Here is a 72,089-nt window from a genome sequence, read left to right on the forward strand (position 1 = left end):
TTGAAATCCATCAGCACCACAGAGATGTTCAGGAGATATCACAGACGACTTGTCATTCCCAATGGAGCCCCACAATCACCCGCAGACAGAACTCTTGAGAGTCCTTGGAGGTACCTGTGCGCTGCTTTATAAGAGCCCCGGTGGTCTGGAGGAAAGACTGGTAACCACTCACAGGAAGTCTGGAATGAGACAACCTGGATTAAAATTACAGTCCTGCCATTTGCAAACTGTATGATCTTATGATTACCACTCACTGTACATAAAAAAAGATAAATATTTTCACTAACTACTTATCCAACAAGTATTTAAGTTTCAGGGGACGCAGCAATAAAAAAAAATCACTATCTTTGATAATTTCACTAAAATGATGACAGCATTCATTTATCAGGCTCTTGCTCTAGAGCCGGATCGATTAAGGTGCTTTACACACATCATCATCATTAATTCTTCGAACAGTCCTATGAAACAGGTATTAACTACATCTACTTTACAGTTGAGGAAATTGGGGCTTAGGAAGTTAAATTACTGAAGTTTACAAAGTAAACTTTGTAGATTGGGAGTTTGAACCCAGTTGTTTTCTGCTCACAAAGCCTGAGTGCTTAACCTCTTATACCATCCAATAGATCATAGGGAAAAAGCATGATAGGATCATAAAAGTCACATTACAGATACAAATACATCCTGCAAGGGTCAGGGACCACATGAGTGTTAGAGAAGGAAGAAGAAGCACATCTACATTTAACCAGGGGATATCAGTGAAGTCATCCTGAAGGATGAGATGACAGAGATGGATTGGAAGAGCTTTCTAGGTAGAGAAAAATATATAGATTAATAATAATGGTCTTCCCTGTAGGAATTTATAAGAAATTGCTTATACCTTTCTCTATGGAACTCAAATAACTGCCCCAGCTTTATACTAATTTGCTTTCTCCCTTGAGAGGAAAGGAATAGGGTACTAATTTTGGTCTCTCATTTGCAGAAGAGGAAAACAACATTCATAGAGCTTAAATAAATCTTTCAAGATCATGTAGAACACCAATAAAACAAAAACAACAACTACAAATTGAGATCTGGGACTCTGTTTCGGTCCACGGTCTGTTCACATAATCAGTCTCTTATTTAAACACAGGCCTGAGCATGGCTTATGATGTGTGCTATTATTATTTGCTTTGCAAATACTTTGCAAATCCATGCACATCTTTTCTTTTCCTTTTTGCACATATAGAGCTTTCTCAGGAAGACTGTGGGAACATGTTTTTGAGAACGATGTGGAGAATTCATTTTTCCACATTTTTCTTGGCAAACCTGGGGATCACAGTATATTGCTTTAAAAAGTTTATCTGGGGTTATTTCATTGGCTCTTCTCATCTGTAACCCTAGTGCAAGTGATTGATGCTTACCAAGGTGGAGAGAAGTAAAGACATGGTGATGATAACTTAGCTTCACCAAGCCATTTAGTCACTCAGCCAGGACAAGAAAGAAGTTATGGTAGGGTGTGAAAATGACCAGAGTCTCCATCCACTTTTTTACTTCTGAATCTTGTCAGGATGTGGACTAGCCTGTCAAAAAGTATTTGAGCTGGTGCCCATAAATGGTGATTTATGAGGCAGTAGGGCAGAAACTGACAATTGTCTTCTCCACCTCCCTCAGTAACAGAAATACTTTTATCCGATCATTTAGCTACCCAGAAAAAAAAAAAAACTGTATTTCCTAGCCTTTTGCAATCAGTTGAGTCAGGCAACTAACTTCTGGCCAGTACAATAGAGGCAGAATTTGATTGTACAGCTTCCAGGAAGCATCCTTAAAGATAAGCGGAAGATCCTTCTCCCTCTCCCTCTCTTCTCCATCCAAACGGCTGGAATATAAGTTTAATAGCTGGAGCTCCAGCAGCCACTTTGAACCATAAGGATCAATGCAAAGGAAACCCACAGATAGAACAAGAGAGAATGAACCCTAATACAATGTCCTGCCATACCAGCTCTAGACTTCATGATTTCTTGAAGTGACAAAGAAATAAACTTCTATCTTGTTTAAGTCACTCTTTCTTGGGGTTATTCTATTACTCATAGCTGAACCTAGGAGAGACTGGAACAACCTCTTGGGTTTTGTAGTGTGCTCCTCAATCGGGGGGAACAAAAGTAATCTTTCTCCTGATTTCTCTAAATAGTGGCTAGTGCAATAATTATTAGCTAGAATAGTTAATTTGCAATTTATCAAGACACTCTTTTGACATTTTTGTTGTCATTGTTTTAAACTCACATTTAAAGCATTAATTACAATTCAACTTGTTGTATATTTCCATGCATTACACCTGTTTTTTTTCCAACTAAATTGGGAATTTCTTCCATTATTGAGTTTCACTCATGAATTCCAGATTTTCAAGTTTCAGTGATAACTTAGGGATACATTTACCACCTGTGTTAAAATTGGAAATGCACTTTCTTTCAGAAGTTGTCTGTGCATTTGTATATGCAGAGTTACTGAAAAGGAAAGCAGCATGGGGTTTAAGAGCTTGGTTTCAATCCCAGATATATTACTAGGTGAGTTATTTACTCTCCTTGTTCCTCAGTTTTCTCATCTGGAAGATGAAAATAATAGATGATAATAACATAGATAAAAATAATAATAGAAAGTACTAATTTAGCAAGTTGATGCTATAATCAATCTTGTTTACAGATGAATACACTGAGACACGGAGAACATAAATTGCTCAAGGTCACAGAATTAGTAAAGGGTGCCAGAGGGATGCACAGGCTGGCATCCTGTGTTTTCAACAAGCACCGAGTCCCTGAAGATGTGACAAAAGCAATACTGATATTTCTGCCCCAAACCAACTAAAAGTCTACCGTAAACCTATTACTTCTACCATTCATTTTACACTGACTATAAGCTACCTTGTAACTTTTGTTTTTACCTTGTTAGGATGCTTTCCAAAACTTAATAAAAATTAATACAAATATAGTATACCTTTGTCATCTAAACATTTTTCAAACAGTCAACAGATAGTGTTTATGCTGATGACGTTTTCAGGTTAGAGAGCATTGCAAATTATGGGTAACAAAAAGGTGCATCGATTCTAATAGTGTTTGGTGTTTTTTTTTACCACATTCCAAGCCTTTTTATGATAAGAGGAAAATGGCACAAGTAATACAGACCCAAATATAAATCCTACAAACCTACATTGACCAATGCAATTTGCCATGGACACTCTAAACATTAAAATAATTATTCACATGATCATTAAGACATTCACTGCCTATGTTTCTGTTTTAACAAGTAGTGGTTCATTTTGTACATTAAGTGAATTTATTATTTTTGGCTTATCAAAATTAGAAGGAAATTGCTTAAATTGAAGGATCAAGCAGTCAAATTCCCAATCTGAGCCATAGGAGATTTACCTAAGAATTATTTTGGGACTCCCTAGATGACCTCAGGGAGTCCCAAAACTACGTAACTACTTATTCATCACTGTTAAAAATGGCCATAGTGTAGTCTCAGCCTCTAGTAAATCAACTGAGTGGAAAAATATTTAATAATGTGACTGTTACAATCTATCAGAGACTTACTACTAAAAATGTGTGTAATTTTAGAAGTAAAGTTATCAATAAGAAAAATCCAAAATTAGAGAACAGTTATGTTAGGAGGTCATAATTTATATTTATAAAATAGTCTTCACTACTCAAAGATAAACCATAAATTTACTCTGGAAAATATGTATTTTGAGTGTCTATTAATAAATGTAAACATTCTACAAAATGAAGTTGCATTGAAGTTAGTTCCATTTTTAACTGAAGACCAAAAGAGAATAATTGTAACAGTGTCTTATTTGTTTAGGACTACAGTTTGTAAATCATTTTGGCCTCTACTATCTCATTTAATTCTCATATGAATTCAGAGGTAGCAGGTATTATTACCCATCTCTATTTTACAGAATGGGAAGCCAAGGATCAATGATCAGAGAAGTAAAGTCTCTTACTGTCTTTACATAGTAACTGACCTATTTATTTTAGGTCCAAATCCTGCAATCTTCCTAACACAATATGCTTCAAAATTTTAGCATAGGTCAGTAACAAACTCAAGTCCAAAAATCTGATTTTTAGCAAGCTTTCCAAGAAAAGTGAATGAAAAATGACTATAATCGGTACCTTGCATGAGTATGCTAAGTTAAAATATATTTGTCCCCAGTCTAGTGAAAAAATTTTAAAATCCCTAAGAACAGATCTATTAACTCTACTCTCAATGCATGTATATTATCTACACTTAGGGACCAGGTCTACATTTATCTCAGGAGGTACAAGGAGAAATAATTTGAATTAATTCCTCCCCACCTCAAAAAAACCAGAGTCAAAAATCCTTGATTTTTCCCCCAATCAAAAGAACAAGACAGAACTGCTAAAATCTTCCTTCCCGCAATACTGAGGTGCACATGCTTTTTCGTCAGCTCTCCCAGTAGTTTGTTTCACAGAATTAAACACTGGGTGTGGAGTCTGTGGCCATCCAATGACTGAGTACACAGGGGAATGGGCCCGAATGATCCGGTCCAGGTGCAGAGTAAACAAATGTTCTTCCTAAAGTGTTTCCCCTTCTTAATAATAATAGTAAAGTTATAATCACTTTTTCAATAAGTTTTTTCCCATTTGGAAAAGCACAGTCCATGAGTGTGGATCTCTCTGCTCCAAAGTGTACTGTTTATGCCTGTTAATGATCGACCCCCATAGTTTACTAATCATAAGCTCATCTCACTTTGGTGGGTTCATATTGACACTCAGCTCACTTACAAAGACTATTTATTATCAGTTTTTCAAATCAGCAGTTGATTGGCATTCAGCATAACTTCTTTTGAGGGACAGTGTCTTTGTATACAACTAATTAAACTAAGAAGCTCATCTGTTCAAAGTTGCTAGAATTAGGATTGTGAAAAAATAATATTTTTTGCCTCAAAATTGCTATACTCATATATACAAAGTTTCTATATAATGTGATGAAATAATTATTGTAATTAGCATCTTAATTTGAATTTAGATGCAATTTATTTTGTCTTTTTAGAAATCTAAATTAATTCCCTGGGAAACTGATGAGAATTTTTCAAAGTAGAAATAAATGCTGTAATAAATCAAGAGATAAGGGAACAGGCAGACATTATTCTGCAATTAAAGTTTACTAAATTAATTCCACTTAAACTCCTTGGAGTTTAATGTGAAAAAACCAGGAAGTATGTATCTTCTTGAATTAAAAAATTCACACACTGAAATTTAAAGGCAAAGAAGAGAAAAGAACCACATAATCAGTATTTCCCTAAGCACTAATCAGAAAATAAATGTTAATATTCCTCTCACAGTTTGATATTAAAAATATAAATAAAAGGCACCAAACCTAAGAAAATTAAATGAAAGCATGGACAGGTGATTGGAAGTTGAATGTGAATATTTGTTTTACCCCAATGAATGTAAATTTCATTAGTTGATAATTAAAAGGAAATTATACAGACATTACAATTACTGCCAACGGCATAAATTATGAAGCTGTATGGCAAAACAATTTAGGAACCCATATTACCATTATTATTGTCAAACTGGTTACCAGAGAAATCTAGGGTAAATAATATACTCTGTGACTATGGAAATGAGGCCTTGATGTGTTGCTAGACGGTTAAGGCTAATGTCATTGTATAAAACAATAATGTTAAACATTATTAGTTTTTTAATTATGTCAGTTAATTAGAATTGTTCCTGTTAATTGCCTATGATTCATCTCCAAATGAAAAATGCTCAAGTAAGAGCTTTGGTTTTTTCTCTCCCAATACACCGTCTACAATAAGGTCTGAGTTTTGTACCATTGGATTTTACAGATACCATTAGCCTGAGCAACAACGATAATGATGATCAAATTCATCCATAATAAAAGGTACTTTAATAAAGATATATTATTAAGGAAGGTGCTCAAGAATAAAAGGCCATCCTTTTACTACTGTGGACTCAAAAATAAACCCTCATTTCCCAAATGTTGGTTTTATGTCACAGATTTTCACCAACAAATTAAAAAATTAAAAGCATATCGTAAGGTTAAACTAAACACTATCTGACATTTGCTTAGCCTACAAAGACCAAAACATTGAACTTCTATGAACCCTCAGCTTCTTCTCTTATATTTCATGACCTCAGGAAATATTTATATTTTCTGAATTTTACTCATATGGTTCAATACTTACTGAGCACCTTAATATACGATTAAGACCATGTAAAACACTGGATGTCCAGTTGTGGGGAAACCTTATGAGCCTGCCCTTGCAGGGCTTAGAATTTAAAGCCACAAGGCAATAGTAAACCTTTTGCTGTCATTCAGACCATCAAAACTTTAAAACCGTGCCATAGCTTCATGGCCAGAATACCAACAAACTAACTCTAACTTCCTCAGTTTTCCCCCATCTTGAATAAAAACACAAATGCTTGTTCATGAAGTTTTGTCCATTATTGCATTCCTAGTGGCCAAACAGTGGCTCATAATAGGTGTTTACTTAATATTTGTTGAATGGATGAATTATCCATTACAGAAAATGCAAACAATATCAAATAAGCCTCTCAATATAGATTTTTCCATTGATATTAAATGTTCTTAATAGAACACTGAGATCGTTTACACTGAAGAAAAACCATTTTTTAAAAAAATAGGTTAATTTTTCAGTGGCCATAGTTTAGTATTAGGTACAAGAAAATGTTGTAGAATTTCGTTTATATTTTGATGAGAAGTCCTCGTTTTAAAAATATTTAAAGTGTTTAGGGAAAGAGGAGATTCCAAAGAGCAATTTTTCATACCACAATAAAATGACATCTGTGATATGATTGCTCCAACCTTCTACAATATGTGATATCAAGGAAGACTCATTTTATAGATAGCAAAAGAATCAGAACAGGACAGGCCTTTCCACCCTACCAGCCGTCTGCAAGATAGACCCTTCAAAGAACCTTTCAGAAGTGTTTACCATCATCTGTGGGGTGGCTTAATTAAGTCAAGATCCAATCCTTACCTTGGTTCTGAAACAAAGCTGGTATTTTAGATTTTATATTTCCATTTGGGTTTTAATGAGAAGGAGAATTTTCTGCTCCTAAACCACTTGAATTGGTTACAGTGATTTCAATTCAGTGGCAGGAGGGACTGACTAGGACAATGTAAAGATGCTTTAACACCTGCAAGTTTCTGGAAAACATCACGTGTCATATCCCATAACTAGAATCTGGACCAATGGGTCGGGATGGATGTGTTGCAGAAACCTACTATCCCTGTGTTACAAAGGGAGCGGTATTGAAGAATAAAGAAAGGACTAGACAATGTTAACACACAGAATGATGAACCCTGTACACATTCGTACCTTTCCAGAAAAATGCCCAGCTTGTTCCACATGCTATTCAGTAGTCAAACTGCCAAGCAGACTTTTTGTCCTTCCAAAGATGGTCTCATTCCTTGACGTTTCAGTTTTTGTAATTTGGTTGATTGGAGAACTTGGCTGAGCAAAGCATCATCAGAGATGATTTCTCTTGTCGTGAATTCAAAAGGCTTCAGCATACAGCATAAATGATCCATTAGCGTTCATTGTCTAGAGTTCAAGAAAACACCTTCTGCAGCATTGTCACTAATGTGTGTGGATTTTTTTCTTTATCTTTCTTCTCCTTCTATGGGGAAAGCCCGCCTCCCGACATATAGAATGACTGTGTTTTCAGTATGTGAGCACTTTGTGTGATTAACTAAAGTTGGGGGAAACTGTCACGTTTCAAAAATTCTCAAAGAATTCTGGCAAATGGCAAGAACAAGTTCCAAAGAGACTGGGAAAGACGGCCGTATTTCTAAGTTTATTGAAAAACCATAAATCAGATAAAATTGCTAGACAAAAAAAAATAAAAAGGATTTAGTGTGCATGGTGAAATATTTTCAGGTGGTCAAGATAGAATAAAACATTGCCAACTCTTTTTTTTTTTTCTTTTTTTTGCGGTACGCGGGCCTCTCACTGCTGTGGCCTCTCCCGTTGCGGAGCACAGGCTCCGGACGCGCAGGCTCAGCGACCATGGCTCACGGGCCCAGCTGCTCGGCGGCATGTGGGATCTTCCCGGACCGGGGCACGAACCTGTGTCCCCTGCATCGGCAGGTGGACTCTCAACCACTGTACCACCAGGGAAGCCCCATTGCCAACTCTTTTAAGCTTACAGTTCTAGTGTAAAAACAAGGACGCAAAACAATACATTGAAAAAAATAGTAACCAAAATAACTTTGAGAAAGCACAAAATTGGAGGATTAACACTATCTGATTTCAAGACTTATTAGAAAGCCATAGTAACCGAGAAAGTGTGGCAACCGGTACAAAGGTAAATGCATAGAAAAATGGAAGAGAGTAGAGTCCAGAAATAGACTCATACATATATGATATGTGGATCAATGAATTTCAACAAAGATGCAGAAGTGTTAGTTGGAAAAAGGATAGTCTTTTCAAAAAATGGTGCCTAACAATTGAAATTTCAGATGCAAAATACAACTTACTTTGATTTATACCAATACAAAAATTGGTTCAAAATACATCATAGACCTAAATGTAAAACCTAATAGTTTAAAACTTTAAAAGAAAACATAGGAATAAGTCTTTGTGACCTTGGGATGGGCAAAGATGCCTTAGATTCAACACCAAAAGCATGATCCATGAAAGAATAAACTGATGAATAAGACTTTGTCAAAATTTAAAATTTCTGTTCTTAAAATCACTGTTAAGAAAATGAAAAGACAAATCACCAGGTGGGAAAAAGTATTTGTAAATCATATATTGGCTAAAAGACTTGTATCTAAAATATATAAAAAATTCTCAAAACTCAATAATCAGAAAACAAACAACCTTTTTTTAAAATGGGAAAAACACTTATACTGACTTCTCCAAAGATATACAGGTAGCAAATAAGCATATTAAAAATATACTTGATATCATTCATCATTAGGAAATGCAGATTAAAATCACAATGAAATACCATTACACACCTAATTTAATGGCTAAAATTTTTAAAAACTTACCACCCCAAGTGTTAATAAAGATGTGGAAGAACTGAAACTCGCATATACTGCTGATATGAATATAAAATTATCCAACCATTTTGGAAACAACTTGGTCATTTCTTAAAAAGTTAAAGGTACACCTACAATGATATGATTCAACCATTCAATTCCTGTGCAGTTACACAAGAGAAATGAAAACTTGTCCATACAAAGACTTGTATATAACTGCTCATAGTAGCTTTATTTGTAATAGCCAACCCAATGTCTATCAATAGTTGAATGACTAAACAAACTGTGGTATATCTGTACAATGGAATACTATTCAGCAGCAAAAAGGATTGAATTACTGATAACCCAACAACATGGATGGACTCAAATTATGCTTAGTGAAATAAGGCAGACAAAAAAAAAAATGAGTACATACTTATGATTCCATTTATATAAAGTTCTAAAAAATACAAATGAATCTGTAGTGACAAAAAGTCAATCAGTGATTATTTGGGGAGGGTAATACAAAGAGAGGTTAAGGAGCGCAAGGAAATATTTAGGAGTTATAGATGATGTGTTAATTTTCGTAATCGTGGTGGTTTTTTCATGGGTGTATAGATATGTCAAACCGTATCAAATTATACACTTTAAATGTGTGTAGCTTATTGTATGTCAATTATACCTTATTAAACCTGTTAAACCAAAAACAAACAAAAAAGCAGTATGTGATGAAGTTGGAAGAAGATTTGGGGATGATGAATTGTAGGAATTCTAACAGGATCAATATACCGCATGGTCGATTGGAAACGTTTCCCAGAGGAAATGACACCTGGCATTGTCCCGAATGAATGAGGAAATCTTAGTTCATGCAGATCAGTTCATTAAATAGTTTTTGAGCACCTACTATGTGCCAGGTGTGGTTCTAAGGAGCTTATTGCTTAATGGGATAGACAGAGCTATAAATACTGCATTTCAAGGTAATTTGGAGTTAGAGCTGGATAGAAGTTTGCACGCAATGTTCTGAAAGCACAAAGGAAGGTGGATTAGCTTCACTTAGAGATCCTGAGAAGGCTTCATAAAAAACACTTCCTGAGCTAGGTCTTGTAGATGAGAATTATTAGCCAGGAAAAGAAAGGCGGAGTCAGTGCCCAAGAAGAAGGATACCTCTGAGCAAAAATTTGAAGGTGTGGACAGTATGGTGCCTTCCGAGAAATCAAAGCAATTGACATTGGTAGATAATAAAAATGAGGTAAGGAGTGACACTCATGTATTCATCCACTCAGTTTGTTATTCAACAAATATTTATTAAGTGGTTTCTATGGACCAGGCGACATCAGGACAAAACAGGTGAAGTTCTTGACCTTATAAAGCTTCCATTGTGCAGCGGGAACTCATACTAGAGGGTGCCCTTGATTCAAAAACCCATAATGGTCAACGAAGACCAGACTATGAAGAGTCTTGGATACCATCCCAAGGTGCTCAAGCTTTATTCTGGAGGCAAGAGAGATCCATGAAGAATGTTAAAAGAAGAATAACGTGATCAGGTTCATTCTCTGAAGATCATGCAGACTTAGAGGGGAGGGTTGATCTGATGAGAACAAGACTAGAGAAGGGGAAACCTGTTAGTTCACTGTTATAAGAACCAGGATTGGAAACAGGAGAATAAAAGGTTTGAGGGCAAATCCATGATGAGTTCAGTTAGAGACATGAAGCTTTGACACAACCAGGAAGCAGCTGGCTGTATTCGTCTGGGGCTCACCACGAAGGTCAGACTTAGAGATGCAGACTGGTGCTGAGAATCTGAATCAAGAGAAGGAAGGAAGCCTGAAGGGACGTATTTCCCACTGGTGTATCTATTAGGCATTGGATGCTCGCTTAATTTTTGCCTAAGGCTTCCTTTGTCCTAGCTATTTCCTCTTATTTACTATGCTTACATAGCCACCGCCAGCATAATCTACTGCCCCTAGGAGGTGCCAATCTGTGGCAGCAGACTCAAGATTATCAAATCAAGCAATGTTGGATTCAGAAGGGGTTTTAGAGATCATCTCACTCATTCTCTTCCACTTACAACACTATTGCTTCAAAAATACTATTTTGATAATCTACCATCGATTAACATATAAACTATCCAAAATGACCTCACATCTGGGAACTAGAGGTGCAAAAATCCCCCTGTAGAGTTAATAATCTGCCTAAACATTGCTTAATGATTTAAAGAAACACAAGCAACAGACATCTAAATAGAATGACGTTTTATTTGTATGTGAATCTCTCTGAGTGTGAGGGAGGATGATACCTTCATCATGCTAAATTGTAACGCCTAAAATTTAGACTAATGATGGTGTCACTTGTCCTAATGTTTTTAAGATGCCCAGAGATGTAAATGGTCACTTATGTCTCCCATAGACCTCACACTTGAACTGCCTATCAAGACCATATCTTACACATATCTTCATGTTGAAGCAATCATATATGAGAAATGAAAGGCAGTTACAGAATCATAGTCCTTGATACGTCGATAAACCAGGCACATATCCTGGCCATTAAAATGAACAGAGCAACTTCTGGGTGGGCGTTTCCATAATCCCATTTCTTCCTTTTTGACAAAAGGGCCCCTGATTTCTGTCCTTTGCTGAATGTAGCCTAAAAACATTCTAACCTAGAGTTTAACCAATAAAGGCAGCAGTCCTACATTTAATACTGAGTGTTGTGATGGAACAGAAGATTTCCATCCTTGTGGAAACAATGTAGAAACCTGTAGAAGCCCAAGAGAAGAAAGAGTCACACCCATCTTTTATTTCCTGTCAAGGATATTCCAGCTTTCTTGACAGAAAAATGGCCTTTTCAGTGACAGGAAGATAAAACTCAAAACTTTTGAGTTGTGGTGAAAGTTATCGTTTTGATGGTAGTGGTGGTGTCGCTGCCTCTCCCCGCTTCCTCCTTCTATGCCTCTATATGACTGTCTCATCTAATTGAAAACAATAGCTCTTATTCATCCTACCTGATTCCAGGGACCCTAAGTAGACTGTGTAACTCTCACGGCTCAGAGCAGCTCAGACACCATGCAAATATCGATTCGTTTCTGTCTCACACAGCCAATTATATTTTTCTGGATTTGCTTTGATCTGCTTGGTGACACTTTGGTCCTCTGTACACTTCCGATGACAAGGAGAGTTGGAATGCCTTATGGGACGCCCAGCACAGCAGCCGACACACAAAGGTCCTAGCTGCCAGGTGATGTAGAGGCTCTAGGTCAGAATGTTGCTACCTAAAGTCATTATTTTTGCTAATATCTATGGAACCCCCTTCATCCTGTGCTTTAGCACTAATGTAGGAACAAGAATCTAGCCTCCCTCTTCACTCTTATAAGAGGCTCCCTTATTTAGCTAAACTATTGTCAAACTTCTTACGTTGAATACTTTAAAAACATAATTTGTATCAGGTTTAGATGACTAACACATATTTACTTTTGACATTCATCAGAAGTCTTTGACAAAATAGTCACAATTCATTTCTTAGCTCAGAGTTTCATAGTAGAGAATGTTTGTGTGTACTGTTTGGGACTGTCTTTGACTGGGAGATCGTTTCAGTATTTAAATCCAGAAATTATATGCAGTAGTTCTTATCAAAGTGTTTATCATTTCTAAATGAAGTAATCTTAGGAAACATTTTGTTATAACTTTCAGTTCATAGAAAAGTTCAATCACCATTCTAAAAAGAGGGTCTTAAAACTTCACTAGTCCGAGTGTTTGTTCCTTTTCCTGAATCACAAGGATCAAAGGCATTAACTCCAGCGAGCATATATGCTAGTTTTGTTTGGCACGGTGAAGGCAACACACAGCACCTCTCATGTGAGTTTATTGAACTCCCAAAGTACAGGATCTGGGTCCTACAGTGGTTATAAGTGAAGACATTATAAATTTCTGACATCTTCTAGAGACTGACAGTAAAGGAAACGGGCTTTCATTGTTTCTCCCTTATAGTTCACGAATACAACCCAGGCAATTTAGGAAGAAAATGAAAGACAAATCACTAAATGCCAAATTACAATTTCCATACTTCGATCTTGCTTCTCCACTGCGGGATGGGGCTCTTTAATATTCTACAACGCCTGTGACAACTACTTCTCCAAGTGTTGGATATGCAATTTCGATCTTTTTCTCTGAGTCTTTGTACCTTTTAGTCTAACAACAAAGAGGAACAAAGATCCTAATTATACCCATAATCATTATTATCTGAAGAAGTTCCCAGTAATTAAATTTTAAAGAAAATTTATTTAATGAGCTTCCTACAGTCACATCCAAGCAATACACATTCAAGTAGATAGTGATTAGTATGAAATAGCACTAATTTGAATGACTTGATAAAAGCTCCTACTTCACTACTATGTTTTTAATAATTGTGTAATTACATAGAGAATTATTCCTGTAAATATCGCTTGTTTTATATAGAATAGAGGACATGAAGATGTGTTCTATCCAGAGCAAATTTCCAATATGTTGAAGCTGTAGCTCCTTGTGTCAGCTAAAAAGTTAATATGTATGTCTTAATTACACAAACACACACACTCTCTTGCATCGAATATACACCTTTCATTTGCATGAGTTCAGAAGAAGTGCTTAGCTTGGTAGATGCAGAGGTGGAGGGAAAATAAATCTTCTCTGAAGGAGTGCATGGTCATTACCAGTGAATGGAAATGAAAAGCATATTTCAGTGAACATCTCCTAATTATCCCATAAGAGAGGCGCGATAATTGGCATAGACTATATCGATGTTGTCGCGTCTATATCATTTCCAGTGATTCATGAAGCTTTAGAAATGTTAGCATGTAATATTGTGCATTTGTTCTTTTCATTTCAGGGCAAAATAAAGTGCTGATCTTAAATACAACTATAGAAAGAACTACGGCTCAAAGCAGACCTCGTTCATTTGAATATTTTTTCATATCATGGGACTAAAGTAACAAAGGATCCCACACATCCTCAAATAACTATTATAAGAGGCAATGAGACAAAGGCGACATATACTGGCCAAGGACTCAGGAGACCTAGGACCAAATTCCTGCCCTACCTCTAATTAGATGGGGTAACCTTTAACAGATTACTTGCCCTCCCTGGGTCTCAGTTTCTTCATCTATAAAATAAGATTAGAGATCTAATTTCTAAGGCACTTCCAACTTTCAGCTGCAGTTTTTCTCAACACCACTAGCTCTATGATACGTAGCACTTAATTTTATAAACAGAAACAATCTGCTAGATATATTTCCCTCTTCCTACAATTCAAAATGAAAGGCAATATTTATTACTTTCAAAAGGAAACATTTGGATATAAAGCATCTAATGCAGCTCTGGGTACCCAAAATATTTATTCAATATTTTATTCTATACGTCAGTGATACAATGTTATACTGACTTGTTCAATGGGCAATAAAAAGTCAACAAGGTTAAAATGAGAAAGTAAATAAGATAGATTTGGCATAAAGTTTTGATGTCACGCAAATAAAATTAAAATGGTCCTTCCTTCCTAACTCCTACCAAACCCTCCTTTTCAACTGCACACAATTTTATCCTTGGGAAATAGGGCTTGGGATAGATGGAAAAAAGAGAAAAGCATCCAAAGTCATTGGAATCCAGCTCCTTATTAGCTGACACTTCATCAGTAGAAGTAATTGGCCATCCTTTGTGCAATCTATAACTTGCAGAGAGATATTAGCAGTTTTAGTGCTGGAATGGAATAAAGAAAAGTTGAGTAACTCTAATGGCAATGCCCTGGGACTCAATTCCAGAAGCAAGGTTAGCGTGGCTCCGGCTGGTGTGATTGGCCACAGAAACCCTTGAATTGCAAAAGAAAATGTACTTGATCTTGATCTGGCCATGTCTGATTATGCATTGTTAGAATTCCTCTTCTGGTCAACTTAAACATTATCATCCCTGCTGATATCAACAAGACACAAACGAAGTATGAATAGCCCCTGGAAAGTCCATGGTTTTCCTAAGCTGAAAAACAGGTTTGGAAAGAGAAGTTTTATCACCATTTATGTAGAGAAGTAAATTTGGGTGCAAAGCATCCCGACTGAATTTCGACCATTACATAATTCACTTAGACTTTCAGGAATCCAGGACCTGGTCATTCACATAGGAAATAACTCCAGGTAAAGCTACTAGAAACACAAATCCAAATTCATGTTGGGTATTTATTGAAGGTTAGAAGAATTAAGGAACTAGTCTTAGGCATTGTTCACTTGTCCTCTTTCTTATGGTTCTTACTAAATAAAAATTCTTTATAAAAAGCACTGTAATTTTTGAAGCCAATTCAGCAGCCATCTAAGATTCTAGAGATGAGGTTTTTCTTTCTTTTTTTTTTTTTTTTGCGGTACGCGGGCCTCTCACCGTTGTGACCTCTCCCTTTGCGGCACGGGCTCTGGACGCGCAGGCTCAGCGGCCATGGCTCACGGGCCCAGCCGCTCCGCGGCATGTGGGATCCTCCCGGACCGGGGCACGAATCCGTGTCCCCTGCATCGGCAGGTGGACTCTCAACCACTGCGCCACCACGGAAGCCCTAGAGATGAGTATTATTAAAGCCAGCCTCCGTAATCGAAGTGGGGCAAATGACCAAATGATAAGAACACAGTTAAATTGTTCCCCAACACCCAGATTCCATGAAAAAGGAATCTTTGCATATGCTTCCCAATTTGGTGTGATCCTTTTGTGGAAGCTTTTTCAAGATGTATAGAGAATCAAACAAAGCTAGATAAAAGGACAAAAATTAAATCTTCAAAAATTATAGATATTAAGAATTCTGTAGAGTATCTGCCACTTAGGGTTTTCTGCTTCAAGTCGACTTTCAAATTAATGGTCGAAAAGATATTAATTGCTTTCAATCCAAAATTGTATTTACATTTGCTTTAAGTTCAATAACTACCACATTTCACATAATTGCATTCTAGTCAGCGCACTAGTCTTCATTTTAAAGTGTTTTGTGAGTCCTTAAGATGCGAAAAAATTAACATATCATGAAAAGGGCAATTCATTTGAGGATGAAATCTGGGTAGGAGAATTTCACTCCGTAAATACATTATTTGAGCAGGCTAGACTCAATAGGAATCATCTTCAGGTTTTCCTGTTTAATTTCAGAAATAAAGCAGGCAAATTTAGGAACAAGAAGAAACCTGAAAATAAAAGTAAGTTTGATAGCAACTCGTTGGCAATGTCAAGAAGCTGCCACTTTTCTGGCTGATTTTATTTTCTATGCCCATGTTGTGGGAGAAGAATGCCAGCACAGAAAAAATAAAAAGCTGAAAAAATGCATTTTGATTAGTAAGGAAATGGTCCTGATTGTGAATTTCTAGTTTGTCTCATTCTTCTGGCTTTCCTTTCAAAAGACTTTTCTTTCATGTTTTATGCTCCCGGGCTGTTAATGTACCCTGATTTGTTGGTTCTGCTTTCAACTCAGGCATTCAGTACCTATACCTGTACTTCTCCATCTCCTTTATTACACTACATCTTTTGATGCTGGTAGTTATTTAGGTACGCTTTTTATCAAGTCCCCAAGATACACTGAAAAGAAGTCTTTCTTCCAGCTCAGCAGGATACGTAATAGCCCATTCAGCTTCATTCAATTCAATTTCACAGAGCTTCACTGAGCAACCTACTATGCGCTAGGCAGCTGGGCAGCAAGAGTAGGGACCCGTTAGTCTCAATGTACATGCAAGTTCTTCTTAATGTTGCTTCTTGCAGTATTTTCTTGCTTCTGATGTCTCATTTCTCTTAATTCCATCACACACCTCACATAAACGGCAGCCTAGGTCATTTAGCCATAAACTAAGTTTCACAGCTGGGTAGAGGCAGAACTTTGTATCGTGAAGCAATACCCAATGACCAGAACAGTACGCTGTCACCTTTTCTGTGTCTGAATTCAGTGACTCAGTCAGTTGGCGTTTAATTAGTTAATAAACAGACCGTTTCAGGGAGAGCATGCATTAGCATCTGACACCGGCTGGCAGATGAGCCTTCTTGATTGATTAAAATATACATTTAAATATATTCCCTTAATTTATATCAGTTGCAAAGTGAGGCAGTTATCTTTATAACTGAGAGCATTAGCGTAAATTATTTAGTATCTTCATTCTAATTTGCACCATATTATAATATCTATCTTGATCTCAGAATGAAATAAATCATCTGTCCCAAACTAAGCACACTGACTCCTGAGATTTTTCTATCTCTTTCCCATCTTTGCCTCACAATTCTTCCAAAGGAGACTGGAACTTCAAGGAATAGCAGTAGATTACTTGAGTGGAGAAAATAAACTTTAAAAAATGTTGTGGTTATTTTCAGAAGAATGACGAGCTTAGACTCTGACTTATGTTTATTTAAATATTTTATGATAAATTGAAAATAGAGAATAGTCTGAGCTTCCTCAAGACGTTTTGAATTTTTTATTTTGTCGCTGTTGCTGTTTTGGGGGTTTTGTTTCTAATCTGGATTAAAAATCCTTCTCTTGCCAGTCACTGCTGATAGTTGATTATGTGGCTGGTTTTGTCCTGGGCTCCCTAGGCAGGATGGTACAAAAAGAAACAGAAGATTTAACTGCAGTCATGTTTGAAGAATGAAGAATACAAGAGGTAAGTGAAAATGTAAAATATTGTACAGTGTATTTAGTACAAATACACATAAAGAAAACACTTTTTCAAAATAATTTTTGCTGGTAATAAATACATATTAATTATAAAAGATTTAGAAAATATAGGAAAGGACCAAGAAAAAACTAAATTACCTATAATCCCATAATTCAAAAATAACCATTACTGACATATTGATGCTTAGCTTCCTACACTTATCTGGCTGTATTTTTCTCCCTAAATTATGATTATACTAAGCTAACTGTTTTGTAGCCTTCTTTTCCACTTAATGTTTTAACATGAACATATTCCCATGTTGTTAAATAAAATTCTTCTGGAACGTTTTTAATGACTGCATAGAATTCCATCATGTGGATACAGTGTAACTAAAGTTAACCAGTTCTCATTGTTGAATACTTTTATCATTCATTCTCTGTGAATATTTAAAGTAATACTTGAATATTTTAAATAAACTTTTCACACATCCGTGATTAGGAAACTATCTTGTGGTGCACATTACTAGCACTCACTAACATCCAATCTCCTCTATTGCATGGGCAATTGGAAGAGAGAGAGATTTATGGGACAGGAGAACATGGAGGAATTTTAGAATCCATTTTAGTGAAGTTTGAGGCCAGATACCACATTGATCTTGGTGGTGATGGCGAATTACAGATATTTGTTACTAGATGGAAACTAAGAAATGAGATCACAAGGAATTCCCTGGTGGTCCAGTGGTTAGGACTGGTGCTTTCACTGCGGTGACCAGGGTTCAATCCCTGGTGAGGAACTAAGATCCCGCAAGCGCGAGGTAAGGCTGGGGAAAAAAAAAAGAAAGAAAGAAAAGAATGAGATCACAGGTCCAGGAAATGGTAGTGTAGATAAGCTTTCATCCATTTAGGAGATAATACCCAAAACACAGGAAAAATTACATAACAATAAAAGATTTCAATAAGCTTCAAGACAAAAACGCCGGCACAATGAGGGAGTGAATGATTGTCAAAGGTTTTTCTACACCAGAAAATTCAAATATTTTGTTTATGTACCCTCTAAAATTTTTTAAATTTTGTATTCCCTTAAACACTTTAAATGTACGTATATAAATTTTATTGTATATTTGTAATTCCAAAAAAATGTGTCTTGCAATGTATTACGTAATCTCTAAGTGTTTTTGATGTATTTTTATCAATATATTTTGAACTATGAATATATGTTGAATTTTGGATTTAGCTCACTCAAATAGTCTGTTAGTCCTCATTCTCAAAAAAATCAGCCAATCAGACTTACTTTATGCTGGAAAAATAAAATCTGACTTTATTTTTCTAATTCAAATAAAATGCTAATGAATGTCCCAATGGCAATCTTTTTTTAAAAATTTATTTATAATTAATTTATTTATTTTTGGCTGCGTTGGGTCTTCATTGCTGCGTGTGGGCTTTCTCTAGTTGCATCAAGCGGGGGCTACTCTTCGTTGTGGTGCGTGGACTTCTCATTGCAGTGGCTTCTCTTTGCTGTTGAGCACTGGCTCTAGGCACACGGGCTTCAGCAGTTGTGGCATGTGGGCTTATTGCTCCACGGCACGTGGAATCTTCCCAGACCAGGGCTCGAACCCGTGTCCCCTGCATTGGCAGGTGGATTTTTAACCACTGTGCCACCAGGGAAGTCCCCCGTAGCAATCTTTTTATTTCTGAATTCTATCTTTTTTTTTTCTGAATTCTATCTTTAATTATATCTGTGATAGATGATAGATAGATAGATAGATAGATAGATAGATAGATAGATAGATAGATGATAGAGTAGGCAGGATGCTTTCCCTGAGTTTTCCACCTTGATGAAATAAGGTACAGCATCCTTCAAGATTTCTTATAGTAGCTTTTTGCTTGGATCTTAAAGGACAGTCCCTTAGGAGTGAGTCATCCACAAGGAACACGTTTGTTTTATGTTACAATTGTGTTTACACCTTTTGCAATGATTTTTGTGCCCCAGAGGCTTTCACACAGTGGAGTAAGAAGATTCAGAATGGATGAGATTTGCATTTCTTTGGTAAAGTGGAGCAATTTTTAAAGAGCAGGCAGGAAAGGAGCATTGACCTACCACAGACCTCAGGCAGATTAACTGCAGGGGATAATGTGATTGAAGTTCATAATCAGAAGAGTGATTCCCTGAAAGTTATCCATGCCCAGACGCCCTCTGGAAAGCCTTTCTTATGCCCCACGTTGAAGACTCTTGTTTAGATAAGGGATCAGCAAACTGTAGCCTATGGGCCAAATCTGACCTGCTGCCTGCTTTTGTAAATAAAACTTTATTGGAATACTGCCTTGTTCATTGTCTTACGTATTGTCTCTAGCTGCATTTACACCATGACAGCATGGCTGAGTAGTTATAACAGAGACTGAATAGTGCTCAAAGCCTAACATATTCACCATCTGGACCTTTACAGAAAACTTTGCTGACTCCTATTATAGAAATTATAAAGTTGCATAAGTAGATCAGAGAAAGAGAGAGTACTTTAGGTTGGGCTGGGCAGCCTAGAACGTGCTACTTAGCTGGAAAAGATTTGGAAAGGTGAAGAGAATAAAAATGGACAAAAAGCATGCTATCACTGTATCAAAGACTAAAATGAGGACTCCATATAAATAAGCAGGCCCATGCTAAATTTTATAGACAAGATAATTATATATGAAGAAGAAAAGCCCACGAATAATGCTTGAGTCAGAGAATGAGCCATTACAAACACATGCTATCATCCCAGCCAAGATGAGGGTAAATTGTTCCCAGTCACAAGGGCATTTCCCCTGGAAGTCTCAAAGTAGCAGCTAACAGTGAATGAGATCCTTAAGCAGGCTTTAATAATGGTGGATGTCTTCACTAATGCAACTAATTGATTCAGATATGAAACCCAAACTCAGTAATGTAATCTAAGTGATATTTAGTTTTCTAATGTGACTCTGATTTCCCAGAAGAGGCTAGAGTGTGTAGGTTAACCCTCACTAATTTTTTCTTCTATCTGTTATTTCAGGAAAATTTCTATGTCAATCACTCAATATATTCTTAAAATCACCACCTAAAAGCCATAAAGAATATCAACAAAAACATAAGTAACAGACACCAATACTCCACTAATTTGACTTAACTAGGGTTGGGATTATTTTTAGAAATATTAGGAATGTGACTTTTGTGTAAATGCAGTAAATCCAGCTAGGGAGGCTAGGCGTATCTTAGAAGAAGGTCCTAGAGAAACTCCTTTAATAAACTGAAAGATTTGGTTGTATTCACCCCATCAGTTATAGCATTATCGGCATGTATGAAGGACCTGCCACGTAGAATACATTGGGTATATCTGAATGTAGGGTGGCGATTTTTAAACCTTACCTTTGCAGATGTGATCATACTGTTCACATACAATAATTAGAAGAAAATTTTTGTAAGGAGTTTTTGAATTATTAAAAATTCAAAATTGATAGTGTCTAAATTCATATTTTTTTCTCTGTAGTGTCCAGTCCTGTCTTATGATCAGAGACTATTTCCAAATTCAGCGTTTAAAATTTAGTATAATAAACATTAAACATCTTATGTAGAGATAGATACATCCATAGACTTCACTATACCTTGACATTGGTTCCGAAGTTCCAAAATTTAAAAAAAAAATGCCTTCATACCTTTATTTATTTGGCACTTGATGTATCGGTCAAAGCCCAACCAGGAGACAAAAACCACATGGTAATTTGAATATGGACAGTGTAATATAAAGAACGATTAACAGAGAGTTGGAGTAACAAGGGCTTGGTTAGTAGGAGTTAAAGAAAACAACAAAGAATACAGGAATAACACATATGAGGAGTAGCCACTATGCCTAGGACTGAGCTAGAGTGCCAGGAAAGACCCTTCCCCAAACAGGGCTGAGATACAGACCTCATTGAAGGGGGCCTGGCTGTAGCTCAAGGGATAACAAGAAGTAGCTGAGGTGCCACGCTGGCAGGACTTGCTAGAAATCTGTCCTCTGGAGGTGCTGGGGAAAGCAACCCTCATGCTGGTGCCAAGCCTCAGAAATCACTATAAAGTCACCCAAGAAAGTGGTGAGAGAGGATGTTCATGAGTCTCTGCCTCGCCAGCAGCACTCCATGCTGAAGCCATCACAGGAGATTCTGTGGAAGCTTCTGACTGCTGTGGGCCACATTAAGCTTCAGGAACTGGGATCTAGAACAGCCTTCCACAAAAGGAGCCAGGTATGGGGGAAACTGTGCCCTGTAAAAATCTGGTGAGCCAAGCACACCGGAAGGTGGAAGAGAAACCCCTTTTTCCTTATCCTGCCAGCACTCTCTTTAATGACAACTCTTAATGCTTTTCCAGCTGGCAGAGGAGAAATATTTACAAATCCCACCTCCATTATTACAGAGCAGCAGACAAAGAAGGGTATATTTTGAGCTAAGAGGTAATAAATCAATAACTGTCACACATGGCTTTCATAAGTATGTCTTCAATATGCTGTAGATCTTCACACTGCTGAGAATTCCACAATTGTCCATTTTTCCATATAATACCTGGAAGGCTCTTGGTAACCATTCATTCAATATGTATCTATTGAGTACCCTTGGTAAGTCTAGAATGTTCTCAAAGTCAGGAGTAAAAGATGAAACTTTGTAATCCAGGCCATTTTGTACACTTGAGTAGGAGAGGTAAACGGATATCAGCAGTTGGATACGATGGGCTGGGTACTCTACCAGAGGGGTAAATACCCAAAGCCCGTGAACCCCAGGGGAGAAGAAACTAAGTCTGCCTTAGACGAGAGGAAGGTGAGGATGAACAATATCCTGCAGAGAAGGTGACATCTTATTTGCATCTTGAAGGAGGACTGGAAGGTTTCCAGAAAGACAGGAGGCCTCTTTTGAGGGTGCCAAACATGCAAAGGCCCAAGGTGCCAAAGATAATGAGTTATTGACTAAAGGGCCAGTAGTTCCAGGAGGCTGCATACACGAAAGTAGTTAGCAGCCACATGGGAAGACCCATTCGGATAGAAAAATTACAATTTGACTCTAAAGGTTATCTTTTCTCCATCTCCTGGAAAAATTTTTTAGAGAAATATACTATTTTCATTCATCTTCCTAGGGAGTTGAAGACGGTAAAATTAAATGCTTAGATTTGTACTTGCTAAAAGAATCAAACTGAATGCAAAAGAGAACAAACAGTATTAAGAAAGAATTGACTTGCTCCGTTTTTTTCTTTTCTTTTTTTTAAATTCAAATGTGACTCTGGAGAGCCACCAACATAATATATTGGAGGATCAGAACATCTGAGCCACATCACTGATTAGCCTGCTTTTCACCCAAACCGAAGGGAAAAAAATATATTGGTGTACGAAATAAATGACTCATTGAAAATGACTGAGCATGCAACATTTCGGTAAAGGAGGCATGGCAACTCTACTGAGCCGTATTTTAATTTTGAACCACAGCAGAGGGCAATACAATTCCCTGGTCATCAGTTTAGAATTTTAGAAGAGCTAATAAAGGTTTAACATTGTATTATGGAGATCTGAGGAGCTTCCCGGAGCAGAAGAGGAGTGGAGATTTTTGGGGAAGATTCTGTTTTCTTGTTTTCTCTACTGTAGGGAAAATGTGTGCCCTGGGCATGGAGAGAGTGGGGAGGGGGTTCTTGCATCCAGAACTCTTGTTGGGACTTAGAAGTCAGGTCCTGTAGCAAATTTTATTCCAACTCAGGTTAGAAGTCAAATGTTAGCTCTAACACTTCTACGTGGCTCTGGAGAGACTCATTAAACTGGCTATAAAAGCTGGTTAGGGTTCATGGCTACTTTGACCCATGGGTAGAGCAAGTAATCATTTACATAACCCTCTTTTCCCAAGCAACGCCCCAGAAGACTTGTCCCAATGTCCTCTGCATGGCCTGGCATTTTACTGTGTTGCATAATTCTCTGGGCATGTTGTAAATATTAAGTGATTGCGTCAAGCTACTGCCTTTTCCAGAAATCTTCTGCAAACGGCGTATACCTCTAGGATAGATAATAATGGCTAACATTTATTTGGCACTTACTAATTCATCCCATGTCTAAATTATTAAAAATCATGTACCCTTTTAATCCTCACTGTGAAATAGGTTCTTTGAGCAACGCTATTTTCCAGATGAGAAAAACTGAAGCGCAGAGAGATTAAGTAAGGTCCTACAACTAGTACTTCTTGAAGCTGCTACTTGAAGGCAGGTGGATTCTAAGGTCTTGCATGGACTCATCACTTGCCACTAGAACCTTGATCAGGATTACATTGTAGGATAAATCCTGATGAGGGCTTACAGGAACCAAGAACTGTTTTAAACATTTTGTATACATTATTTCATGTTTTCTTTAAATGTAATACTCCCATTCAGTAGGTAAATATTGAATGAAAAAGGAAACTGAGGTGCAGAAAGATAAAGAAAAGTTCCCAAGATCATGTAGTTATTAAGGACTGAAGCCAAGGTCCTTAGTAAGGACCAAGGTCAGCCCGATTCCCAACCCTACAATTCAAATAGATTGCTCAGTTCTCCCAATGACTATACCCCCTCAACTCAAACTGTCATCTACATTTTTGCCATATATATTCTTATTTCTGTACATTTTAATAAAATCTCCAGAGTCAGAGTTGGCAATATAGTTGGAAGAAGGAGGCGAAGAATTTTTCTTAGAGTTGATTTGCATAGCAAGCCCACTGGACTTAGTGGGGCTGATGGTAGTTGTGGGGAGGAGGTTGGTACCACTGAAGCAATTTCTAGGTGCCACTGTAATTCCAGCATCTCTTTGCTTATCCTTTCTGTCCAGCTGTGGGCTTCTCTTCCATGTAGCAATTTTGATCGATTTCAAGATACTTACTCCTCCTCTGAACATTCAGTCTTTTTTTGGTAATGCCTCCAATTTGATAGCTATAGTGTACGCAAAAATGAAGGGGAAAGAACCATTATTTTAGAGCCATCTACTAAGTATGGAGTACGTATGGTACTGTACTGTTGTAGCTCTGTATCTCATGGATTCTAAAATATACAGTATTTTTTACATCTTAATGCCTCTGGAATCAGGATGCCCCTCACAATCTACTGGACCTGGCCATCACTACTGACCGTCCAGCAGACATGACATAATTCTCATTGTCCAGTTATTATTCTTGGTAAAATGACTGGACAACTCCAACCCCTTGGCATTTCAGTCAACAAAACACTGAAGGACCATTTGAAGAAGGAATAAAAGTGTTGGTTAGTATTTGAAAACCTCTGTCGATTGACACCCCCAAATCAAAACATGTTTGTGAGAGCATCCTGGGAGAAATCCCAGATGTAAGAATAGAACATTCTTTTAGGAAACACTGCATCACCATCGATCGTGCAAGCCCAGAGGGTGAAGTTGTGGAAAAAGCAGAGACATCAAGAACTCTGAGTCCAAAAGCTGGTACGAAAGATCAGATGAGAAGTCTAGGAACCCTTGGCTTGTTCATTTCTCTTATATTTCCCCGTTTACGTATGACCAAGGTCAGATTTGATTTTTCAAAGACCTATGTCTAAACAAGTCTAAAAGAGCTCTTTGAATAAATAATAAATTCTAAGTAATAAGAAAGATTGTATTTGGAAATTAACTGGCATTTTTCTCTTAGTGAAACAAAATAATGATGCCACTTATGGTAGGTGATATCTTAAACTCGGGGAAGCACAATGCACCTCATTTTATTCTCACAATAACCCTATGAAGTAGGGCTCATCATTCTCAGCTTACAGATGCAGCAGAGATTGCTCAGCTAGAAAGAATTAGAGTGGAGGTTAAGGTTAAGTCATGTCAGACCCCACACTCTTGCCTTTTTATTACCCCATGTGGCCTCTACAGGGCTTGGGCTCAGTCACTTACCGGTTTTGGAGTCTTAGGCAAGCCATTTAATTTGCCTGGATTTCAGTTTCTGCTTCTGTAGAATAGAGATGCAAACACCTATATCACAGATGTGCCGGCAGGATTAAATGTGGCCAGACTTCACAACCTCCCAAACCTGTAAAGATGGGAGGCGTCCTCCTTGTCAGGAATCAGCCTTGGTCCCATGGCAGCTTCTTGAAATGCCTGCCTTTCGTTAGAGCGTGGTCAGAAATGTTTTCCTGTGAATGTCCAATCACACCTAGATGGTCAGCATTTTGAGGACAGAGATTTATTGTTAAAAATCCTATCCTGTATTTATAGCATCCTGTGCACATAACGGGCGCTGAATGGATATTTGTCTAAATGAATAAAACCGCATCTGAAAACTTGTGAAGCTTCAATGCTACTGATGTTATTCCCTGTGAACCTGTTGGAACAGAGGACAGGCTGGGAACAGCATATGTTGGTGATGATTTGGCTGCAAAAAGCGTGAGACTTTTTAATAAAACTGCACTAGACCACATTCTCTCCCATAATGATATTTATGACATTTTAGGTAGCAGGAGACTCTGGAGAGAGGAAATAACAGAACAGGAGATAGAATAAAGACTTGCAAACACTGATTTTTTTTTTTTTAAAGGATGCGTGGCTACAAAAGAGTCCCGCTTGGGGTGTGATACATGCCTTTTCATCGTGTACTAAGTCATATGAGATCCTCTGGAAGGAGCTTCTGTCCTTAGAAAGCAATTTTCACTCAAGTTCCAAAAGAATGTCAAATAATTATCTTTTTAAGAACCTGTTTATGTATTGTAATTAACTTTAAAATCAGCCTTTCTAATTCCCAGTGCCTAAGAAATTCCCTGGTTGTTAGTTATTGAGGGAGGGGCGTTCATCCAGGGCCCGTAGATTTTGTTTAAAATTGAGCTGTCTTCCTGCTGTTTAACAGTCCCTGTGTTGTTTGCAGAAAAGTAATGCATCTCTCTAAATGCACCTAACTCTCTACCAGCCAATGAGTTGGACACAGGGGCCTCGATATGTACTACCAAGAAGAAATTTGTGCACGTGAACACACGCTGACAATGCAGTTGTTTTTTTTTTTTTTTTTAATAGCCAAGATGTATGTGATTTTGTCTTCTGGAGCTTCTCAGCCCAGCTTGACACCCATTCCATAGAGAGGGTTCCTTGAAGCCCACATGCAGGGACGCTGAACCAAGAGACTCCACAACTGTTCCCATTTGTGGAAGACTTAAAAGCAAATGAATAAACACGGAGCTGGGGAGTAGGGATGTGTTTAATAATTCTGATATATTGCAAGACTGGAGCTACATGTAGCAGAAAAAGAAAGCTGAGTATGACATTTGATTTGAGGGGGGCTCCCAAGTCCTGGGGCCCCAAATTCTTCACCTACCCTCTTGCCATGGCTTTCAAATTTCTTGCTATGATTGCCATTTAAAAAATTTTTTAGTTTTTTAAAATTTTATTGGAGTCTCGTTGATTGACAATGTTGTCTTAGTTTCAGGTGCACAGCAAAGTGATTCAGTTATACATATACACGTATCCACTCTTTTTCAGATTCTTTTCTCATATAGGTTATCACAGAATATCGAGTAATGTCATTTTTTTAGATAAGGCCCTCTCTCCAAAGTCAAAGTACAAAGGACTGAGTATAAATCGCTTATCACACAGTCCTGAATTATCCTGAATCTCTTTCCCTTACATTAGACATAAGACTTTTTGAGACTAGTCCATTTTAACATTAAAGTTTAGAATTTAAAATGGCCTGGGATGAGTGGTCCAGCTAAAGAAGACTGATCCAGGTGGGGACGGTATTCCATTCTGGGAAGCATGTTCCCAGGAATGGAGCAGGTACAGCCAGAGGGAGAAAGTCAAAATAGCAAAGATCAATTCTATGTCTTTAAGGATTGTGGCGAGCTTGGAGGTGTCACATTCTTTTAAAATAACAATACACCCTTAAGATGACTGTCTGCTGTATCTTAATTGGAGAGATGTTGCAATGTATTATAAGGCCATGGGAATTTATAACACAGGAGGGTCAGCCATGACCACAAATAACGGCTGCAAAAACCCGGCCTACCTTCCTGGAAGGTAGAAGAACTCACAAAACCAGTGACAACGGGCTGCACCCCGTTACGGAATTCAAAAGCTATAACCAGTTGTTATAAAAAGACAATTGAGCCACATGCTACAGTTTTTTTCCCCCCTTTCCATTAAAGCACAACAGAGTATCTTTGGCCTAATGTCCCCTGTGGGACGGGTTAGGGTGATTTGTGTAGAAATTCTCCCTTGACAAGCAGCTGTGAGTGCAGGCTTGCCGAGTTGACAGGCAACGCAGAACACCCTCCACGCAAGAACTCAGGAACAAAAAGCAAATCAATAGACATAATATTGCAAAACACTGCAGCAGGATCAACAGAGCTCTCACATCTATTTGATTTTTTTCTCCCTCATCTGTCAACACAATTGAGAAGTCGCGCTTGCTGATTGTGTTCAACTGGCAGACTCCACCGACTCTGGAGCCGCGACACTTGGATGTCACAGTCTCTGCGGCTCTTGGTCGCCAGCCTGGCAGCCTTGGAAGCAGCCTCCCTTTCGGGCGAGCTGCGTGCATCGGCCCTGCTTCTCTCGGTCTGGATGAGGCTCACTCCCCATTATGCATCTCTTCTCATCATTAGCACCGGCAGAAGGATCTGTGCCATGTTCTCTGTATCCAAAATATTTGAGGGAGGCAAAGAATCCCAGGAAGTCAATGAAAATGCGCTTCTATTGCCAGCTAGCATTTGCAACTGCCAGACTGCCTTGCATTCAAATTAGATTACCCAGCCAAGGAAGGACAGGGAGGGACTGGTTTCCAACTCAGCTTGCTTTTGTGACTAAATGGCTACGTTTAAAAAAGGTACACTCGATTCTCTTCCTGAGAGGTTATGCTCTGCTGGCTCCCTTGCTCACTCCCTGCAAGATTGTGAAGTAATCAACAAACCCTGAAACTCCCCCAGAGACGGGAACAGTGAGCCGGTTGCCCTCTGCCCACCCAGCCTGGTGCTCGGCAGACAGTTGGGATTGACCAGTACCGGCCATGTTGAACCAAGGGTGCTAGGACCACAGAGAACAAATGTATGTTGGCCCAAGAGCCCATGGACCTGAACTTTTCTCGGAGGGAGACCAGGATGACCGCATCCTTCTCTAACACTCTGGATAGGATAATTCGTCCAGTCGGTCTGGCAGTGGTTGTCCAAGTTGCCCTTGCCAGGCCCTAGGAAGTAGGTCTCTGAGAACTTGACCATCAAGGTATAATAGGCTTTACAGGTGAGCCAGAGTGGGCAGATCTGGTGGACTTGGTGAGTAAACGAGTTGAACTTCCCGTATTCCAGCCTTGAAAGACCTTTCACTAGTTGCCAGAAGTAATGCTGGGAGCTTCCCCTGTTGGTGCCTCTGCCTCCTTCACATTCCTGGGGTCCCTGAGCAAAAACTGATCTTCCGTTTGCAGATTGGTGCCCTGAAACAAGCTGTTCTCTCTGAGCTGTTCCACTTTCCCCAGGCACCTTTGCCTTGTTTTATAATCTTAATCTCTCGCTGTCTTTCTGTCTCTATCTCAGTCTCCACAGATACACACACACACAAACTTCCTTCCTGTTTATTATGGACAATTTCAAATATAGCAAATAGACAGAATGAATAATTAACCTCCGTGCTCTCAAACCCAGCTTCCACCTAATATCAACTCATGGCTAATGTATTTCATTCATTTTCCCTCTCTCACCGTGATATCATTGTGATGCAAATCTCAGATAGCCTAACACATCATTTGCAAATAGTTTGATATAGATCTCTGGAAGGAAACGAAGTACCATCCGCAAGAAACCTCTGAGCCCTCCACAAAGGGTCCCTCCTTTGAATTTCCGTGACACTTTGCATGCTCACCACTAGAACAAACTTGGTAGCCCATCTGTTTCCAGATTGTCTTCCTTGCTAGAGGGTAAGATCATGGAAGCCTGAAAGCCTAGCCTAGTAAACAGAAGCTCACCGAATTGCACTGTATTCAATAGGTCAGCGCCCCTTCCACCCATCACTGATCACCCTCCCAGCCCCTAACTCACAGAGGCACAGAGGGAAACAAATCATTCCCTTTGTTATTCCCCTTTCAGATAAACCATCGAGATGGTGTGAGCGTGGTTTTTAGACTCTGGATTTTAAGTGTTTTTTTTGTTTGTTTTGGTTTGGTTTGGTTTTGGTTTCTTTTTTTCTTTCTTTTTTTAATTTTAAACTAGCTACTGTCAGTGCCTGTTCTCAAAGGCTATGGGAATCACCAGCCTCGTTTCTCAGCATCCTGCAGAGGACCTCATGTCTTCACACTTCTGATCCAGGCACTGAATTTTCCTGCCAGAAAACACAGCTTTAGGTTATAAAATCACAGCCACTGAAATAAGCAGCTGCCCGTTTCCACCTAGATTTCTCAGCTGCAAAAATCATTGTCTTTTCAGTGTCTGTACATTTCATCAGTAAGTAGCCACCCTCTACTTTCATTTTTGGTGGTAAAATAGTAACAAGGAGGAAAAATATGGATTTTATGAGTGTTCAAAGTTTTACATTGCAAGTCCGATCCCTATTTGTAATTTCCCTGTTCATAATTCTCCTTAAGTTTTAATACACGGTCAAATTACTTGGCTATAAAGTCACAGAGTGAAGCACAATTTTGATATTCTATGTTAAAATAACCATTTTACAGAATAATCAGGAGAGCCGAGTGTGGCTTTTACATTAAGGTTTTTAATAGTGTCATTTTATGGAATAGAAAATGTCTTTGGACGTGAAACATCTGAAAAATGAGACCAAAAGGTTTTTATTTTTAAAAACCACTGATTAAAGATATTTGTCCATAGGAGAATTATGTAGAGCAACATGCCATAGAATGGAAATAATATGATTTTATGAGACCCAAGTTCCAAGGGTGAATGTGCCACAAGGTAGCTCCTGACGTTGAACCCATCACCCAAGTTCCCTGCTTCTAGGATTGCCAGATAGAATACAGGATGCTCAGTTGAATTTGAATTTCAGATAAATGATAACTACTTTTTCAGGATAAAAGTATCCCAAATATTGTACTGGACAAACCTATCCCAAAATATTATTTTTTTACTTATCTGAAATTCAAAGTTAATTGAGGGTTCTATACTTTGATTTGCTCAATCTTGCAACTTGTCCTGGGTCTCATCTTCAGAGGCCCATTGTCCCTTTCTTAGCTCTTGCTTTTCCTTTTTCAAGAAATATTTTTGTTAACCTGAATTTAACTAATCTGTACATTAAGTTATTAAAGGAATAGTATTTCTATTTTCCCGTTGATTTTACAAAGGTGTTTCGAATTTATCCTATTCCCTTTGAATATGTAATTATTTCTGGATACATTCTCAGAATATAGAATTTATCCAGTTCAAAAATAAAAAAATTACCAAGTTACTTCAAGCCTTGTAGAATTGAAAACAAAGAAATAAATAAACCCAAAGTGTCTTTCCTTTCATAACCATTTTTCCTTAAGTAAACACAGCATTACAAGGCGTGACCTCCATCCTCCTGTATGGCCAAGTACAGAAAGGAGATTCGAGCCCAATAATTATTAGTAAACATCATGGTTAATAAGAGAACATAAGGTTCATGGCCAGAGTGTTGGAGAAAAACAGCTTGGTACAACATGAACTGTTCCTTATTTACTATTTAAATCAGGAAGCTAATTGCTCCTTGTTTACTTAACCATTTACACCTGAAAAAAATGTCAGTCAGCTAAAAAATAATACCAAAAAACTTCATTAACTATTAACAAGCTGGAACTTCACAAGCTCCTATATTCAATTCTGGGCAGTCTGTATTAGTGATACCTGAGATCAAAGTATAAATTGTGCCTTTATATAATGTCCTCAGAAAGAATACATAGAAAAATATTTGCTTGAGACCTGATTTGTGTTTCTCCCCCTCGCCCCTGTGTTAAATATATTCCTTATTGGTACTCTTTTAGCCAAAACTTATATCTTTAGTGTTTGAGCTTCTAATGAATTATAGAACAGGTTTTTTTCTCTGAAATCTCACAAAGCTAATGAAAACCATATGTTATTGCTCTAACTCTAATCAAAAATAAAATATGGTTTTTGTTTGTTTGGTCTTATTGAAGAGAACATTATTGACATCCTTAATCTTGTATTCTAGAGATTCAAAATGGATATCCAAGCCTCATCAGGACAGGTGGCAACTAACAAGAGTCTTTCCTGAATTCTTAGTTTTAATGGTATTTTAAATTCTGTCAGTACCCCAGGCAGAGAAGGATAAAAAAAACAACCATAGTACTGATGGTATATGAGTTAATGGGAGGATAACTGATAAAATGAAACCTTTGTAACCTGCTGAGCTAACCCAAACTTGCTAAGCTACTAGAACATTAATGAGTAAGAGAGCTTAATTAAATTGTTTGTAATTAGTTCTCCCAAGAGGAAAAAGCGTAAAAGTATCACAAACTAAATACCTGTGGCACTTAGTTGCAATAGACAATGTAATTACCACACAAATGATATGCATAGATACCTAGAAAATATAGGTGTGCGTCATGTATATCAATGCCCTACAAACCACTGTGATTTCTCTTCTCTTGAAATTCCTCCTAGCGATAGTTTTAAATTATTGATATTAATATCTACCTGTTATTTTATGAAAATGATATATTCTGTCTTATCTGTAACAACTCTGAGTCTTAAAATGAACTAGGGATTTTCAGTTAAAGGCATAACATTTTCTATCTAAGTTTTAATGAGATTTAGATCATCCGTAGACTCTAAGACAAATTTGCACGTCAGAAGACCTGGTTAGGAAGGGGCCAATGAGCAGTGAGTTTACGGACGTGTCAAAAGTCATCTCTGACTTTTCCAGAGGAATCAATGCAGCCATTTCCAGTGACAGTTGTGCATCCCCCCTCTCGGGAAGCCTGGCATGACGGTGAGCCCACTGGACCATAACGCACCGAGCCCGCCGAACTTACAACGTAACTGTGTTATGAGGGGCTTATTCGTGAGCTCAGGGATTGCATTAGGTGCTGAGATACAGAAATGCAAAAGACACAGCCCTTGGCTTAAACACCTTGCAATCCAGTAGAGTTACGGCACAGAGAGGTAAAAGCTTTGACCAAGTGAGTTCAGTTTCCTAAAGCTCATTTTCATTTAGTGTTTTTTACATGTTCCTCTAGAAACGTCATTGGTTATTACATGAAAACTTCCAGATTGTGATGAACTAACATAAATGATAGTGTATATGAGTATATTTTGTGGGACTTGTGATGGCTTCTGCCATTATCAACAATCCATATCCTCCATCCATGCCTTTTGCTCGTTTATATTTAGTCATAGTCGTTGGCTTGACTGGGCCATGGGGCGCCCAGGTATTTGGTTAAACATTACTTCTGGGCATGTCTGGGAGGGTGCTTCTGGATGAGATTGAATCAGCAGAGAGAGTAAAACAGATTGCCCCGCCCCCCAGCGTGTGGGTGAACCTCAGCCGGTCCCTTGAAGGCCCAAACAGAATAAAAGGCTGAGTAAGAAAGAACTCTTTGGGCTGGGACATCAGTCTTCTCCTGCCTTTGGACTTGGACTCACTGGAACTTACCACCCCTGGCCTTCCTGGTTCTTGGGCCTTCAGACTCGGACTGGAATATGCCATCAGTTCTCCTGGGGCTGAACTTGGCCTCCATAATTGAGTGAACCAGTTCTTTATTGCTGTAAATATATCTTTCAGGTTGTTGCCTGACTTTTGATGTTATTACTTCTTTGTTTTGACATAGCAAGTTAAACATTTTTATGTCATTCCCTACAATTTCTCAAGACTTCCTCTTAACAACTGTAGAATTGAATAAAGCAATTCTGCTACTTTTCTTATGACTTCTTTTCTCATTTATCTTTCTGTACTTCACTTCTAAAAGAGAGCTTTCCCCAAAGATATGCCCTGTGATTTTTTTTCTTTTTGCACATGTTATCACAGTATAAAATATATACAGATGCAAGTCATAAGTGTTCACTCCAAAATTTTTTTAAATGAACACACGTGTATAAAAAGCTTCCAGATCAGAAAAAAAAAAAACCAGAATCCCAGAAGACACTTGTGCTCCCCTCTTGAAGGTAACTACTCTCCTGACTTCTAAAAGCAAAGACAACATTGCCTATTTTTTGAACTTCATATAGATGTAATCATAGCGTACGTCCTCCTTTGAATTTGGCCACTTCTACTCAGCATTTTTCTTGTGAGATTCAGCCATGCTGGTTATGGTTATTGTCTGTTAATGCTCATTGGTGTATAATATTCCCTTGAAGGAAGACACCACAATCCATTTATTCATTTATTGTTGATCAGCTTTGGGGTTGCTTCCATTTTTGGCTTTCATGTATTATGAACATTCCTGTAGATGTCTTTTGTGAATGGATGTGCCCATTATTGTTGGTAACTGGGTAGGAGTGGAATTGCTGGGTTATAATAGGATACTTCTGCTTCTTTGTCTTTTCTTTCAACACATTTTCCTTCATGAGTTTCATCAACAATATATTCTGGATTATCCTCTAAAACATGAGTAACTTGCTATTTTATATTCCCCACCTCTCTGCTCTCTTAAGCACCAACAAAATTATACATTAGTCATAAAAAAAAAAAAGTCCAAGTTCAACTCCTTGACTGTCATCCCCTCCTAGATTGTGGACTCACCCTCCTGCTATATCCCAAGGCAAAGGAGCATTACTTCCCGTTGGAAGTTTGCACTCAGACATCTACCTGGTCTGCTACCTCTGGGACCACAGATGAAATATAAAGATTAATTTTTACATTTAATTTAAGGCCCAAGAAAAAAAAAAAGGTTAGAAGTGTTTAAATATGGAATGGAATGCCTCCATAGCAGGGAAAGTTCCAATGCCCACCTTACCACACCAGCTGCATGAGAGACAGTTCTAAGTTGGAGGCGATTCAAGGAGGAAATGGTCCTTGCATGCAGAAGAGAAAGAACTAACCAGCCCACTCCTCCCTGGCACCTTAACCCCAAACGCCTGGGTCTGCTTACGATGTGGACCAGATCACAGCTCCTCCTTGGGCACAGAAGGAGGGGAGGGGAAGTTTCATGTGGACCACGAACCCTAGTCCACAATGTCAGAGTTCTTAATCAGAACACCTCCAGCTTAGCAAGTCGGAAACCAAACTCTGGTCTTTTCCCCAAACCAAGTCCCCTTTCAGACTTCTCAGTTTCTGTCAGCTGTAACATCACAATCACACAGCTAAAAATCTTAGAAACCATCTCAGATTCCTTTCCTTTATCTAGTCAGTCAAATGTTTTCAGCTCTTCTTCAAAGCTGTCTATTCTTCTTCAAAATGGCTTTTGTGTCCATATCAGCTTTTATTAACTCCCAAGCTTCCTGACTAACTCCCCGATTCAGTCTACTGCCCCATCCAGCTTGGCCACCACCTTGACACTAAGCTTTTCTAAAACAGTGACATCCTGAGGTTGCTTGTCTGACTACAAGACTCCAAGGTCTCCACCAGAGCAACAGGAACTACCGTGGACTAATGGACTTTTGAGTGGATAACAAGCCACTCTAATTTACATAGTGAAGTAACTTTTTTCAAGGAAAGTATAGATAGGGAACTGTTGAAGGATGACATCTAGAAGAATCAAAACTAGGAAGATTTCACCCATTTGGGAATCCAGGTTTACCAGCACACTTTAGAGGACAGTTCCAGCAGAATACTTGGAGCTGAGGGCTCGCCGGTGGATTGCAGGGAGGTGAGGGAGGAGAAGATATCTTGTGGGTGGCAGATATGGGCCTGTGCAGGACACATAGGCAATGGGTTTTGAATAACGTACAGAAGCCAGCATTTTCCTTCATGAGAAACCCAAGATGGACTGCCTATCACTGCATCTCTTCAAAGAGCACTTGAACTTGAGCACCTGATAAAATTTCTTCATGCTTGAGATGGGCCATCAGTCTAGTTCCCCTTTCTGTCTCTACCACTTATGTCCAAAGCTAACCCAGGTGACCTGGCCACCGACCTACTCACCCACCAAACCACCAGTCTTGTTCTAGTTCAAGGGCTCCAGCTTCAACCATGACACCTCCCCCCTTCTCTACTCCTGTTCCGCATTCCACCATATACTTGAGCATACATTCAAGATTCAACTGGGAATCCTGAAAGCAATGAAAAAAGTAGACTTGGTTTGATTAATCTCTCTTCTCTCCCCTCCATCTTCCTACAGACATTTGGTGAGTACCTGCTATATACCGAACACATTACCTGCTATAGGCTGAATACATTACTATGGGTTTTTGCAAAGGCAAAAGTAAATATCATACACTTCCTATCTTCGAGGAACTTACTCCCTAGACAGGGATGTAAGACTCTCTCTTTTTCTCCCTTTCTCTCTCTCTCACTCACTCACAGGCACACACATGTGCACACACACATACACAAGATAATAATATTGTGGTTAAATAACAATTGCGTATGGTCTGGTTTTTTATTGTGCTTGTCTTAGAGGATCAAGTAAGTGGTAGGATGCTCTGAATCTAATGGGCCTCGTTAGCTTTAGGCTTCTGTAGCTAGAGGCACCCTTCCAGGTTATCTGGACAATCTGGGGACCACCAGACCAAGATGCAAGTAGAGAGGGAGATTGGAACAACACATAGAAGTGCCAAAGGAGGCCAACAGGAAGTCCAGTCCCCTCCTCCCACGCACTTTGTTTGTAGAGCTGATGTTTTAAGAGACTGTGCTCTGAAGGGCACAGTTGGTGATGTGGCCTCCACTTCTTCCAGGAGCTTTGCTTTTCTGGATACTCAGCCTGTCATCGGATCCCCAGAAGACAATAAATAGAACAGGTGAGAGCTTCGCTCATGGCTGCTTTGAAGAGATACTGAATGAAAGAGTCCTTGGGAGGAGGCGAACTAATTCCTGAAGCATGAAGATGACAAGCTAAGACAATAAATATCTGGGAGCTTGCTGACTTGTGAGGAGATCCTGTTCATCCCTTTTTGTTTCCATTTGGGCTTCCTAAGAGGTTCCTGGCCTGAAACCGGACCTTCCACAAGGGCTCAGACTTTTATCTCCACGGGTACAGTTTCAGCTATAAAAAATGCAAATAAGAAGCTAGGAGTGCTTCTCAGGGAGGTACCTCACACCCAGGTACCTAGCCCTGGAAGTACTAGAGTAGAGACTGGAAAAAAGGAGAGATTTTCCTCATTTCCTTTGCTACCCAAGAGATGTGGGGACTTCCCTGGCCATCCAGTTGTTACGACTCCGTGCTTCCAATGCAGGGAAGCATTCCCTAGTCAGGGAACTAAGATCCCACATGCCACAAGGCATGGCCAAAAAATTAAAAAAAAAAAAAGAGAGAGAGAGAGAGAGAGAGTGATGGGAAGGTAGAATGTGGTTGTTGTTTAATGGCTGCACATTATTCGATTCTCATCCTATCAAGAGGTAAGGTCTTTGAAGCCTGCCCCGGAATCTGGGTGGGCCTCTGTGACCAATCTGACCAATGGACTGTGATGGAAATGGTAATTGTGGCTTTCCAGGTTAGGTCATTAAAGGCCATGCAACTTCTACCTGGCTTTCTTGGGACATTTATTCCAGGGAAAGCCAGTGTCCACGCAAGAAGTCCTAGTAACTTGCAGCCACCGTGCTCAGATGCTACGTGAAAGGATTTCAGTCACCAGAGCCTTACTTCCCAGTCATCCCCACCAAGGCACCAGACATGTGAGTCAGGTGGTCCTGGTTTCTCCAGACCAGCCCTTCCACCAGCAGAGGATGACTTATGGACCTTAGAAAATGCCAGGGGGAGAAAAAGAATCACCCAGATGAGCCTGCCTGAATTCTTGAACTATAGAATCCATGAGATGTAGTAAAACACAATTTGTATTAAGTTTCTGTGTTTTGAGATAGTTTGCTAGTGCAGCAATACTGTATACAGCCTGGGAATAAGTGTCCAAAGCCTTGTTGAAGGAGATTTGGGTGCAGAAAGGAATGCTTGTGTATAAGTTGATTTGCTGAGTGGGTCTAAAGTGGGGAACTGGGGAGATAAAAATGCTTCCTCATTGGCTTTTAAAATGTTAACATTGCCATGACCCTCGCATTCTCAGCTCCCCCTTGGTACAACATGCCTATAGCACTAGTAGAGAAGGATCCAGAAAACCTGTTTTATGTCCCCATGCTGTTGCTTGGGGGCTATATTAGTTTACTAGGGCTGCTGTAACAAAGTACCAGGACCTGGGTGACTTAACTGAAATGAATTGTCTCACAGTTCTGGGGGCTAGAAATCCAAGATCAAGGCGTCGGCAGGGTTGGTTCCTTCTGAGGGCTCTGAAAGAGAATATGTTCCATGTGTCACCTCCAGCTTCTGGTGCTTTGCTGGCCATCTTTGGCATTCCTGGACTTATAGAAACATCACTCTCATCTCTGCCTTTATCTTCACAGGGAGAACACCATGTGTATGTCTGGTATGTCTACTTCCAATTTTTTCTACTTTATAAGGACACTAGTCATTGAATTGGGGTCCATCCTAATAATCTCATCTTAGCAAATGACATCTGCAATGACCTATATCCAAATAAGGGCACATTCTGAGGAACTAGGAGTTACAACTTCTACATATGAATTTGTAGCAGGGGACACAATTCAACCATAACATGGGCTGTGTAATCTTTACTACGAGGGAAAATAATAATAAGACATTTACTACCACCTCAAAGAGATGCTGCAAGAGTTAAATAAAGTAGGGAAACCGGAAGGCTGTGCATTGGGTGCCAATGCTTAAATTTCCCTGCTCCCGTCCAAGCAAGAAGGCACGTGAGGTACACGGGGTGATGTGCCACATGTCAGGTGCTCAGCTGCTGTGCTTGCGAAAGGGTGCGGGCTGAGTGGGTGTCTCGGTGGCATTTTGCAAGGGGATTTTTTGGGGGCTGGCGTTTCTTTGTTGCGTGGGATGGAGTGCATTGATGTTATTTTCACTTCCTACATTAGCAATGGCAGGTGCACGGTTATGGAGAACTTCATCCCCCCAGTCTGCTTCGGGGGTTTGTGTGTGGTCAGGTTGTTGTGACGAAAAGCAGTTCACTGAACAGAAGAGGGCACAAAGCAGCAAAGAATTCAATCTAGGCTACTTCCCGCACCTTGTTCAGCTGGGGCTTGGCAAACCATGATGAAAAAGGGGCAGTCACCTCTACATGGAGGTCCTGGGACAGGGGTCTCCTTGTCGAGGAGACAAAGATGCCTGCCAAAATTCTCCATCACAGCCGCTGCCATCGTCCCTCCATCACATCAAGTGGACCCTTGACCCACTGCCCCAGGGAGCCCAGAAGCAGGTACATACTGCAGCACTGTGTCCGTGACTACCCTGCCAGAAGGAGATGTTCTGGGAAGCCCTCCTGGAAAAGCCTGATTTTATAGAAAGAGGCCAGTTTCCCAGGAAATGGAAACAGACATTACTTACTTATTTTACTGGAACCAGGTTGATTCTGAAGTGGTGCCCACCAGTGGCCTGAACAGAGGTCAGGACTGTGTCGGAAATCTGGGCACATTGCCCTTTAAGCATTTGCACATTGTACATCTGAAAGCCAAATCTGAGTCCGGGGACAAAATCAGCCTTAGTGAGGGCATCTGGGTGTCCTGGGATGAGATGATACAAGGAAGCACATTGGCTTCATTGGGATAAGTGGAAGATTACATGACTGGAACCAAAGCTCATGGAGAAGGGGACATTTCAAGGAATGGTGTGTTGAGTGACATTCTCTGTGTCTACTATCCCAAAGCCTACAATAGAGAAGTGGAGGAAGGCCCATGATCCTCCTTCTGGGAAAGTCTTCTCACTGGTGAGAAGCAAAATTACATTTCAATTGCAGGATATGTATTTGATTCAAAATCCCTCCCCTCCCCCCATGCATTGTCCCGCAGCTTCATCCTACACCTCCCCAAGCCTTTTCTATCCTCCTCTGTGATAATGTTCTCCACTCTATTTATATGAAGGAAAAAAAATTCCAGGCATAAGAGTTGGGTTTCTCAAAGTGTGTTCTGAGGTCAACCTACATCAGAATTACCTTTCCACGTAGGGAAGGTCAGCAAAAAGCAGAGCTCTGTCTTACACCCGTGGAAACAGAATCTCGGAAGGTAGGGTCTGTTTAGGTCCTTGGTACTCAAAGTGCAGACCAGCAGCACCTAGAGGTTTGTTAGAAATGCACACTCTCAGGCCACACCCCGGACCGATCGAACCAGCAATGGCGTTTTAGCAAAATCCCCCACTTTTATACACATTACCAGCCAAAGGTCCATTAATTGGTCTGACTCTCCAGACCCAGAGCTGGTTTCCCACCTCGGAAAAATGACTCAGGTACTTTGGTGGCCCTTGATTTCCACCTTCATCTTATTTTTATCTGGATACAGGTATCAGAGGCTACAAGGAAGGTTTTTCTAACCCCTGAATTGTCAGCAGCCTATATTCTCTCTCTCCATCCCGACAATGCCTTTGAACTTCACATTTCCTGACTTTCAAAGCACAAAGCCTCTTTTTCTTATTGAGATTATTATACCAATTTATTATCCCACCAGCAGCATATAAATTTTTTTTTACATCCTTATTGGAGTACAATTGCTTTACAATGGTGTGTTAGTTTCTGCTTTATAACAAAGTGAATCAGTTATACATAAACATGTGTTCCCATATCTCCTCTCTCTTGCATCTCCCTCCCTCCCACCCTCCCTATCCCACCCCTCTAGGTGGTCACAAAGCACCGAGCTGATCTCCCTATGCTATGCGGCTGCTTCCCACTAGCTATCTACCTTACGTTTGGTAGTGTATATATGTCCATGCCACTCTCTCACTTTGTCACTGCTTACCCTTCCCCCTCCCCATATCCTCAAGTCCATTCTCTAGTAGGTCTGTGTCTTTATTCCCGTCTTACCCCTAGGTTCTTCATGACCTTTTTTTTTTTTTCTTAGATTCCATATATATGTGTTAGCATATGGTATTTGTTTTTCTCTTTCTGACTTACTTCACTCTGTATGACAGACTCTAGGTCCAAGCCTCTTTTATTGGAGCATGAATAGAATCTTTGCCTGAAGCAAGAGATCAGCTTCACCAGCTGACATACTATGTGTCACCTCCTTCTGAAAGCATCTGATACCGTTCCTTGGTGGCTAATGCTAACCTTCCATTGTAACAATTGTATATGCATAAAATGCCTGTGAAATTGTAAAGAGAAACCCACAATTAGCAAAGAGGAGAGGAGACTGGTGGCTTTGGAACCAGGAAAGGGTGACATGTCTCCCTGTATTCCTATTTGTAACCATTAAGGTATGACCTTACAAATTAAAAATAGATTTAAAGTAAAAATTAAATTGAACACAACATTGTAAATCAACTACACCCCAATAAAAGTTTTTTAAAAATTAAGTTGAAAAATCATCCTGTCCTTAAATTATTCCACTCAAAGACCTTTGCCAGCTTACCCCCTTGCTGTTGGCAAACCAACCGTGCCATCACTCAGTCAAACGTTTGTGTATCAGTTACCGAGTACCTTCTTGGAGGTGAAAAGAAAAGAAATGTGAGGGTCATGAAGGAGGAAAGAAGGGAAAAAGAAAAAATAACATCTATCTCAGCACACAGATTTAACCTAGAAAAAGAACTCAAAGTTAGGGAAAATGGAATTTGTGTGATGTGCTTTTCTCCTTGCCCCATTCTAGCCTGTTTTTGCTTTCTTTGAAAATCTCTACATGATGCTAACAGAAGCCAAAATGTCCATCTTCCCTGGCTGGCTTCCCAAATGTTACACCAAAGTCAATGTTACACGTTCTGGGATTCACTGAAATGACCAAGAGACCTCTAGTTACAGCTTCAGAGAGGCACCGAATGAGATGGAATTAGGACAGGAAGAAGGTGAAAATAAATTACTTTCTGAACCTTCTTGGAAGAGGTCCCAACCTCACGACTTCATTTTGAAATGGCAGGAAAAACAAAACACGTTGAAACAGGGCTTCGGTAGCAGCCCCAACTCAAACGGATGCAGAGAAGTGCTGAAGTATTCAAAATACTGCCAACTGGCACTTACGTATGCAAATGAGTTACAAATGTGAGGGTCCAAATTTTGGGTTATGTGTGCCAGGACGGAGGGGATGGAGGGAGCATGTGTCTATTTCTAGACAGCACCTTTTTTAGAAACTGATTTCTATATTGTCAGCTTCCCGAAACCATTATCTCACATTTTAAATGATAAACATATTTTTAATTCCATAGCCTGATACACATTTCAGAAAGACTATTACGTGTATCTGGAGGTTGTAACTGGTATCAAGTACCACGATGTTGAACGGCACTGTTCTCACCCATAGCATCACTTTTTCAAAGATCATCAAGGTCTGATCTGCTGAAATGTAAATGTCAGTAGAGCTGGGGTTTAGTGAGGACACACCAAGAAAGATGAACTACATTCTTATTCTCCTACAAGAAAATCCATTATAGTGTTTCAAAAAGAAGATGTCATCCTCAAAGCAGCTTTTCACCTACCTGAGTTAACCCAGGGTTAACTTGCAAAGCACTTACTTAGTCTCCTCTGAGCCCTGCCCTGGGACTGGCTCTGCCTGGGGAAGGACCCTCCTGCTGGGTGGGTACTCACTTCACTGACCAAGGTCCTTCCTAACTGCTGAGTCTCTGCTCACCCTGCCCTGAACCTGCCTTGCCCTTTCAGGTCTCCTGGTTCTCAGCTCTATATAATGCTCTGGGTTTGCATCTAGCCTTACAACCTGGCATTTGTGTCCTCATTCTTATCTGCATACCTGGGCTCTGACCTGCTCCTTGCTTTAAATGTCACACTTCCTGGTACCTCATGTGGCCTGTTGACCCCTTGGGGACTCACTGCTCTTTGAATGCTCTATTATGACAAGTTCTGGCATAGCACAGTTGCCTCTGATCCCTCCAGCTGCATCCACTGTGTGGGCATCCACACCCTTGTGTAATACCCCCAGTTTAATTCAACCTAGAATTATCAAAAAGAAGGCTTAACTAAGGCAAGCACCCTTCTGCTCGTTCATATTCTAAACCCACAAACAGTAGAGAGACAAAGAGAGAGCAAGACCATCCTCAGGTAACAGACATCTCACTAAAAATGGCAAATAGGGGCTTCCCTGGTGGCGCTGTGGTTGAGAGTCCGCCTGCCGATGCAGGGGACACGAGTTCGTGCCCCGGTCCGGGAGGATCCCACATGCCGCGGAGCGGCTGGGCCCGTGAGCCATGGCCGCTGAGCCTGCACGTCCGGAGCCTGTGCTCTGCAGCAGGAGAGGCCACAGCAGTGAGAGGCCCGCATACCACCCCCCCAAAAAAATGGCAAATAGTAAATGTGCGCCATCACGCTTGAACCGTGAATAAAAGTATTTCCTTTGGAGAGAAAGGAAGTGAGGAACAGCAACGTCCACCTTCTGCAAGTCTCCACAGCAGATTACACATGGGAACAAAATGGGTTCCAGGCTTTTCTTGCCAGACATGCAACCTGCCTTCCCAACCTGAACTCCCAGCCCTTATCAAGAACTGTGCAGGCTCTGAGATTTTTTCCTATGATAAGCTAATAAATTAGCTTGATATCATTTCATGGACACCAGCAAAAGAATCAAGACTCCAGGATCAGAGCAAAAGGTCTTTATCACTACTAGTAAAAGCAGTATTGAGGTCTTCGTGTTCTCATGGGTTTGCCCTGTGCCCCAAGCCCCAAGCGGTGATGCAAGGGCTCATTGTGGATGCCCACACAGGCAGGGGGTTGCATTACAGGAAAGGGACGCTGAACTTGGGGATTTGCCACTTTTATAGCAAGCAGAAGCAAGGCGGCCTGACCTCAGCCCTCAAGCTTGCACACAGCAAACACTTCAAGAAACAGGGCTGCTCAGATGTCTGGGTCGGAAGTAGGCAGGCGTTCTCAGCAAGAATACACAGGACTTTCAGAGCCATGGTGGATGGCCTCTCCCACCATCCCTGCCCCAAACAACTCCAGATACGTGGGACTCCAGGCTCTGTCCCACAGACTCTCGGTATGCTCCTGTGTCCTGCCCTTGGTCGTGCTCAGGTTGCTCCACTGCCCTAAAATACGCTCTCCCAAACCTCCACCAAGGAAAGCATCCTTCAGTGATCTCTGCAAAGATTGCTTTCCCCCACGAAGCCTTCCCTGACCCCTATTCCTCCCTCCAGAGGATGCTTCTCTTGCATCTTGGAGTGAGCATAGCATTTCTTTTCTGGGCATGTATGTCTGACTCTCCGCAAGACTGGGGGTGGGGAGGCCTGTGTATATTTCCAGGTATAGGACAAGCTCATGCACGTGTCAGATAAACAAAAATGACCAAGACACACAGAAGAGAAAAACGTTGAAATCCAAAGAAGAAATTAATTTGTAGACATCCTTAAAACCAACCACCTCCCTTTCAGTTCTTGGTTTGTAAACACCATTCCTGGACGGCAGTGTGGGAAGACGCAGAGTTAACATCTCCCCACAACTAGGGCGCCTGCCGGTCGCTCGTGAGGGCCTCTGACACCCAAGGAGATGGGAGGAAACCCAAAGTGAACCCGTAGGACGTAGGGGGACTGAGGAGGGAGGAGAAGTGGAGGCCAGACAGGATTGGCGCCCCTGAAGCCAGGGAGATCAGGAGAGGCAGGCGGGAGGGACTCTCCCGGAAGAACAGGAGAGGAGCAGAGGGCGATCTCCTGGCCCACTGAGGCCGGGGAGCCTGCCGAGCTCCCAAGCAGATACCCCCCGCAAAGCCCCATCCAGGCCACGTGGGTCCTGGGGGCATAGGAAGGAGGCCAGGGAGATCAGGAGTAGAAGGCAGGACGAGCCACCCAGGAGGAGTGGCAGAGGAGTGGAGGGCGATTGCCCCACCCACTCGAGCCCAAGAAGCCTGCTGGGCTCCCATGTGAGGTCCCATGCCCTCTGAGACTGGGGGGTAGGGTGCAGGCCTGGGCCCCTTCTGTTTCTTGAGCCTAAGCCCCACCCCCACAGCCCCCAGAACCATTTCCAGCCCTGTGGGTCCTGAGCATTGGCCCCGCCCACCACCTAAACCTTGCCCTTGCTTAGGTCCCGCTGCTCAACATCCACCCTCTGTGGATTCCTGCTTCAAACCAGATGGACATTCTCCCATGAAGGATGCCAAGTTCCATTTGCCTACAAGCATCATCATAGCTGGAATCCATCAACCGCCTTTGACAACTTCTATCACCCCAGGCTGGATTGAGCTTAGTTTTGCTACCCACCCCCTCTTTAGGACACTTATTCTCATGACCCCTCCAGAGGACAGTATGAAAATCAGATCACTCCACAGTTCCTCCTCATTCCCTTTTGTCACTGCTGAGGTTCCAACACACATCACTGCCAAAGCCAAGTTGATGATGTGCAGTCCTCATATCAAGGAACTTTGCAAACTTTGCAAAGTGTGAATGCTAATAAAAATTAATTCTTTTTTTTAATTGCATCAGCCACTGTCCAATTCTGTCACTAGAGACCTGGCTCACAAAATACAATTTAAAAGGAAAGATTTATTATTAATTAGCATTCAGAAAGCTTCAACCACAAGCTCAAAGTATTCATAGGCGTGGGTCTCCAGTGATTCTAATTAAGCAACACTACTGTTGCAGCTTTCTTTGGGTTCTGCCGAATTTCACATAGGCAGCCGTTTGGGGTAACGTTACTAATACACACTTAATGCAAATGTTAACCAGGTTTTCTTTCCACCAGGAATAGTGTTAGATCTTCCAATTTTCTTCAGAAATGTTGAAGTTGGAAATCCACTTTTAAAATGATATATACATAATCTCACTCTTTCAAACATGTCAGCCACTAATTAAATTTCATTACACAAATAAAATTAAGACCGCAACCTCTGATTTTATGAAAGGCACATATATTTAAAGAAGATATAATAAAAAGGACCGTTTATGAGACAGGAAACAATGAAAAGAATATTTCTTAAGTATCTATTTGCTAATCATTGACTAGCATTAAGACATGTATTATCTCACTTATACGAAGAAGCTACTAAGAGTTGGGGTGGGAGACAAAAGAGTGAAAAGAGGAAGAAAGTAAAGGGTTTTGACACAGATTTCTGGAATGTCTTGTTTATCACCGCAAGGGTCAGCCTACAGGAGAATTGAAGGTTTCACTGAGGGAGCAAGATTTCTAAGGCAGGAAAACAGCAGTCTTCTCAGGAAAACTTGGCTATTTTGTTAATTTATTTCCTTCATATGTTTACTTTTATTTTTAGAATAACAGATATACTTGGAATCCTAATACATCACCCATTAGGGAATGAAAGTCTTCAGCTTCCTGTCTTCAATTCTCTGATTAAATTTAAAAAGAGTTGGTTATCGTGTCTCGTCTGTATGTATGTGACCTGGAATTCTCGCTCCCTTGCCTCTCTCCCATCACTGTTACCCTGCGGGCTGTTACAGCATGCAGGACGAGGCAGATGCTTGGAAAAAAACAGTCTGGGGCAGTTGGTGGATCATGTCCATGGAGGGTTGGACATGCCAGCTTCCCAAACCTCTCTATCACAACCCCACTGCTGGACCCTGCTCCCAAGATCTGCTCCGCTGCCCTGCCAGCCCACTCTCAGCACATCGTTCCCCATGTCTGATTTCATGCTTGAAGATGGGGTATGTATTGGTATCCCAGCAAAGCACCACCAACGGTGCGGCTTAAACAAGAAAGTGATCATCTCACAGTTCTAGAGGCAAGAAGTCTGGAGTCAAGGTATCAGCTTGATTTCTGAGTTTTATTTCCTACTAAGGGCTGTGAGGGAATCTATTCCATGCCTTTCTCGGAGTTTCTGTTGCTTTGCTGGCAATCCCCGGTGTCTCTTGAGTTATAGAATCATCACCCCAATCTTCCCGTGGACTTCTCCCTCTGTACATGTTTCTGTGTCCAAATGTTTCCTTTTTATTAGGACACCTTTACATTGGATTAGGGCCCACTTTAATGACTTCATCTTAATTTAACTAATCACACCTGCAACGACCCTATTTCCAAATAACATTTCATTCTGAAGTACTGAGACTTCAACATGTGCATTTTGGGGGAAATGTTCAACCCATAACAGGGAAGGAATCTCAGAGACAAAATAGGAACTGCAAACCCAAGAAGAGTGAATAGGGTTGAGATCTGATCCTGCTCCATATTGTTCTGTGGGAAAAATGCCAATGCCTAGGATTTGGAAACAGTCCAGGAGCCCTTCAGAGCCCCCAAACAACCCGAGAGCTTTGGCAGAAGCTCTGGGGCTGAGCACTGCCTGACCGTGCAATGCCAGAACCGTCTCTGTTAATAAAGTTGCCTGGCCCCCCTCTCTTCTCTAACTTTGCCTTGGACGTGGACAGCTCCTGCAACCAGACCAAATGCGTGGAGGGGACGTGAGATCTTCTTTTGAGAACCGAGGTGGCAATTACTCCACTCCCCGTGGTAGTCATTTGGAAAGAGGCAGAGCCAACAACCTGCTTTCCGTTTATTTTTGTCAACTCTGCTATACGCACATCTCTGACTTCCGGCTGTGAGTCCTAGGGCAATGGGTAAGATCTTCCACATCAGGTCGCGAAAGACTGGTCTCTAGTCACTACTATTTATTTTCCTCATTTTGGAGTGAACTCTGTTCACCATGAGATGCCTCCTGACTAGTCGGAAACTGTCTGAGTCCCCACCTGTATTCTGTGAAATCCTTCCGGAGCGTTCCTTTGGCTGCTTCCAAGCAGAGCTGAGGGACGTGCCTGAACAGTAAGACAAACAAACCTGGATGGGCTCCAAGCCCCCTGGCAGGGCTCCCCCCAGCCTCCCCTGTTTTCTGAGCATCACTATAGGCATCTAAAATTATCCCCAGCCTGCTGTCACAACATCAACACAGCTCACTACTCACTCAAAAGTATAGCATCTTCATGCTTCATGAATCCTAGAGGCTCTATGGCAGCCAGGAGAACCAGAAGGGATGTCCCTACATTTTACTTTTGTCTTTGGGCCAGAAAGTGCATATATTAATGCCTCTACTGCCATATGCCGTTCTCATACTACACGTCTATAGCTATGCCCAGTACAGGGAGGGTTGGCCCTATACCTCTAATTTATGGTTTCCTGTTGACATTTCTAAACCAGACTCCCTTAATTTTGCATTTGGGACCATTCAATGGGGAACAGGACCAAAGTTTATCTTTAGAGTCTACCTAAAGTGTTAGTTATGCAAATGGATAATGTCAACAAGATTTCCAGGAAGAACTCTTAAACGGTTGGTACTCGTTTCCCAGGGCTGCCAAGAACAAAGTATCACAAACTCAGTAGCTTAAAACAATAGAAATTCATTCTCTCACAGTTCTGGAGGCTTTAAGTCTGAAATCGAGGTGTTGGCAGGGCCATGCTCCCTCTTTGACCTGCAGGGGAGAATCCTCCCTCACCTCTTCCCAAACCCTGATGGAGGCCTTCAGTCCTTGGCATCCCTTGGCTTGCAGCTCCATCACTCCAATCTCTACCTCTGTTGCCAGCATTCTCCCCTCCCTCTCTCTGTCTCTGTGTTCCAATGTCCCACTTTTTATAAGGACATCAATCATATTGGGTTAGGGCCAACCTTAATGACCTCATCTTCACTTGATTACATTTGCAAAGACCTTATTTCCAAATTAGTTCACATTCAAGGTACCAGGGATTAAGACATAAATATATCTTCTGGAGGCGGCGGGGGACACAATTCAACTTATAACATTGTTTAACTGTAAAATTGTGTTCAAATATTTCTAAACCACACATTTAAATACTGACAATAGCCACACTGACCAAAAGTAACTTGCTTCAGAAATCCTCAGTGGCTCCTTGTTACCCACATAATGTTGAAATACCAGGGTCTATGTTATGGACCTAATGCATCTTTCCAATCTCATCTTCTAGACCTCACCAGTGAGACAGCTTACCATTTTTGTGAGCACATGTTGGACTTTTCTACCTCTGATATACACTTCTTGGAATACTTTTCCCACACATCAACATCTTTCAATATCTCTCCTATGAAATCTTATCCAATTGCTCACTTGTTAGCTTACAAGTATCTCTTGAAGACACGCTATCTGCCAAACAGAGTGGAAGCAGATGAAAGGCATACACCCTTCTTTCAAGGTGCCCCTAGTCTATGGGGGGTTACACAAAACAATTGTGGTGCTAAAAACAAGCGTGAGCACCATGGAGGTAGATTATGTGTACTGAGTCCCTCTACTATATAACAGACACAGTGACAGATATGTTATGTCCATCATCGTCTCACCTGATCCTCACGTACACACCGTGGATGGCATTTTTAACCCTATTTTGCAGATAAGAAAACTGAAGCTAAGAGAGGGTCAATATTTGATCTCGGTCACATAGCCAGCAAGTAAAGAATTAGGTCATGATCTCATATGCACCTCATTCCAAAATCCTTGCTGATAATGTTAAATGTGTTTAAAGCTGAATGATGGCAACATGGAGGGTTTTTTTTTATAGTTTTCTCTCTAATACTGCATATGCCTGAAAATGTCCATGCAAAAATGTCCGTGCTAAAAGTGTTTCCAAAATAAAGAATGAATCCTTGCTATGAGCCACTGCATGGTAGTTGTGGGGTTAGAAGAGCAGGGCCTTGTATGTCGGCAGCTAGGATTGCCTCTTCTGAATCCTCATTGCTCTGGTTTGGAACATCACATAGAGCATGATATTTACACGTGCACTATATTTTCCATCAACATCAAACCCCAACACCCGTGCACACACACATACACACAGCCAAATCCAAAGAAAGGGTAGAGAAAGGATATATTTATTGTACGATCAATATATTAAAATACTTATTTGAGCAGCATGGGGATTTGCATATATTACCCGGAAATAAATGTTTATTAAATAAATAAATACGAAATCAGTGAAAAGACACTAACTACTTGGAACTCCCATCTTGTTTTCTTAAGCCCTTGACAATAGGAAAACTGTCCTACTTACAAATGTATGATTTAGACTTTTTACTATTACCTTATCACTGTATTATTTTACTACATATATATAGTTCATCTTATATTATCTTATACATCTTTATCTTATTAATATCAATTAATAATATAAACTCACCCATTCCTAACATATAAGTATGTATTTATTACCCACATGAGTGTAATCCAAACCTGACAAGGGGGTGATTTTTGTCTGCTTTTATTCATGAATGATTCCCAAGCATCTGGAGTGGTACCATGCACACAGCAGGTATTTAACAACTATCTGTTAAGGGAATTGATGAATGGACCAATACATGTAAGTCATATGGACTACCTTACAAAAAAAGAGATGCAAGTGATTCAGTAATTTTCTATCAGTCTGTTAAAAATCTCCACATAATCCCAGTGATCATATATGTTGAGCTGTGTTGAAATACACAACTCAGCTCAGGTGACCTGTTGTGTTTCTTTTACGTATGGTGACACCTCAGTTATCCAAATATCACTTATAGAGTCCTCCCAACCTCCTAGGGCACAACTCTGAGCAAGGTGCAAGTAAAAAGACCACTGAGTTACCACAATAGGTATTACAAAGCCTCTGTCCCTATGGGCTATTCTAATACATTTGGCTCTCTGGTTTTCTATATCGCAACAGAATAAAGAGATATAGAAAACTGAGAGCTATGGTGATATCAGAACAAATGGACAACCATATGCAGAAAAAAAATGTTGTAACCTCACATCTTACACAAAAATTAACCCAAAATAAATCATAGACCTGAAGGTAAAACACAAAACTAGGGACTTCCTGGTGGCACAGTGGATAAGAATCTGCCTGCCAATGCAGGGCACACGGGTTTGATCGCTGGTCCAGGAAGATCTCACATTACACGGAGCAGCTAAGCCCGTGAGTCACAACTACTAAGCCTGCGCTCTAAAGCCCACGAGCCACAACTACTGAGCCCGTGTGCCACAACTGCTGAAGCCCGTGCGCCCTAGAACCCATGTTTTGCAACAAGAGAAGCCACTGCAATGAGAAGTCCGCTCACTGCAATGAAGAGTAGCCCCCGCTCACCGCAATGAAGAGTAGCCCCCGCTCACCACAACTAGAGAAAACCTGCGCACAGAAACGAAGACCCAACGCAGTCAAAAATAAATTTAAAAAAAAATTTTTTTAAACCACAAAACTATAAACATTTTAGTAGGAAAAAAAAGAAAAATTTTTATGACATTGGGTTAGTCAAACATTTCTTAGATACAACAGCAAAAGCATAATCTAAAAAGAAAAAATTAATACATTAGAATTCCACAAAATGAAAACTTTTGCTCTGCGAAGGACATTGTAAAGAGAATGAGAAAACAAGATGCAGACTGAGAGAAAATGTTTGCATATCACATATTCACAAAGGACTTGTATCCGGAATATATAAGGAAACTTTAAACTCAGCAATAATTAAAGATACAACCCTATTTTAAAAATGGACAAATGATTTAAAGAAGCACTTCACCAAAGACCGTACCTGGATGGCAAACACTTAAAGATGTTCATTATCATTAGTCATGCAGGAAATGCAAATTAAAACCACAATGAGATGCCATTCCACACTGGTCAAAATGACTAAAATTAAAAAGTATCAATAATACCAAGTGATGGTGAAGATGTGAAGGAACTAGATCTCTCATACATTGTAGGTGGAAATGTAAATGGGATTGCCACTCTTCAAGGCCGTTCTTTAAAAAGTTTAAATATACATGCACTTTCCATATAACCCAGCAATCCCAGGAGAACTGCAAATTTACTTCACATAAAAACCTATCCACAAATGTTTCTAGCAGTTCTATTCATAATCACCCTAAACTGGGAAAAAACTCAGATGTCCTTCAATGGAGGAATGGGTTAACAAACTGATGTCCATCCTTACAATGGAATACTACTCGGCAATAGAAAATAATGGCTTCCTGGTGCATACAACAACTTGAATGCATCTTATAGGCATCATGGTAGGTGAAAGGAGACAATCCCAAAAGGTAACAGACTGTATGACACCATTTATACACCACTCTCTAAAAGACAAAACTGTGGGGACAGAGAACAGATCTGGGAGTGTCAGAGTTTAGGGATAGGAAGACACCAATCAGAGATACAGGAAACCATGAGTCAAAGAAAGCTCTCATTCAGAGACAAGAGACTCAGGCAACCCAATGAACCAAGCTGGATCACCTCGACACAGGGGTAAACACAAAACAGGCTGCAAGGAAAGAGGAGTCCCCAACGGGAGCGCAAGGGGACAAGGGGATGCACAGCCAGGGGCCAGCCAATCCCAGAGCAATTCTTTTCTTCTTTCCTGAGCTACCTGGTTTCCTCTCATCAGCCTGAGAATGGGATTTTAAGTGGCAGTCTCCTGCCAGAGTAGCCTGGAAGTACACAATGATTTTTTTTTTTTAGTAGATTTCTATGCCAAATGATTAATGCTAATATTTCTAACTCATAATAGGATACACTTCGTTTCTTGACAAAACCACTTACAAGGAATAGCTCATTTACTGACAAAGTTGGATAATTGATGTGTTACTATCTCTGCCTTATGATTTCTATAATGGCAGAATAATGAAGTATTATTTAGTTTAATACAATCACTGAAGCTTCTCGATGTTCTTGGAAGGAAGAGACACAAGCTAGGAACATTTAAAAGGTATAATCAGTTTCTTATACAAGACTTTATACAAATAAAAAGTGGAATTAATTTAAATGGCAAGTGGTTCATTGTAGATCTTCATTATGTCCTAGGACTAGTGGTACCAGGAAAATTAGTCAACCAAGACTATTTTGAGATTATAGAGGCTGTAAGAATCTAGAATAGATCTATATAAAACAACCTTTTAAATAAGATTAGAGTTAAAGTGTATTATGAATTTTTATGTTTCATACGACAGCAAAACTCAGTTAAGTGGGAGAAAAAAATAAAAATAAATAATATTTAAAAAGGGACAAGAATAAGAGGTCAGAGTGGACTTTTCATTGACTCAGATTAGGTCTCTACCCAACTCCACCATCTGGCATTTGGCATTTGTCTGTCAGCAACATAATTTCTAAATGAGTTGACTGATTTTTAACCAAATTCAATACCTTCCCTAACAAAGAGTAATAAGATACGACTTAAATCCCTTTTGCAGCTCAGTTCTTTTCTTGCAACAGCTGATAGAAGCCTGTAAAACAATCCAACCAAGAAACTGTACCAGCCTGTTTTGCAAATAACTGCTTAATATTAACAAAAATATGTGTGTGAAAAAATATGTGTATGGCCGTGGCTTATTTGCAAATCATGGTTACTACTATATCCCTGAACTAGGAGTCTCATTTGGGCTAAACACATGCCGTAGCTCACAGCCTTTCCCACGTGAAATCTGTTGAAAACAAAGATATCACAACTTGAAAACTTGCCACAGAATCACAGGGCTATAGATTTGAGCTGTGCCACAGGAGTCCCGGAGAGTTAGTGATTTCTCCATAACCTGCTGATTCTTTACAACAACTGGTGGAGAAAACCAGTGCAAACTGAAGCTGAAAATTTGGGTTGCACAAATTGGAAAATTAGAGGTTCCAGAAGATAAGTAAAGTTATCTGTTTCAATGACAATGAAGCAATTGATAATAAAACATTTCAGAGTCTCCTTGGTCAAGTTATCAAATACAATCATTAATCCAGGAGGTCACCTAGTTAGGATGGAGCCTTCATTTGTCCAGTGGAATTCCTGAGTAAGAATGGAGCTTGTGTCCTCTATGGGAGATAGAAAGCAGTTATTCTCTTCAGGACCAGCGTCACAGCAGAGGAAAGATATTCATCCAACATGACTTCAGAAAGGATGTAAATTCCAGGGACGCGTAGGCTACAAATTGTGGGGCAAAGGAAGTGCAGAGAAAATATAAGAAGCAAGGGAGGAAAGGTGTCAATTGTTAGAGACTCTAACGGTGGTGCAGTCATGTTAATTAAAGGGTTCCACTAAATTTTCTGGGCTATTTTCAAAATGTGTGAGTGTGTCATGGTGTACCAGTTGGATCTTTTTAACTGAATCCTAGAATTAGAATAGGAAACTCAGTAAACACAATGCATCTGAATTTAATAAAACACCCGAAACTAAAGTGGTTTCCTGAAACGTGGTTTGAAGAATTGGATTGAACTGGGTCAGATGGAGGCCAGCCACGGAAGCAGAAATTTGGCCAGGGGTCCACACATACGATGGGGAACATAATCGACCAACTGCGAGGAACCTGGGAATGAGGAAAAGAGGGTGAAGCTCTACGTGCACCAAAAATACTCATTTGGGTTTCAAAAGGCTCTGAAAGTATATATGTAAAATAATTAAACTTAGAATATTGAGTGGGAAAAGAAAATTGTTAGTTCCTTAGAGATGACAGCAAATTCGCACATTAGTTCTGGACAAGGCTATGGAAAAAAATACAAACTCTACACCTCAGCTTAACCCACCCTTAACTGCATCACCCCATTCTGTGTTCTTTGAACCCCTCTGATCTCCTATTTTAGTAGAACCATGCCAGCTTACATTTCATATTATTATATCATATGTATTCGAAGCTTTCACATATAAGGCCTTTAAAACATTTAATTCTAATGGCCCTATAAGGTAGAGATTATTATACTTTTTTTTAATAGATGAGGAACAGAGGCTTCAAGAAATGAATGGTCCATGGTCACAAAACAGGTACTACCCAGACCCCAGCTGTCGGTCTCTACAGCCCGAGACCCTAACCCATAACTACTCCTTATTCTATTGTATCTTTTATTATACCATGTATTTAGTACGTTTTTTTAAAAATCTAGATAGTAGTAAAAAACTTCATCTACTTTGTCCTGGTTCTCTTTCATATTGGACAAGCCGTAGATATTTCGAAAGAACCCAGAACAAGCAGCCCTCAGGCAGAATGAGAACTATATTCTCTTATTAGAATGTGGGAAACTGCCGGCTTGTAACCATGGTTCCTGGCGGAGGGGAGCTGGGGGGAAGCAGGCTTGGAGAAGCACCTAATGCCTTCCTAAGCACTGCTGGACTCATTTCTGAAGAGCAAATACCTTCCAGGGATGTTGGAAATCCTGTGAGGCTGAAGGGCCAAAAGAGCAAAAGAAGGGAGTTAGAGCTTAAAACAGCCTTTGGAATAAACGTCCTCTCTTCAATAAAATCAACATGACATAAATTGGGTCTTTGGATCAAACTTCAAAATGGAGCATTCAGCAATGTCTCTGATCTTTGTAACATGTTTTAGCTTTCAGCTGTCACTCTGTGTTCAGCTGCTGAGGTCTCCAAATGTGATTGGTTCTTTGCCAGAAAATAATTGTACAGGTCCATTCTTAGCTTCTTTCCGAGTGAGATCTGTGTTCACAGGAAGGCATGTTGTTTCTAAATAAAGGCTCCATCTTATTAAATTCTTTAGCCTATATTTTTTTCCAGAGCGAAAAAGATTTTCAAGAGTTTTATTTTTCCTAAGGGGAAAAAAAAACCCTCCTAAGTCTTGTCATGGCTATTCATGGCTCTGTGCCTGTGTTTTTTTGGTTTGGAACATGAAGGGGAGTTGAAAGCACCCAGATCAGCTGTTCTGCAACAGCACTGAGCACCTTTTGGTTCCATTTCCTTCTGGGACGCCCTCCATTAAACTTTCCAAGGGTAGGTTTGCCTATATTCCCAGAGTTAAAGAACATGATATTTTACCCAATTTAAACAAGGACCCCATAAAAGCCAATATGGCAATGTGCTCTCCAAATGGTTTCCTGACCTCAACAGCCTTGAAATTAGCCACGTGCTCCAGGAGGCAATTAAGTAGGGAGTGGAGACTAGTCAAAAGTGACATGAGTCGAGGGATAATGGAACCACCCTCCACACCCCAAATGATTTCCATTATAAGTCAGCCCCAACTTGTATGAACAGAGTTTTCTTTCTTTGCAGAAAACAATTTCATAAGTGCAACTATACTCAGGAGGGGTTCAACCAATTTCAGTCATTAATAACTTAATGTGAATTAATCCAGGGCATTGGAGAAAATTGGACATTGGAAAGACAAAGAGTCATCTACAAAGCATTGCCCCAGCAATGGCGGGGAGTAGATTGCTGGTCTCTTGGAAGATGCCTTTAAGTGGTGTTTGGGATGGGGCTGGTGAGAGATACCTACAAAAGGAGAAATACAAATAAGGAGAAAGTAGGCATGACTTCCCTGACGGTCCAGTTGTTAGGACTCCGTGCTTTCACTGCAGGGGGCACAGGTTCGATCCCTGGTCAGGGAACTAGGATCCCACATGCCACGTGGCACAGCCAAAAAAAAAAAAAAAAAAAGGAGAAAGCAGGTAATTTGCGTACTGCACAATTTTAGTTCACCCCTGAATAAAACCATTTAACTTCCAGGAAACCTGCATAAGGCTATGATTCCAATGATGATAACTGCAGAGTTTGAAAGCAACCAAAGAACTTAGGTTTTGTTTGTGGCTAATTTGCAATACTTGAGTGACTACAACATACGGATTCTAAAAGCAAGTCACAGAGGCCCCAGAGTCAAAGCCCCAGGTAGCCTTGCAGCTTCCTGGGCAGTGCAAGACTGGAGTTTGTCCTCTAAGCAGGGAAGCTGAATGGGGACAGAGTATACCCGCATTTGGTCAGGTTAGAAACACATATACCTAATGATCCTCCCCACCTCATGGAAAACCATAACTGAATTTGTGAAGGACAGACAGAGGAATTACCGGTAATATCTTCCCTCTTCACAAATCTCTCATTAATCTCCAATTCTATATTTTCTTTGGGATGGAGTTCCTGGGTCAAGGGTAATGAATGCAATTACAGAAGGATTCCAGGTTCTAAAACATCCAGGGGAAAAAAAATCTAAAAAGTTATTTGTTGATGATGTATTTTCTATTTCAATCTTTCTCACATCTCCTGCTGCTAGCTCACTCCCTGCCGCTTCAGTGTGGTTATCAAAAGCAGAGTTTGCAGGATTCAAGCTCAGCCAAAGCAAACAGACCCAAAATTGAAGATATGATTTCTCTTAATCCAAGAGTAGTAATCCAATTTATTTGATTCGAATGCTTTAAATTTCATCAGCTAAACTAGCAGCGTTAGGGTTTGGCCAAATGACGTCTAGCAAAAGCAGTCCACGAGGTGTTGACCACTTGTGAACAGGATGATTCTCCCCTTAGAAACACATGTGCTGTGCTAGCTTTTCACGTTGGTGGCTGGCTAGCACAGTTGGTGATAGGTTGAAACCACTTGGGAGGGGTGTCTTTGACTGTGATGTCCTGTATCCCCTGCCTGACCAGTCCTCGCATAAATGTAGTTGCTGATGGCAAGAGAGTGAGGAACGGTGGATGAATTGGTGCGTGTCTATCGTCACAAGTGGAGAACTCTTGGGCCAGAGTGCAATCTACTTTTCATGGGGTTAGTGTAATATTTGAATGGAAGAAGAGATTACTTGGTCAATGTCCCTGATATTAAGCAAGACGGAATCTCTCCTACTGCTTATCCACAATACAGAAGGAGTAGAGACTGCGTCCAGATCTTATGGGTTCATTAAAAGTTTTGCATTTATTTAAAACTACTTTCAAGGCTTTGAAAAGTAGCAACATAAATAGAATAGCATCAAATGGGGCAAAAGAGCTCTAATTTAGGAATCTACTGACCTGGGTTCTAGTAATTCTCTGCCCCTAATTATAAATAATTTCTGTGATTAAGCCTAAGTCTCCAGGTATGAAATAGATTCCTAAAGTCTTTATAATGACCAATTTTAGAGTTAATTGAAGTAACTTTTTTTGTCCATTTTATATTGCTAGATTCCTGTTATTATCATGTTTAAAGAGTCATTCCCAATTTTGTTCAAACTAATTTCTACGGTAGTCAAAAATACAGAATCTAACGTTCACAAGCCCAGCAATGGTGGGGAACAAGTTGTTGGTCGCTTGGAAGATGCATGTAAGTAATATTCAGGACAGGGGATTGTGGGAAGTACCCACGAAAAGAGAGCACAAATAAAGAGAAAGTAGGCAGTTTGCCTACTGCACAATTTTAGGTCATCCCTGAACAAGACCATTGGTATCATTTACTTAACTACCCAGGAATCCTGTATGAGGCTGTGATTTCAATGACAGCCACAGAGTTATTGGGCCATGATATCATGCCATGGCCTAAAGTGCTAGAAGTATGGTAAATCAATTTGCCTTGATTATTTCCTCCCTTGTTCTTTTATACCTTTGGCCTGTGGGCCAAATCAGTCTACTTCCTGGTTTAGTCAATAAAGTTTTATTGGAACACAGCCACACTATTTCCTTATGAATTGTCTATGGCTGCTTTCCTACAACTGTAAGAGAGTTGAAGGGTTGTGATGGGGACTATATGGCCCACAAAGCCAAAAATACTTACCATCTGGTCCTTTGCAGAAAAAGTTGCCAGCCCTGTTCTACACACTTAGATCTATATTCACTGTCTTTTCATTGCAATATATAATGGTTTCTCTTATCTTTCCTTGGACTTTTGGCTTCACATCTAATCAACATCTTCGACCTCATTAATGTCCCCACTCTTCTTTCAGTTCATTCTAGGGTCATGCTTTATTTGTTCATGCAATCTTTTCTTTCGACCTAGACTCATCTGCCAATTTAATATCAGCCAACATTCCTCCCTTTAAAAGCCTCTTGGAAAGTTTGTCCCGGAGGAAGATTTCAGTGACAATGACTGATAGTTAACGTGCCCTTAGTCTGTGCTGCGTTGTTCTGAATTCTTAGGTCATTTGTAGTGATACATTAAAAATTGTTCAGGGTCAGAGACTAGGTCCTTTGTTACATTATATATACAGAACTGCCTAGAGCCACCAATGTTTACAATGCTATGTAAATTACTTTTATTTTCTGTTGTGGACAATTCTTCTCCAAGAATTCTCTTACTGACCCCCAAACTAGGCCTATCCAAAAGCATTTCCATTTCTAAACAAACTTAGTTCTAATATATATTTGAATTTGTTGCCTCAAAAACTTGGTATACTTCTTTTATAGAACTTTACAGAATGATGGTTGTACACAGCACCATTGAAGAGCCTTGTTCCCAGTTGACAAATGAAGAAATTTAAGCTTGGGAGCTGACCTGTGGTCTTCACTAGAAAACTTGATGACATCTATTACCATATGTAATTGGGTAATAAAGCATGGCTCATAGCAGCTTTAAATATGGTAAAAGAAAGCAACCAAAATCTGCTTCAAACATTGTAGAAGAATACAAATGTAGTATAAAAAATAATTCGCCATTGCGTTGTTTACCATCGTTAGCCTGGTCTGACTCTCTTGACGTCAAAGATAAATATATAAGAAACAACTATGCTGAATTTTGTCCTTATAAAATTAGCTCTGGTGCTAGAGACACTTGCAATTTCACAAATATTAGTAAAAATGCACAGACACACAAAAATACTATTGATTTTCCATCTAGCTGGAGTTGTATTTCCTATAATGGAGGTGTTCTTCAAAGCCACCTACTTTTCCTCACCTAGTAAGAGAAAGGCATGCTGTCTCAGAATGCAGGAGGTGATAATTCTCTTTGGGAACATAACTGATCTATATGAGGATTGACTCTGTAACTTTGAGTGCTGTGACCAGAGGAGCTTAAACAAATGGCATTACCAGCCTGACACACAAGTTTAATGATCAAAAATAAGAACTATCTGGTATTTCTGGCTTTCTTTCACAAAAGTTCTTAAATGTAAAAGTGTAATAACCATCCAGTAGTAGACATAAATTCATTTAAAAAATATTGAATGAGCGGGGGCAAAGGAGTAAGTGGAGATAAAAAGAACAGGGGCTGCTGGTGCTGTAGTCATATCACAGGTTCTATTATTTGTGAGATAATTCTGCTGTATCTTATCCACCAAAGGAATTACTATAAGAAAGTTAAGATAGCATTCAATCCCAATGCAGATCCCCCCCCCGGGAGGAAATTAACCCCTGTTTGAGCACTTCCAGAGGCAGCATGGGAAGTTTGTTATAAAGTTTTTTGGTTTTCTCCTTGGTCCAAGTTTTATCATTTGTAACTAAACAGAATAAGTTCTGGTAAACCCTTGACTTTGTACTTAGGATAGTCATGAAGCATTGTTTCAGTTTCTGCTCTGAGCTAGGGATCTTGGTAGCCATTGAGGATATGAAGAAGTGTATAGCATAATACTATAGTTCACGGTTAATTGTACAGAAGGCAAATAAATAATCGCAATCAATGTAATTATGTGCAAAGTGCTGTGGGGTCACAGAGAGTAGAAGAGATTTCTCAGAAGAAGTCTCAGATAAGCTGCCTCTTAAAAGACAATTAGGAATCTGGGGGTAAAGCATTTAGGGGAAGGCATTTCTGGACGTAAGAAACATCATGGGCACGAACATGGAGATCTAAAAGAGGGCAACACAGTCAAGGAAAGGTCAACAGTTTGGAGTTGCTTGACCTAAGCTATGTGATTAGGAAGACTGGAGAAGGAAGATTAATCTCAGATAAATCGGGATCAAACAGAAAAACAAAAATCTTTGTCCATTTTCAAATAAGTTTAACTTTAAACATCAGGCAATAGGGCTCCCTAAGCAAAGGTGTACCTTGAACAAATTTATATTTTAGGGTAGGTATAGAATATAACTAGAAGGTAGAAAACCTGGAGACAGAATCCAATGCAAAGATAGAACAGTAAAGATATAGACTAATAGGCTAGTTTGGTGATGGGCGTGAAACTTGTAATGAAAATTGAAAGGAGGGTATAGATTCAGGAGATATTTAGACAATAAGGTAAATGGAAGATGCGGAAGAATTGGGTAATGAGTGGTGAGGCAAAGAGTGAAGTTAAAGGATCACTAAAGATTCTAGCTGAGATTCCTAAATTGTATTGCAATAAAAGTGGACCATAGAAGACAAGAATGAGGAAAACGTGAGTTGGTTTAAGATGTGTTGAGGATGTGGCCCCTCAGGAATGTCGAGACAGAGTTGTCTAGATGTGCACTAGAAGTATAGGTCTAAATCAGCAGAGAAGAGGGTGAATGTGTTTGTTTCAGAGTTGGCATTATTTGGTGATGGTTGAAGCCTTTAGAATGAATGAGATCCTCAAGAAATATGTGCAGAAAAAGAATCAGAACCAGGACCAAAAATCATAAATAAATCCATAAGGACTATCAAATGTTGAGGAACAAAGATATATAGGCAGTGAATAAAACAGAAAAGGAGAGGAGAGACACAAGGGACCCTGGAATGGCCTTACTGAAGTCAGAAAGGAGAGTTTTAGGGTCATGTCATCAATGTCAAACTGTAAATGATAAGTACAGTTTAAGTGGGACAGGTACAGGTACCGTAAAGACAAAATTAAGAAAACATTGGTACTCACCCATAAAAACTCAGAGCAAATGATGGTGGCGGTTGAGTGGGGTACAGGTGCTGGAGGTGAAAGCCAGATTGCAGTGAAGTGAAGAGTGCAGGAAATGTGGGGAAATAGAGACAGAGGGTTCAAATGCTCTCAGATAATTTCCAAGAAGCTTGCATTTTGAACCATACATTCAAACAAGAACACTACCATGAAGGTGTAAAGCAATAAGAATTGAGTGAAGGGGAAAAGATCACATAGAATCTGGGAGCTACAGGGCAAGCTCTGTGGGTCCAGAGACCACGTACTTATACGACACAGCCTTTGCAGGGCCAGCCTCATAGGCATGCGACTTGTGCAGTGGTACAGGGCCACCTGCTTAGAAGGACCCCACACTCCATTTAATACTCTGCCCTCTTGATTTTGAAATTCTTAATAATTTTTGAACAAAGCACCACCGTTTTATTTTGCACTGGGTCCCATACATTACATAGCCAGTCCCGGGCCTTTTATCTCCCACTTGGCCCAAAGTATAGCTGATTGGTGTGTAACTCAGATGACCTGCCAACCTCTGACTATGAAGGCGGTCAAAAGTTGAACTCCTTGCCTTCCTTTTTGTTACTCTAAGAGTTTCCAGATCCAATTTTTCCATTAATTTCAACAAGGACATAATAATTGCTAACATGCTTTGAACAGTTACTATGTGCGAGATTGTTCTATGCATTCTATACCAGCAATTCATTTAATCATTACAACAATCCCATGAGTACATACTGTTATCACTATTTTTTTCAATGAGCAACTAGAGGCAGAGCACGGTGAAACAACTTACACAAGGTCCCATGATTTGTAAGTGGTAAAGCTGGGGTTCGAAACCACACACAGTCCCAGTGCGTAGTCTCTGCACTTGAGCACTCAATTCCGTTGTCTTCCTTCCCTGGGTTCACGGTTATGGAGATTTTTCTTACCTCTGCCTCTGTCCTCATGTAACATACAGTCTGCCACCTGAAATCTGCTCCACATACAGCTGCTGCCTCGCTGCAGGAGGAAAACATTCTTCTCTCCACTTGAAGCATAAAGACCTCCTGCATGTGAGTTTAGGGATCCATACCCACTAAAATGTCTTGAATTGGTGCACACCTCTCTCCCATGTGGGAAGTGATAAGACCATGAGACTGGGGTATGGAATGGGTTATGGTCCCCATCCTACGGTCTCTGTCTCTTCCTCTCCTCCCTCTCCTCGACTCATGCACTTGGATGTCACCAGAAATTTTAGTTCTCGTCCAGAAAAGTTGAAATTTGGATTTAGCTCATTCCTTATACAAGCATCAGATTGAACATTTGGTCACTGTTCACAGAGAGTTTTCCCATTACTTCTGTCTCCCAATGCTCCCATTTTCTCAGAGAGTTAAAGTAAGGGAGATCACACTTACATATGGAATATAAATTAGTCAAACTCGTAGAAGCAGAGAGTAGAATGGTGGCTCCCAGGGGCTGGGGGGAGGGGGAAAGAGAGGATGTATGTCAAGGGGTACAAACTTTCAACTCTGCAAGATGACTCAGTTCTGGAGATCTAACGTGACAGTAGGTAACAATACTGTGCTGTATACTTGAAATGTGCTAAGAAGGTAAATCCTAAGTGTGCTCTTCCCACCAAAAAATAAGGGAACTGTGTGAAGTAAAGGATATGTTAATTAGTTTGAGTGTAGTAATTATTTCACAATGTATACACATCAAATCACCTAGATGTACATCTTAAATATCTTACAATTTTTAAAAAGAACGTAATTAGGGCAAGTCTTTTCTGGAAGGCAATTTGATAAATGTATTAAAAATGTTTTAAAAAACACACACAAAGTAAGAGAGGTCACTAACAATAAGATTTGCAGAATGAGATTGGCTAAGATAGAGCCCCTCAGCACTTCTGTGAAAAAAAAAATCATTGCGGAGATGAAGGAACAGAGACAATGGAATGGACTTGAAACTTCTCAGCACTGAATGCTTTTGAGGAAATGAATCTTTGGAAAAACGCCAGTAGCTATAAAGGCATAAAGCAGTATTTTAGCAATATAAATTTATCATTTCAAAATTTTACAACTATAACATTGGTTCCTTACAAATTCCGTCAAAGGGGCCATGAAAGTATTTCTAGAAGCATAAATATTTTCAGTTTTTTAGTGAAGCTTCTGTATGGTAATTTAAGACTTAGTTCAGCGTCAGCATCCGTGGGATTCTAATACAGTATTTTTTAAAGTTTTGAAAAACACGTTCATTTTTTTAACTTTAAAAAAATTTTTATTTTATTGAAGTGTAGTTGATTTACAATATTGTGTTGATTTTTGCTGGACAGCAAAGTGATTCAGATATATATATATATATATGTATGTATGTATTACATTCTTTTTCCTATTCTTTTCCATTATGGTTTATTACAGGATATTGAACATAGTTCCCTGTGCTATACAGTAGGACCTTGTTGTTCACCCATTCTACATACAATAGTGTGCATCTGCTAATCCCAAACTCCCAATCCAATCTTCCCCAACACCTCCATTTAAAAAATATGGACTTAGCCTACAACAAAAGATCTCAAGTTGGTGCTAAGGAGAAAAACAACAACTGTTCATGCTTGTGGCTACCTTTCCAGGAAAGGTAAGAGAACTAAAATGTATTGAACTTGACGGAGTGTTAGGTAAACAGAGCCCTGAGTATTAAAGTTTAGGCTCTAGTGATTAGGAGGGAAGTACAGGACAATAAGCCCAACAGGACACCAACAAGGTGTCCCTCAAGGTACTTTAGACTCAGACTGTGTTTACTGTCCAGTATCACTATGGAAGTATATGCCTGACTACATTTATGGTGCCATTTAGAACTTTAAATTAGGCTCTTACACTTAGAAAGAGGTTACTAAATTACTCACCCTGTAAGGTTTTCCTTGATTAGCGTAATTCCACCCATTCCATGGCTTATCAAGAATACGTTTCCATGGTGGGCACGTGTTTGGAAGAGACATTCAGGGATATATTTTCACGGTATCATGTCAATGCTGAGATACCCACCTTTAACTGACAAGAATGGCAAACTTTGGGATAAAATCCCTTTGCATAATTTGCAAAGGAAACTTTTCAAATTTCACACCTTTCCCTGTTGATGAGCAAGGGAACGTTGATAGCAAGTGACAATCTATTTATTCTTCCTCTGGCTTTCCACTAAAGGCTTTTCCTTTTTTAATCACCTTCAATTTCAACATTTTATTCAGAGAGAGAATGTGTGGATACCAATGGTTGGTGCCCTAAAGCTGGAACCTTTTCCGTGTAGAATTCAAGATTCTGTCCTAAGTGGTAAGAAAGCTAGCGAGAGAAGCACACATGTCCATAACTAGAAGTGGGGTTATCACAAGGAGAAAGGAGGCCTCAGTAGTCCCACCGTTTAACATGAATGGTGCCTCTGTCTGTGAGCCTCTGGGAACTCCTGGCTTCATTTCTTTTTGTTCCTCAGTATCTCAGGAGCACACCAAGAAGTTCCTGAGCCCACACTAGGTGGCAGCATGGTATACTGGTCATGTGGGGAGAGCTGAGGCCCCAGCAGTCAGAGCCCACAAGGCTCAATCACAGAACACACACACACACACACCTACACACACACACGACTTCTAAAGGGTCCCAGCTTCTCAAGTGTCATCTGTGACTGTACTTTACCTGGCAACGTGGGTCTCAGTGCTGGAAACGTCACCCTAGGATTTCTTCAAACATGATTAAAGGACTTTTACTCTGTGCAGCCCAGATCCTAATCTCATCCTCTGATGCCTGTGGTTTTATAATGTGAACAAGGTCTGCAGTTGCTTTCTGTTCACTTTGTGAGCACCCACAAGGTCCTTTCCATTGAATTCCTGCAACCTTGTACACTGGGTGTGTTTGAACGCTTCCCTAGCAGAGCTATTTCATTTAAAAATGACTTCCAGTCACAGCCGGGTTCAATATTTCCGTCTCAAGAGGAAAAGTCAAACTTGAATAGGACCTATGCTCAGAGCAGGAGCTCTCACCCTATGATTTCCAAGGCTTGGGGAGAAGGATCTGCCCACAGCATTTTAGAGCTGAGAGTCCATCAAAGCCAGTCAATCTCGTTTGACAGGAAAGGAAACTGAGACCCAGAAATCCAGCTTTGTCCGAGGCCACACAGCTTGTTAGAAGCCACGCCACAACTGGAAAACGGGTTTCCTGACTCCCTGTCCAGGGCCTCTTCCATCACTCCCTGTGTGATTTATAGAGAGTCATAAACACACAGCAGATGGAACCTCAGAGCCCCCCCTTCCCACCCCGCCCCCTGGCAGCTCTGGACCCCTCAGGCCAGCCCAGCCTGGACACCCCATCTCTCTGCCCCCAAGATCCTTCTCTTCATGAGCAGGAAGGTGGAGGGACAAAGAGAAAGCAGAGAATCAATATTCATTGGGAACTTGGATGACAGATACAGAAGTACTGAAATACTGCAGTTCTTCTTTGGCATTTCCTTTTGACCAGAAGAAGGAAATACCAGAAATCTCATAAGCCAGCCCATTTGGGCAAATTTTTTATACTCAGTATTCATATATTTCACATTTTTCTCCAAACCTTTGAGTACTAATTCAAACCGTCCAGCCTCCAGGTTCCCTAGGGGTTCACCTATCACTAAATAGTGTTGATTTGCAAAACACACAGATTCTTTTCATAGAACAGGCTCTTCTTTCATGACTTTCTTCAGATGCTGCGCCTTTTCCCAATTAAGCGATGGCCCAGCTTCTCTCTGGTTAGGATTACAAACAAACACCACCACCCTTTGCCTCTGCTCCAGCCACCCCTCCCTTCACTTTGACACATGGTTCTTTTGATCTCAACCCCAGACCATAGCAACAGGTTCCTAATTATTCACCAGCCATAAATCATGGCAGTAATGTGGTCCTTGCTAAGGAAAAGTATTCTGGGGCCATCAGAGTCTGGAAAACTTGGTGTGTTTAGTGTTTTCAAAAGCAAAGCAGTAGGGGGAAGGAAAGCAGGAAGAGAAAAGATGTTTAAAATGTTTGTCGAAATAGTTGCTTTGATCTTAAACCCTCTCCCAGAGGAAGTCAAGAGTCTGAAAACTCAGTCTATATTTTCTCATATTTGGAGGGGAAATGAAATCCACAAACCCACACTAGAGGCAGGTGTAAGTAGGGCCTCCTAGGGTGAAGACCAAGTACGTTTCCAAGTCATCAGAGCAAACAGAGTAAACATTTCTTTCCATCTACCTCTTAATTTTGTTAATTTAATTTTAGCTACTCACTTATGGGAAATCTTTTTAATTCCTCCATGACCTTATTGAATGGTAGTTAATCTGGTTAAATTTGGCATTTTCACCAGGAAGCTCTCGGCGAATCCCAAGTTGGTTTTTTTTTTTTTTAATTGCCCTGGGCCAGGATGTGCTTCCTGAGTCCTCAAAAATCCCAATAATATCAGTAAAACGGGTCAGTATCAGTCTAACCTGTGGCCAGACTATGTGAATATAATATCATCTTGTTAATGAGGTTTGTGGCTTCATTGAACTGAAAACCATTCCTCTTTTTTATTTCAGGATGAGAAATGTGACATAAACGTTGAGAATAGGCTATAGACATACTTCCTCTGGTAAATTCTTCCTCAGAAATAAATAGAAAATACCACAGACTTTTTTTTTTCTTCCATTTAATTAGTCATTCTACTTGGCTCTAACATGTGGACAAGACTGGGCTCGAGTGAAATTGTGAGGTTTGTCTTTGTTCAAAAAATAGTCATCAGGCTTCCCTGGTGGCGCAGTGGTTGAGAGTACACCTGCCGATGCAGGGGACACGGGTTCGTGCCCCGGTCCGGGAGGATCCCACATGCCGCGGAGCGGCTGGGTCCGTGAGCCATGGCTGCTGAGCCTGCGCGTCCGCGTCCGCGTCCGGAGCCTGTGCTCTGCAACGGGAGAGACCACAGCAGTGAGAGGCCCGCGTACCACAAAAAAAAAGAAAAAAAAGTTATCGAAGATCTACTCTGGGCTAGATCCTGGGGTGATGACAGCTATGAATTCAAGAGCAGACAAGGTTAATGCAACTATTTATCAAGGTGCGTTAGAACAGGGGCTCCAGACTGATGCATAATATAGAGCAGAGGTTGGCAAATTTTTTCTGTAAATGCCCAAGTAGTAAGTATTTCAGGCTTTGCAGGCCATACAATCACTATGTTCTAGATTCTGCCTTATAGCATGGAAGCAGCCATATGCGATACATAAAGAAATGAGCATATCTGTGATCCAGTCCAACTTTATTTAAAAACACAGGAGGGGGCCCAAATTTGGCCCATCTCCTATAGCTGGGAACTCCTAGTCTAGAGGGAGACACCTTTAAGTTTAGAGAAAATTACAAACCAAAATGATAACTGCAATGAAGAGGAAATACAGAGGACTGGGTGAGCTCAGAGAAGGGCAACTGGCCTCATTAGAGTGTTAATGGAAGGCCTTCTGGGGCAAGTAATAACTAAGTTAAGACCTGCTGGGTTGGTAAGAGTCAAACTAGAGAAGGGAATTGGGGAAGCCATTTCAAGGCAAGGGAATGGCACATGTCACAATTCAGAGGATGGGAACTGAAAGAAGTTCTGGATCACTGGACTGGAGAGAGCAAGGGTGGAAAAGATGAAGTGAAGCTGCAGTCATACAGTAGAAAGAGGCTCATCTGGAGGAAAATGAAAAGTCCGTGAAAGATCTGAGCCAAATGCAGGATAGATCAGGCACATCAAAGAGACCACATTGGCACTTACATAACAAATGTTTTCAGGACCCTTTTAGGAACCTCACTGCTTCCATATGCAAACAGAAACAGAAAAGGCTTTACTGCTTTACCTTCTCTCCAAAGGTGCTCCCAGGGATAACTGAATGCAGTACGTGGAATTCCTCCCTCAGCATCTGTATCTTAATAGGGATCAAAGCCTTGGCTAAATGGATGACGTTCTAATGGTAGAATTTCAAGCAACAGCCCATGCAAGGAAAAGGGTTTTGTTGTTGGAGGAGAAGAGAGAGATTAGAGCAATTTCAGCCCCCTTGAAACCATACCACATAGTCTTTTTTTTTTTTTCACCAAAGCATAAGGTTCTACTTAGGGGTTTCCCTTGTGCCAAGTTTCCTAACTCATTTGTTCAGTTGGATCCTCAGAAATAAAGAGATTTTACTTTAACCAAGTGACATTGATCCTATGAACCCTTTGAAATGAGGCCCTGAGGATACAACATCATTTCTGTAATACTCTTACCAAAAATGCATAACCTCATTGTAACCATGAGAAAATATCAGATGAACCCAAATTGAAGAGCATTCTGCAACACGAACCAGAACTTCTCAAAAGTGTCAAGATCACAGAAGACAAAGACTGAGGAACTGTCACTGACTGGAGAAGGTGAAGGAGAAATAACAAATAAATGCCATGTGGGATACTGGATTGGATCCTCAAACAGAAAAAAAGATCATTAGTGGGAAAACTGATGAGACCCCAATAAAGTCTATAGTTTAGTTAATAGTACTAGACCAATACTATTGGGCTGGTTTTAACAATTATGCCATAGTTTCATTAACATGAGGGGAAGCTCGGCTAGAGGTATACAGGGAACTCTATTATTTCTGCAACTTTTCTCTAAGTCGAAAATTGGATGAAAATAAAGGTTTTTTTTTTAAGAAACAGATTTCTTATTAAAATAATCCTGCTATAGTCTCCCATTCTAGACAAAAAAGACTGATAGTATGTTTCCTTGTCAAGTTGTTAATTTCTCTGTTAATAACCATGAAGATTGCCAATCAGCTTTTATATTCTTCAGATCTCAGAGTACCAAAAGTCATCAATAAAATAGAGAATCTTACCACTTAATCACTGATGCATGTGGAATCTCCCCTTCCATTTGGTGCTGACCATAGCCCGCAGAAGCTTCCCCATCTAATGCCACCTCGTCCTTTCTTTCCCTTGTGGTCTTGGGCCAGTGGTTACCCAACGCTGTGCCTGTTTCTTCAATGAGTAACAAAACGTTCCCTGCTACTTCACAGGGTTTGTGGGGGAGTGTTAGAGTTCTGCACAGTGTGGCAGAGTTTTGTCAAGTATAGAATCCTGGATGGGGAGTCAGGAAACCAGGATTCTTGACCCAGTTCTTCCATTCTTAGGCCCTGGAGTCTTGGGTAAATCACAGGTAAATCACTGACCTGAGATTCCTAACCCATAAAATCAAGCCTTTTCAGGAAAGATCTAAGATCTAGATCAGTAATTCTTACACTCACCTAGGCTTTAGAATCATCCAAGAAGCCTTTTTTTAAAAAATATTCGTGCCCGGCCCCCCTCATATTTCCTGATTTAACTCTTTTCACATGCAGGCTGGGCAACCAGAATTTTTTTAAAGCTCCCCAGATTAGTACTGACAGGTAACGGGGCTTGAAGACTACTGATCTAGATGATCTCTAAATTCTAACCTTCTAGGGGTTATCAGTAATGGTTATTTAAACAAGATGAGTCAACAAAACTAGATCGTGGAAAGTATTATCTTACATCTAAAGGAATCCTGGCTGTGGGTAGATAAGACTACAGTAAGAAACACTTTCCATCCTTTCCTCAAGACTCTGTTGTCTGTGCTTGTCTGATGTGTTATCATCTTGACTAATGACTTACACAAAGGGCTGGAGTATTTGGCTTGTGGAATACGCCCTGAAGAAGATGAAAAACTATGTACAGACACTTTAGAACAGGGGCGTCATTTTTCTATCTTCAGCACCTCTGTCACGGTGTCCTCTTTCCGTCACCTCCCTTTCCTCCTTCAGCTCCATATTCCACAATCTACACTAATATAGAGATTTACATTTAAAATAAGGTGAAAATGGCTGACATTGGTGAAGTATGTCTATTTGGGGGTGGGGCTGAGGAAGGAAGAAGGAGATCATTGCACTGTTTAAAAGACAGCAAGTACTTAAAGTAGGAGGAGCAAATCCAATGCCCACAGGAAGACCAACCTGGCAGACAGACAAGAGGGAAGTGGGGCCTCCTGGGAATCAGAGAGCTCACGGCCTTCCCTAATGGTCCCCCCTGAACAGGTCAAGTTTACTCTGCTCCACCCAATTGTGGCTGGAGCATGTTGGCTCAGCCACGCCAGAACTTTTGATTTTCAAGGGAATCAAAAATCCATAATTGACTTGTAAATGTTGAAAACCAACTTTCTAAATGCATACAATCACTATGTAAGCCAAATCAAACACTTGTACAGGCCAGATCCTGGCAGTTTGCCATCTCTCCTTTAAAGGTTAAAAAGTATGATAGGGGCTTCCCTGGTGGCCCAGTGGTTGAGAGTCCGCCTGCCAATGCAGGGGACACGGGTTCGTGCCCTGGTCCGGGAAGATCCCACATGCCGCGGAGCGGCTGGGCCCGTGAGCCATGGCCGCTGAGCCTGCGCGTCCGGAGCCTGTGCTCCACAACGGGAGAGGCCACAACAGTGAGAGGCTCACGTATTGCAAAAAAAAAAAAAAATATATATATATATATATATATGATAGGTAGAATTGCAGGTAAAACTTAAGAGTGAAAGAGGTGTTTTGTTTTGTTTCATTTTGCTTTGGGAGGTGGTAATATGGGAGCCTTTTGGTTGCCCTAAGACAGGCCAGACCCTCTCGATCCAGGCTTGCTGGGAGCCCACTGAGACGGGGACTAGGTAAACCAGAGCAGATGCAGAAGCTGACCCTGGTGAGAGTAACACGGCAGGACACCACACAGGGTCCAAGCTCGGATGCGGCTCAGGTAAGCATCAGTGGCCAGGGCAGCCCATTTGGCAAGTAGGAGTTTGAGAGTCAGAGGGTGTGGAGGTCAGGGGACAGTCAAGCTGGAGCCACGTGATTCTGAGATGTATCAGTTCTGCTGGATGCCTTCCAGCAGATGTGATAAGGTAAGAAAATTCTAACAATTCAGGTAAGGAAGGAAGAAAAGAAGGAAAAGGTGTCTTGCCCCAGTCAGAAGGGCTACAGTTGAAAGAAGGGCTCAAATCAATAATAAACACTATATAGACCAAAGCAAACACTCCTACAGGCCAGATCCCACCTGAAGGGGAGATGGTAAGGTATCCCATGGACTGGAGCAATGGTTCCACAGACACAGGAAGAAGCAGTGTTCAAACTTTAAGGTTGACCTACAGCAACAAAAGCAACTGGGCTGCCATGGCTCACTGCAAATCAAACCTATTGGGCAAGGTTTTTAATTCCAAGCCCTACCGGTTGTGAGACTGAGACTTTAATTTTTGCCCTGGTCAGGACTAGAAACAGAATGGAAATAGATCTTGGTTATACAGGTGCAGTTCATTTGACCAGTAGAGATCTGAGTATGAAAAGGGCAGAAAAAATGAGCCCATCCCAATACCCTGAAATCACCCCAAGTGGATAGCTATCATCTCTGCTGTGTTCAAAATGCTTGCGAGAGAGAGAGAGAGAAACTTGATACCATCTACCTGTGCCAGCTCTGTCTTAGGTCACTGGGAACCTTCAACCTTCAGCTTTACTTATCCACATGTGAATCTGGTCTCAGAATACCAGAGATCAATGCTAGATAGACTATTCCAGAAGCAGTTCTGAGAACTACCCAGTTGTCTTTGCAGTGGGCTTGTTTGTTTGTATGTTTTGAGATTTCTGATTTTTTTTTGATTTTTAATAATTGAAGTATAGTTGATTTACAATGTTTCAGCTGTACAGCAAAGTGATTCAGTTATGCATACATATGTATATATACTTATATATATTCTTTTTTGGATTATTTTTTATTGTAGGTTATTACAAGCATTGAATATAGTTCTCTGTGCTATACAGTATGTCCTTGTTGTTTATCTATTTGATATACAGTAGTGTGTATCTGTTAATACCAAATTCCTAATTTACCTATCCCCCGCCTTTCCCCTTTGGTAACCATAAGTTTGTTTTCTATGTCTGTGAGTCTATTTCTGTTTTGTAAACAAGTTCATTTGATCATTTCTTTTTAGATTCCTCATACAAGTGATATCAAATGATTTTTGTCTTTCTCTGGCTGAGTTACTTCACTTAGTAAGTAATGATAATCTCTAAGTCCATCCATGTTGCTGCAAATGGCATTATTTCATTCTTTTTTATGGCTGAGTAATATTCCAGTGTGTGTGTATATGTGTGTGTGTGTGTGTGTG

Source organism: Tursiops truncatus, chromosome 13, assembly GCF_011762595.2.
Source record: "Tursiops truncatus isolate mTurTru1 chromosome 13, mTurTru1.mat.Y, whole genome shotgun sequence".
NCBI classification, from domain to species: Eukaryota; Metazoa; Chordata; class Mammalia; order Artiodactyla; family Delphinidae; genus Tursiops; species Tursiops truncatus.